This window comes from Aegilops tauschii, chromosome 1, assembly GCF_002575655.3.
Source record: "Aegilops tauschii subsp. strangulata cultivar AL8/78 chromosome 1, Aet v6.0, whole genome shotgun sequence".
NCBI classification, from domain to species: Eukaryota; Viridiplantae; Streptophyta; class Magnoliopsida; order Poales; family Poaceae; genus Aegilops; species Aegilops tauschii.
In genome coordinates this window covers 421,912,801-421,983,215 of record NC_053035.3, presented here as the reverse complement: position 1 = coordinate 421,983,215, position 70,415 = coordinate 421,912,801, and the positions used below count along the sequence as shown (strand labels likewise).

General features: G+C 46.4%; 5 protein-coding genes across 9 annotated transcripts; 4 read left to right on the top strand and 1 right to left on the bottom strand.

The window, feature by feature from the left end:
- The first annotated feature begins 13,206 nt into the window (after positions 1-13,206).
- LOC109748722 (polyubiquitin) lies at positions 13,207-17,096 on the top strand. Of its 2 annotated transcripts, none has more exons than XM_020307742.4 (5): positions 13,207-13,669; positions 13,780-13,852; positions 14,144-14,217; positions 14,473-14,517; positions 15,580-17,096. In XM_020307742.4, the coding sequence occupies exons 1-5, from the start codon at positions 13,295-13,297 to the stop codon at positions 16,780-16,782; spliced, it is 1,770 nt and encodes a 589-aa protein (XP_020163331.1). In that variant the 5' UTR covers positions 13,207-13,294; the 3' UTR covers positions 16,783-17,096. The 2 variants fall into 2 exon arrangements, with proteins under 2 accessions (XP_020163331.1, XP_020163329.1); XM_020307740.4 differs by having other exon boundaries at positions 14,470-14,517.
- Positions 17,097-19,481: 2,385 nt separating this feature from the next.
- Positions 19,482-21,039, top strand: LOC109748723 (uncharacterized). Its single transcript, XM_020307746.3, has one exon. It carries the CDS (start codon positions 19,642-19,644, stop codon positions 20,815-20,817), a length of 1,176 nt encoding a protein of 391 aa, XP_020163335.1. The 5' UTR covers positions 19,482-19,641; the 3' UTR covers positions 20,818-21,039.
- Positions 21,040-21,373: 334 nt separating this feature from the next.
- LOC109748726 (uncharacterized) lies at positions 21,374-28,790 on the top strand. Of its 4 annotated transcripts, none has more exons than XM_073500111.1 (7): positions 21,374-22,201; positions 22,368-22,476; positions 25,745-25,791; positions 25,933-25,979; positions 26,535-26,679; positions 26,767-26,848; positions 27,226-28,790. In XM_073500111.1, the coding sequence occupies exons 5-7, from the start codon at positions 26,618-26,620 to the stop codon at positions 27,583-27,585; spliced, it is 504 nt and encodes a 167-aa protein (XP_073356212.1). In that variant the 5' UTR covers positions 21,374-22,201; positions 22,368-22,476; positions 25,745-25,791; positions 25,933-25,979; positions 26,535-26,617; the 3' UTR covers positions 27,586-28,790. The 4 variants fall into 4 exon arrangements, with proteins under 4 accessions (XP_073356212.1, XP_073356213.1, XP_073356210.1 ...); XM_073500112.1 differs by having other exon boundaries at positions 21,375-22,201; positions 22,432-22,476; XM_073500109.1 differs by lacking the exon at positions 22,368-22,476 and having other exon boundaries at positions 21,380-22,201; positions 26,530-26,679.
- A 3,071-nt stretch (positions 28,791-31,861) lies between these two features.
- Positions 31,862-34,777, top strand: LOC109748724 (phosphoglycerate kinase, chloroplastic). Its single transcript, XM_020307748.4, has 6 exons — positions 31,862-32,533; positions 33,104-33,181; positions 33,278-33,538; positions 33,699-34,016; positions 34,143-34,301; positions 34,389-34,777. Exons 1-6 carry the CDS (start codon positions 31,877-31,879, stop codon positions 34,605-34,607), a joined length of 1,692 nt encoding a protein of 563 aa, XP_020163337.4. The 5' UTR covers positions 31,862-31,876; the 3' UTR covers positions 34,608-34,777.
- A 575-nt stretch (positions 34,778-35,352) lies between these two features.
- On the bottom strand, positions 35,353-37,597 carry LOC109748725 (uncharacterized). Its single transcript, XM_020307749.4, has 2 exons — positions 37,190-37,597; positions 35,353-36,374 (listed from the first exon to the last, which is right to left on the bottom strand). Exons 1-2 carry the CDS (start codon positions 37,500-37,502, stop codon positions 35,647-35,649), a joined length of 1,041 nt encoding a protein of 346 aa, XP_020163338.1. The 5' UTR covers positions 37,503-37,597; the 3' UTR covers positions 35,353-35,646.
- Between the last annotated feature and the right edge of the window lie 32,818 nt (positions 37,598-70,415).

Below are 70,415 nucleotides of genomic sequence, written 5' to 3'. Positions count from 1 at the left end.
TGTTAGCAATTGCCGCATTTTATGAAATCTGGCAAATGGATAAACAAAACTGCATTCCTTAATGGATTTATTAAAAAAGAGTTGTATATGATGCAACCAGAAGGTTTTGTCAATCCTAAAGGTGCTAACAAAAAATGCAAGCTCCAGCGATCCATCTATGGACTGGTGCAAGCATCTCAGAGTTGGAATATACGCTTTGATAAGTTGATCAAAGCATATAGTTTTATACAGACTTGCGGTGAAGCCTGTATTTACAAGAAAGTGAGTGGGAGCACTACAACATTTCTGATAAGTATATGTGAATGACATATTGTTGATCGGAAATAATGTAGAATTATTCTACAAAGCATAAAGGAGTGTTTGAAAGGAGTTTTTCAAAGAAAGACCTCGGTGAAGCTGCTTACATATTGAGCATCAAGATCTATAGAGATAGATCAAGACGCTTGATAAGTTTTTTCAATGAGTACATACCTTGACAAGATTTTGAAGTAGTTCAAAATGGAACAGTCAAAGAAAGAGTTCTTGTCTGTGTTGCAAGGTGTGAAATTGAGTAAGACTCAAAGCCCGACCACGGCAGAAGATAGAAAGAGAATGAAAGTCATTCTCTATGCCTCAGCCATAGGTTCTATAAAGTATGCCATGCTGTGTACCAGATCTATTGTATACCCTACACTGATTTTGGCAAGGGAGTACAATAGTGATCTAGGAGTAGATCACTGGACAGCGGTCAAAATTATCCTTAATGGAATAAGGATATGTTTCTCGATTATGGAGGTGACAAAAAGGTTCGTCGTAAAGGGTTACGTCGATGCAAGTTTTGACACTGATCCAGATGACTCTAAGTCTCAATCTGGATACATATTGAAAGTGGGAGCAATTAGCTAGAGTAGCTCCATGCATAGCATTGTAGACATAGAAATTTGCAAAATACTTACGGATCTGAATGTGACAGACCCGTTAACTAAAATTATCTCACAAGCAAAACATGATCACACCTTAGTACTCTTTGGGTGTTAATCACATAGCGATGTGAACTAGATTACTGACTCTAGTAAACCCTTTGGGTGTTGGTCACATGACAATGTGAACTATGGGTGTTAATAACATGGTGATGTGAACTATTGATGTTAAATCACATGGCGATGTGAACTAGATTATTGACTCTAATGCAAGTGGGAGACTGAAGGAAATATGCCCTAGAGGCAATAATAAAGTTATTATTTATTTCCTTATATCATGATAAATGTTTATTATTCATGCTAGAATTGTATTAACCGGAAACTTGATACATGTGTGAATACATAGACAAACAGAGTGTCACTAGTATGCCTCTACTTGACTAGCTCGTTGATCAAAGATGGTTATGTTTCCTAGCCATAGACATGAGTTGTCATTTGATTAACGGGATCACATCATTAGGAGAATGATGTGATTGACTTGACCCATTCCGTTAGCTTAGCACTCGATCGTTTAGTATGTTGCTATTGCTTTCTTCATGACTTATACATGTTCCTATGACTATGAGATTATGCAACTCCCGTTTACCGGAGGAACACTTTGTGTGCTACCAAACGTCACAACGTAACTGGGTGATTATAAAGGTGCTCTACAGGTGCATCCAAAGGTACTTGTTGGGTTGGCGTATTTCGAGATTAGGATTTGTCACTCCGATTGTCGGAGAGGTATCTGTGGGCCCACTCAGTAATGCACATCACTATAAGCCTTGCAAGCATTGTAACTAATGAGTTAGTTGCGGGATGATGTATTACGGAACGAGTAAAGAGACTTGCCGGTAACGAGATTGAACTAGGTATTGAGATACCGATGATCGAATCTCGGGCAAGTAACATACCGGTGACAAAGGGAACAACGTATGTTGTTATGCGGTTTGACCGATAAAGATCTTCGTAGAATATGTGGGAGTCAATATGAGCATACAGGTTCCGCTATTGGTTATTGACCGGAGACGTGTCTCGGTCATGTCTACATAGTTCTCGAACCCGTAGGGTCCGCACGCTTAAAGTTAGATGACGGTTATATTATGAGTTTATCTGTTTTGATGTACCGAAGGAGTTCGGAGTCCCGGATGAGATCAGGGACATGACGAGGAGTCTCGAAATGGCCGAGACGTAAAGATCGATATATTGGACGACTATATTCGGACTTCGGAAAGGTTCCGAGTGATTCGGGTATTTATCGGAGTACCGAAGAGTTATGGGAATTCGCCGGGGAGAAGTATTGGGCCTTATTGGGCCATACGGGAATAGAGGAGAGAGGCCAAAAGGAAGGAGGCGCACACCCCCCCTGGTCCGAATTGGACAAGGGGTGCAGCCCCTTTTTCCTTCTCCCTCTCCCCCTCTTTCCTTCTCTCCTACTCCAACAAGGAAAGGAGGAGTCCTACTCCCGATGGGAGTAGGACTCCCCCCTTGGCGCGCCCTCCTCCTAGGCAGGCCGCCTCCCCCCTTGCTCCTTTATATACGGGGGCAGGGGGCACCCCAAAGACACAACAATTGATCATTGATCTCTTAGCCGTGTGCGGTGCCCCCCTCCACCATATTACACCTCGATAATATCGTAGCGGTGCTTAGGCGAAGCCCTGCGTCGGTAGAACATCATCATCGTCACCACGCCATTGTGCTGACGAAACTCTCCCTCAACACTCGGCTGGATCGGAGTTCGAGGGATGTCATCGAGCTGAACGTGTGCTGAACTCGGAGGTGCCGTGCATTCGGTACTTGATCGGTCGGATCGTGAAGACGTACGACTACATCAACCGCGTTGTGTTAACGCTTCCGCTTTCGATCTACGAGGGTACGTGGACAACACTCTCCGCTCTCGTTGCTATGCATCACCATGATCTTGCGCGTGCGTAGGAATTTGTTTGAAATTACTACGTTCCCCAGCACAAACTGTCCTGCCGATCAAGCTCGGCTTCTTTCTCTTCGTACATGCGCACTCGAGGTGAGTCATGAATTATGTCGCAGGGCAGTACCGCCTCTGCGCCGTACACCATAAAGAACGTTGTGTATCCGGTCGTGCGATTCGGCGTGGTCCGCAGCCCCCATAGTACGGAGTCGAGCTCCTCGACCCAGTGCGTATCTGATTCCTTGAAGGATCGCACTAATCTGGGTTTAATGCCGCTCATAATAAGACCATTTGCTCGCTCGACTTGACCATTAGTTTGTGGGTGATAGATGGAGGCATAATCGAGCTTAATGCCCATGTTGTTGCACCAAGTTTTTACCTCGTCGGCTGTAAAGTTCGAGCCGTTATCGGTGATGATGCTGTGGGGGACGCCATAACGGTGTACAACCCCGGATATGAAGTATATCACTGATCCGGATTCGGCCGTTTTAACTGGTTTGGCTTCTATCCATTTGGTGAATTTATCCACCATGACCAATAGGTATTTTTGAAGGAAATATGCCCTAGAGGCAATAATAAAGTTATTATTTATTTCCTTATTTCATGATAAATGTTTATTATTCATGCTAGAATTGTATTAACCGGAAACATAATACTTGTGTGAATACATAGACAAACAGAGTGTCACTAGTATGCCTCTACTTGACTAGCTCGTTGATCAAATATGGTTATGTTTCCTAGCCATAGACATGAGTTGTCATTTGATTAACGGGATCACATCATTAGGAGAATGATGTGATTGACTTGACCCATTCCGTTAGCTTAGCACTTGATCGTTTAGTATTCTGTTATTGCTTTCTTCATGACTTATACATGTTCCTATGACTATGAGATTATGCAACTCCCGTTTACCGGAGGAACACTTTGTGTGCTACCAAACGTCACAACGTAACTGGGTGATTATAAAGGTGCTCTACATGTGTCTCCAAAGGTACTTGTTGGGTTGGCGTATTTCGAGATTAGCATTTGTCACTCCGATTGTCGGAGAGGTATCTCTGGGCCCATTCAGTAATGCACATCACTATAAGCCTTGCAAGCATTGTAACTAATGAGATAGTTGCGGGATGATGTATTACAGAATGAGTAAAGAGACTTGCCGGTAACGAGATTGAACTAGGTATTGAGATACCGACGATCGAATCTCGGGCAAGTAACATACCGATGACAAAGGGAACAACGTATGTTGTTATGCGGTTTGATCGATAAAGATCTTCGTAGAATATGTGGGAGCCAATATGAGCATCCAGGTTCCGCTATTGGTTATTGACCGGAGACGTGTCTCGGTCATGTCTACATTGTTCTCGAACCCGTAGGGTCTGAACGCTTAAAGTTCGATGACGGTTATATTATGAGTTTATGTGTTTTGATGTACCGAAGGTAGTTCGGAGTCCCGGATGAGATCGGGGACATGACGAGGAGTCTCGAAATGGTCGAGACGTAAAGATCGATATATTGGACGACTATATTCGGACATCGGAAAGGTCCCGAGTGGTTCGGGTATTTTTCGGAGTACCGGGGAGTTAGGGGAATACGGGGGAAGAAGTATATGGGCCTTATTGGGCTTTAGGGGAGAGAGAGGCAGGCCGCGCGCCCCCCCTCCCAATGACTAGTCCGAATTGGACTAGGGGGAGGGGCGGCGCCCCCTCCTTCCTTCTCTTCCCTCTTCCCCTTCCTTGTCTCCTACTCCTACTACTTGGAAGGGGAGGAATCCTACTCCCGATGGGAGTAGGACTCCTCCAGGGCGCGCCATAGGGGCCGGCCCTCTCCCCCTCCTCCACTCCTTTATATACGTGGCCAGGGGGCACCCCATAGACACAACAATTGATCATTGATCTTTTAGCCGTGTGCGGTGCCCCCCTCCACCATAGTCCACCTCGATAATATCGTAGCGGTGCTTAGGCGAAGCTCTGCGTCGGTAGAACATCATCATCGTCACCACGCCGTCGTGCAGACGAAACTCTCCCTCAACACTCGGCTAGATCGGAGTTCGAGGGACGTCATCGAGCTGAACGTGTGCTGAACTCGGAGGTGTCGTGCGTTCGGTACTTGATCAGTCGGATCGTGAAGACGTACGACTACATCGACCGCGTTGTGCTAACGCTTCCGCTTTTGGTCTACGAGGGTACTGTTGGGGATCCTAGCAGAAATTTAAAATTTTCTACGCATCACCAAGATCAATCTATGGAGTAGACTAGCAACAAGAGGGAAGGAGTGCATCTACATACCCTTGTAGATCGCGAGCGGAAGCGTTCAAGTGAACGGGGTCGATGGAGTCGTACTCGTCGTGATCCAAATCACCAATGACCGAGCGCCGAACGGACGGCACCTCCGCGTTCAACACACGTACGGTTGGGGAAGACGTCTCCTCCTTCTTGATCCAGCAAGGGGGAGGGAGAGGTTGATGGAGATCCAGCAGCACGACAGCGTGGTGGTGGAAGTAGCGGGGATCTCGGCAGGGCTTCGCCAAGCTCAGCGAGAGGGAGAGGTGTCACGGGAGGGAGAGGGAGGCGCCAGGGGCTTGGGTGCGGCTGCCCTCCCCCCCTCTTTATATAGGGGTCCAGGGGGGCGGCGGCCCCCTGAGATCCCATCTCAAGGGGGGCGGCGGCCAAGGGGGGGACTTGCCCCCCAAGTCAAGTGGGGCGACCCCCACCCCTAGGGTTTCCAACCCTAGGCGCAGGGGAGGCCCAAGGGGGCGCACCAGCCCACCAGGGGCTGGTTCCCTTCCCCACTTCATCCCATGGGGCCCTCCGGGATACGTTGCCCCACCCGATGGACCCCCGGGACCCTTCCGGTGGTCCCGGTACAATACCGGTGACCCCCGAAACTTTCCCGGTGGCCGAAACTGGACTTCCTATATATAATTCTTCACCTCCGGACCATTCCGGAACTCCTCGTGACGTCCGGGATCTCATCCGGGACTCTGAACAACTTTCGGGTTACCGCATACTAGTATCTCTACAACCCTAGCGTCATCGAACCTTAAGTGTGTAGACCCTACGGGTTCGGGAGACATGCAGACATGACCGAGACGACTCTCCGGTCAATAACCAACAGCGGGATCTGGATACCCATGTTGGCTCCCACATGTTCCACGATGATCTCATCGGATGAACCACGATGTCGAGGATTCAATCAATCCCGTATACAATTCCCTTTGTCAATCGGTACGTTACTTGCCCGAGATTCGATCGTCGGTATCCCAATACCTTGTTCAATCTCGTTACCGGCAAGTCACTTTACTCGTACCGTAATGCATGATCCCGTGACCAAACACTTGGTCACATTGAGCTCATTATGATGATGCATTACCGAGTGGGCCCAGAGATACCTCTCCGTCATACGGAGTGACAAATCCCAGTCTCGATTCGTGCCAACCCAACAGACACTTTCGGAGATACCCGTAGTGCACCTTTATAGCCACCCAGTTACGTTGTGACGTTTGGCACACCCAAAGCACTCCTATGGTATCCGGGAGTTGCACAATCTCATGGTCTAAGGAAATGATACTTGACATTTGGAAAAGCTCTAGCAAACGAACTACACGATCTTGTGCTATGCTTAGGATTGGGTCTTGTCCATCACATCATTCTCCTAATGATGTGATCCCGTTATCAATGACATCCAATGTCCATAGTCAGGAAACCATGACTATCTGTTGATCAACGAGCTAGTCAACTAGAGGCTCACTAGGGACATGTTGTGGTCTATGTATTCACACATGTATTACGATTTCCGGATAACACAATTATAGCATGAACAATAGACAATTATCATGAACAAGGAAATATAATAATAACCATTTTATTATTGCCTCTAGGGCATATTTCCAACAGGTACGTGGACAACACTCTCCCCTCTCGTTGCTATGCATCACCATGATCCTGTGTGTGCGTAGGAATTTTTTTGAAATTACTACGTTCTCCAACAATTTTTTCTTATGGCTTCCCCCTTTAAGGGGTCCGACCATATCAAGCCCCCAGACCGCAAAGGGCCAAGTAATGGGGATTGTTTGGAGAGTGGTAGGTGGCATATGGCTTTGGTTTGCAACAAGCTGGCAACCGACGCAACGTTGAACGAGGTCCTGTGCGTCTGCTCGGGCCGTCGGCCAGTAAAAATCTGTGCGGAAGGCCTTGCTTGCAAGGGCCCGGGCTGCGGCGTGGTGGCCGCCAAGTCCAGCATGAATTTTTGCCAAAAGTTGCCGTCCTTCCTCTTCGGAGATGCACCTTTGAAGTACTCCGGTAGTGCTTTTCTTATAAAGCTCTCCCTCATGGACCTTGTAGGCTTTAGACCGTCGCACAATGCAACGTGCCTCGTTTGGGTCCTCAGGGAGTTCTTGCCTAGTTAGGTAGGCCAAGAAGGGTTCTATCCACGGGGCGATGACAGCCATAATCACGTGGTCCGAAGGTGTTATTTCGGTGGCGGAGCCTCCGATTACGTCAGACTGTTCGGTATCTGGTGTTGTGGCCAGGTCCGGACTGTTGTTGCCGGTCTCTCCTTCCCATACCACGGATGGCTTAAACAGCCTTTCCAAGAAGATATTAGGTGGGACAGGGTCGCGCTTAGCGCCGATGCGGGCGAGGATATCCGCCGCTTGATTGTTTTCTCGGACCACATGGTGGAATTCAAGCCCCTCGAACCGAGCTGGCATTTTGAGGACGACGTTGTGGTAAGCCGCCATTTTTGGGTCCTTGGCGTCAAAGTCTCCATTTATTTGAAATATTGCGAGGTTCGAATCCCCACGCACCTCTAGGCGTTGAATGCCCATGGAGACTGCCATTCGGAGACCATGCAACAGGGCCTCATATTCTGCTGCATTGTTGGAGTCTGTGTATAATATTTGAAGTACATATTGGACTGTATCTCTGGTGGGGGATGTCAGGACGACGCCTGCCCCCAGACCAGCCAGCATCTTAGAGCCATCAAAGTGCATGATCCAATTGGAGTACGCACCGTACTCTTTAGGGAGTTCGGCTTCTGTCCATTCGGCGACAAAATCAACCAGTACTTGTGACTTAATGGCTCGCCATGGTTTGTATGTTATGTCGAACAGGAGGAGCTCAATAGCCCATTTAGCAATCCGGCCCGTGGCATCGCGGTTATTTATTATGTCGTTGAGTGGTACTTCAGAAGCCATCGTAATTGAACACTCTTGAAAGTAGTGTCGTAATTTCCGGGATGCCATGAAGACCGCGTATGCTATCTTTTGATAATGTGGGTACCGTGATTTGCATGGAGTGAGGACAGTGGATACATAGTATACCGGCTTTTGAAGCGGGAACTTATGTCCCTCCGTCTCTCGTTCGACGACGAGCACTGCGCTTACAACTTGGCATGTTGCCGCTATATATAACAACATTGGTTCGCCGACATTTGGCACGGCCAAGATTGGGTTGGTGGCCAAAACGGATTTTATTTCTTCCAATCCAGCCGTGGCCGCATCCGTCCACTCGAAGTGTTCGGTGCGTCGGAGAAGGCGATAAAGGGGTAGTGCCTTTTCTCCTAATCGGGAGATAAAGCGGCTTAAGGCAGCCACGCATCCAGTTAATTTCTGGATTTGCTTGAGGTATGTTGGGATAGCCAACTGTGATAGAGCTCGGATTTTGGCCGGATTTGCTTCAATTCCTCTACTAGAGACGATGAAGCCCAAGAGCTTTTCGGCGGGCACGCCGAAAACGCATTTTTCCGGATTGAGCTTCATGTCATATGTTCGGAGATTGTCGAACGTGAGCCTCAAGTCGTCTATTAAGGATTCGACGTGTCTAGTTTTAATGACCACATCGTCTATGTATGCCTCCACTGTTTTTCCGATTTGTGTTTTCAGGCATGTCTGAATCATGCGTTGATAGGTTGCACCGGCGTTTTTGAGCTCGAAAGGCATGGTGTTAAAACAGAAGGGGCCGTATGGAGTGATAAATGTCGTTGCGGCTTGATCGGACTCCGCCATCTTGATTTGATGGTACCCAGAGTATGCGTCAAGGAAACACAATGAGTCGTGTCCTACGGTGGCGTCGATGATTTGATAGATGCGGGGGAGGGGGAAGGGATCCTTGGGGCAAGCCTTGTTAAGGTCCTTGAAATCGACACATAGGCGCCAGGATTTGTCCTTCTTTGGTACCATCACCAGGTTTGCCAGCCAATCCGGATGTTTTATTTCTCTAATGAATCCGGCCTCAAGTAACTTGGCTAGCTCTTCTCCCATGGCTTGTCGCTTAGGCTCAAAGAAACGCCGAAGAGTCTGTTTGACCGGCTTGAACCCCTTTAGAATGTTGAGGCTATGCTCGGCCAGCCTGCGTGGGATTCCTGGCATGTCTGAAGGATGCCAGGCGAAGATGTCCCAATTCTCGCGCAAGAACTCCCGCAGTGCGGCGTCTACTGTGGGGCTTAACTGTGCCCCGATGGATGCTGTTTTTGTAGGGTCCGTTGGGTGGACCTGGAATTTGACTATTTCGTCCGCTGGTTTAAAAGAGGTGGACTTGGGTCTTTTGTCGAGTATCACGTCGTCCCTGTCCACTGTGGAGCGCAGTGCAGTTAGTTCTTCGGCCGCAAGGGCTTCGGATAACGCCTCGAGGGCTAGTGCGGCGGTTTTATTTTCGGCGCGGAGTGCTATGTCCGGATCACTAGCTAGAGTGATGATTCCATTGGGCCCAGGCATTTTGAGCTTCATGTACCCGTAATGGGGTATAGCTTGGAAGATCGTGAATGCCTCCCGCCCTAAAAGGGCGTGGTATCCGCTACTGAACGGGGCCACTTGGAATGTGATTTCTTCAGACCTATAATTCTCCGGCGTGCCGAATACCACATCTATTGTGATTTTTCCCGCACATCGTGCCTCCCGACTAGGGATGATTCCTCTGAAGGTCTTGCTGCTTTGCTCAATGCGGCTCTTTTCTATTTCCATTTTTTGAAGAGTCTCCTCATAGATGAGGTTTAATCCACTGCCACCGTCCATGAGCACTTTAGTAAGCCGGAAACCGTCCACAATTGGACTAAGGACCAAGGCGGCTGGTGCTCGGGTTGTTCGGAATTTAGGTTCGTCACTGGCATTGATGGTTATAGCCGTATCGCTCCATGGATTTATTGCTGCCACATGGCAGACTTCGGCAAGGCTGCGGAGTGCTCACTTGCGCCTATTATTTGAGGCGAATGTCTCAAAGACTGTTAATACTGTATTGTTATTTTCCACGAGATGGTGCTCTGTTGTATTGTTGATGAGGATATCCTCGCCGCTCTTGGCCACCTGCCAGAGTATCCAACATGCTCTAAGGCTATGTGTTGGCATGGTATCCGCTGTACTGTGAATTTTGCATGGCCCATTGAGCCATCCCTCCAATACGGTTCCACGCCCTGTAGTGGGCTTTTGTTTCTTTGTAATTGGATCGGGTGACTTACGAGAGTACACCCTTTTAGTTCGGACGGGGGGTTTAGTGAGTGCCGGAGGATCCCAGAATTTTGTTTGGGTTTTCCAGGCGCTTTCCATCGCACAGTACTTCTGTACTATGGCCGCCAAGTCAGCAAAGTGTGCTATGTCACGACGACTTATGGCGTTGAGGATTCCCTTGTCCGTGAAATTTTTGCAAAAGAATGAAATTGCGTCTTCCTCGTGACAGTCCTTGACCTTGCTCATTACAAGGAGGAATCTGGCCCAATAGTGATGTACTGCCTCCTGGGGCTCTTGTCTAATGTGGGAAAGATCACGTATATCTGGGTGGGTGGGTAGATTTAGGTCCGAACCATGACCCGATCTGAGACCCAGGGGCGGAGGAGTTTCCGAGCTTGGCAGTTCGGGCTCCGGGATGTTGCCCAATAGATCTGGCCCGCTGTCTGATTCTAGGTTCAAAGCTCGGGCCATCTCCTCCCGTAGACGGGTATCCGGCTTGGAGAGCTCGGGAATCCGGACATAGTTTGTCCTCAAGATAGAGGAAGAATCGCAGTGTTGCTCCTCCACCACCGCTATCTGATGGGTGACCGTCGGAGAGTTAATCTCCCTTTGGTCGGGTTTAAGCCCGATCCGATCATAGTCCATAGCGACTCCCAGGGCGGCGATGCGATCCAAGAGCTCGTTCAAGGAAGAGAGCTCCATTGGATCCATCTGCTCGGTGAATCCCGAGCCGACGTGGAGGCTGCTTTTGATGACCCGAGAAGTCATCGTCGGCGCAACGGCCGAACGGGCGGTCATGACGAAGCCGCCTAGTCGGAGAGTTTGGCCTACAGCCAGGGCTCCCCCAGAGGTGATGTTGTCCTTGACAACAAGACGAGCCATCAAGCCTTATGGTGACAGCACAGTGGAACTCTCAATGGAAGCACCAATGTCGGTGTCAAAACCGGCGGATCTCGGGTAGGGGGGTCCCGAACTGTGCGTCTAAGGCGGATGGTAACAGGAGGCGGGGGACACAATGTTTACCCAGGTTCGGACCCTCTCGATGGAGGTAATACCCTACTTCTTGCTTGATTGATCTTGATGATATGAGTATTACAAGAGTTGATCTACCACGAGATCATAGAGGTTAAACCCTAGAAGCTAGCCTATGATTCTGATTGTTGTTGTCCTACGGACTAAACCCTCCGGTTTATATAGACACCGGAGGGGGCTAGGGTTACACAGAGTCGGTTACAAGGGAGGAGATCTACATATCCGTATTGCCAAGCTTGCCTTCCACGCAAAGGAGAGTCCCACCCGGACACGGGACGAAGTCTTCAATCTTGTATCTTCATAGTCCAACAGTCCGGCCAAAGTATATAGTCCGGCTGCCCGAGGACCCCCTAATCTAGGACTCCCTCAGTGATGGGTTTGGAGGTGGTGTTGGCTTCGGCATTGGTGGTGGTGCTCCCCATGGAGGTGGTGTTTCCCGGTGGTGGTGGTGGTAGTGGGGGTTTTTGAGGTAGTGAAGCTTCCGGCAATTGAGGTGGAGGTGGAGATGGTGAAGCTTTCAGCAATGGCGGTGGTGGTGCTTCGGAAAATGAAGTTCATGTTGATGCTTCGACCAATGAAGATGGTGGTGCTCATTCTTCGGTCAATGTGGATGAAGATGGTGACCGAGTTGCTATGGCCGGTGGTGGTGGTGATGATCTTCACAACAATGATGACGTTGCTTGATTTGTTTTATGACCGGTGGTGATTCGATCATGTTTTATTTTGTTTGATTGCGTATTCGCATGGCTAAACTTGCTACCTCGTATGTTACGCATGATTTTGGATGTGAACCAATGCGGCATCACTATGGTTATATAAATTTCATGCATCTATATGAATTCTACCACATGCCAATATTTGCCCATAAAATTATTTGTGGTACCACTAGGCGTCCAACACAATTTGCGGTATGAGTTTACATGATCTGTTCCGCCGAAGCCCTCTCTGTACCACAAAAAAAGATATGGGCGGCTCTTATATCGATTTTGCGGAACGGGTTTTAGCGGATGTGCTAAATTGATGACCAGCAAAATCGTTTTAGGTTCGCCCTAAAACGGTTTTGCGGGCAGCTCATCCCCAGCGTAGAACAGATACCGCAAACAGTACGTCAAATATTAAAACTTAAACATAGATTTGTTCCCGCTACATAGTTCAGTCCGGAACACGTCGGAGTTCATCAACACAAACAAACTAAAAACATACTTCCTCCGTTTCAAAATAGATGACTCAACACGTGGAGGTAGTACTCGCACGCCGAGCGGTAGAGGGCGTAGGCGAGCTCGTAGTCCGCCTTCGCCGCCTCGAGGCGTTCGGCGGCTCCCTCTTCACCGGTCGCCGCCGCTAGCTTCGTGGCGTGGTGCGAGATCTCCACCTCACAGAGCCTCTTTGTGGTCGGCCAGTGCTGCTCGCCAAGCTCGTTGAAGCGGCCGCACACGCGGTTGCCGCTGCTACGGGAGAGGGCGCCACGCGTTGGCGCGCCTGCGCTGAGCGCCACGGCATGACGGCGAGCCGGGTGGAGCTGTAAGCCTCCGCGTCGGCATGTGGTGGCGACCCGTGGCGGCCCCACGTTCCCGACCTTCTCCCTCCATGGATCTGCGCTTGAGAGGAAAAACTGGCCGGAATCGGTCGCCGGAGCTACGAAAGGAAGGCGGCGGAGAGAAGTGGATTGCAGCGGAGGGGGACAAATCTTATCCGAGACAGGGATCTTAAAACGCCCCGCTCCCGTGGATACAGCGGCAGAACGGTCGGTTTGCGGGCCGCCCGTATATTTTTTACGGGCCGAGAAAAATATAGCGCATCTGTTCCAGCCCGAAAAAGCCCGAAAACGCTAAAACGGATGCAAATATACAGGCCGGCGGCGGGATATACAGAGCCAAATCAGTCAAAGAGGTCTCAAACCCCAAAGCTTCCCCACTCCACGAACCAGTAACCCTCTCTCGCTCCTGCCGCCATGGACGGATGACGAGCTTGCTTGTCTCAGAGAGAAACCCAAATCCCCTCCTCACCCGCACCACACCATTGGATTCCCCACTCCACGAGCTTCCCGTCGACCCCAGTCTCGTCCACACGCATTTATCTGCTCTGCTCTCCAGGGTCACTGCCACCACACGAAAGCGAGGGGAAAAAAAGAAATCATCTGTCGTCTCCATGAGCGGCGCCGGTTCGGGTGCGGCGCCGCTGGAGTTCCCCTCTGCGGAGTGGCGGCGCGTCTACGACCGGCTCATGGGGTTGCTGCCGCGGGTCGAGGAGCTCGCCGCCGACCGCGCGCGCCTGGAGGAAATCAACAGGCTGTCGGAGGCCCGCGAGAAGAGCCTCCGTGCCCGCCTCCTCCAGGTGATTCGCTGGACCGCGAGTTCCCTCTAGGGTTTCTATCGATTTGGGGTTTTCATAGATAATCATGGCTTGTTCGCGCCTGATGCTGGCTCCTGTGCTTGCGATTGAAGGCGGAGGCGAGCAGGGAGAGGTGGAAGACGGCCTACACGGAGCTGCCTCCAGGTGCTAATCCCAAGCTTGCCGGTAATCTCTCCTCTTCTTCTCAAGATGTTTCCGCCACAAAAAAGTTACTTGCTTTGAATGATCTGGGTGAAAAAATTGGCATCATTTCCCCCTTTTGGCTCGATCCATTTGGGTCAGGGAGTTATCTTTTTTTTTTTTTGCGTGGAAGGATCAGGGAGTTATCTATGTAGCTTTATGATGTGCTCAATAGCAATTTGGTTGTCCATTAGGAGATTTTAACTTCTAGAACAAAGCGCCCAATTCTGGCGAATTATGCTGCTACTGATATCATCCCTTTTGTGTTCAATGTAGAACTTCAAAAGAGGGACTTGGTGGATTCCGAAGCCTGTGAAGCTCTCTCTGACCCTGATATCTCTCAACTCAAGGTACTCACCAAAACATCAGTTCCACATCTGAAAAGCAATCTGTCCAGCTTCTGTATGCCATGATTTTCTTAGTCATTGATCTGTGCCCATGGTTTTTTTGTTAATTAATAATGCATGATGATACAACCTAAAGAAGGTTCCTGGAAACAAAAACCATTAATTAGGGGTTAGGTTCGATTTCCATGATATCTGATGTCTATATAGGATAATCCTCTTCTGGGGAGTGCTAATAGACCAGGGTCTGTTTTGTAGCAGGTGACTAATGAGGATACTAATGAGATGGATCTTGAACAGTGCACGGTGAGTCTCTCTTTCAATCTCCTTTTCTCACGTACTGCTCCATCTTTGCCTGATCCATCCCAGATTCAGCATATGTGATACTTATCTCCTCGAGATCTAGATGATTTTGCTGGTTCATTTGCTGTAAGCAATTTTGCAGTGTCATCTTCTCTAGAAATCGAGTGGATCGAAGTGTTCATATTCCTTATAAGATAGCTGTTTCTTTCACTTTTGTCATCCGAGTGGATCCAATATTGCTGACAGACTCCCTGATGAATTAACCTTGCACGAGAACTGTGGTCGTGATCAGCCTTATATGATCATATAGCAACTTGAAGGTCTTCCTGCTCCTGTTCAGCACTTAACAAGTTAACATTGCCCCATACTTGTTTCTGGCCAGTCAATCATTTAATTTACAAATTGTGACATTTTGCTGGCCAAAGATATAAAGGACAATATCCTGAATCATATACAGCTGTTGGTCTGGTCTCAGTCTCTAGTAGGGTCTACCTGCTTATAACGTGTGATCTTGAATGTATTTGTCTGGTAGTTTTTTTTTTTTTTTTTGTATTTACAATCCCTGGATTAATTTGAAGGGTAATGCATCATATATGGGGTTGATCTCATAAGACTTGTCAGATCTTATGACTGGTTAGATGGAGAATATCAAACTTGCTCTCGTTTGATTTATATTTAATAGAAGGAAAAGGACTAATCTGTAGGATTCTCGAGTATTATGTACTATAATATCACAATACCTGTCAACTTTGTGTAAGATACTTGATTTTTTTCAAAACGTTGTTGCACATCTATGAATGACTGACAGCATAGCCCAAAACAGTCCTGATGTTTATATTTATCAATAATTTGCTAGTCGTTCTGATCTTAACAAGATGTATTACCCCGTGCAACACCAACTATCATCATCGTGGAACTTTATGGTTTGTTGCGGTTAATGTGCAGATTTCTGTTTTTAGTTCTACTATCTGTTGGAATTGCTACTATTCTTTTCATTTGCAGTTTGGTGTCTTTAATGAAAGCCTTGTGTCTAAGATGCTAATGTTTTGTGCGCTTGTTCAACAGATGCAGATCTTTGTCAAAATAAACTGTTCAAATTTTCGCAAAAAAAGAAAGATCCACTGTTTAAAGACTATCACTCTTGAGGTCATGGGATCAGATACGATCTATGATGTCAAGGATAAGATTCGAGACAAGGAGGGCATCCCTGAAGGCCAGCAGAGACTCATGTTTGGCAGTGAGCTGCTGATGGACAGCGGCACCCTGGAGTACTACAACATCGAGGAAGAGTCCACGCTCACCCTTGACCTTGTCCCCCGAGGGATGCATATCTTTGTCAAGACACTGGCTAACAAGATCATGACTATTGAGGTTGGGGGAGAAGATAGCATATACATTGTGAAGGCAAAGGTCTTCGATGAAACCGGCATTTGCCCAGGCAGACAACGTCTCATCTTTGCTGGGAACGAGCTGGAGGATGGCTGCACCTTGGCTGACTACAACGTGCAAAATGAATCTACACTTCATATTGTGTTCTGCTTGGCGTGTCAGAGAGATGGGATGCACATTTTTGTCAAGACACTGACTGGCAAGATCATGGCTATTGATGTTGAGGGAGAAGATAGTCTATACAGTGTGAAGGCAAAGATTTTTGATGAAACCGGCATTCCCCCAGGCAGACAGCGTCTCATCTTTGCTGGGAAGCAGCTGGAGGATGGCCGCACCTTGGCTGACTACAATGTGCACAACGAATGTACCATTCATCTTGTGGTGTTTCACGGCCTCACGTGTCAGAGAAGTGGGATGCACATGCACATCATTATCAGGGGACTGACTGACAAGATCATGACTGCTGTGGCTGAGGGTGAAGATACCATATATAGTCTGAAGGTAAAGGTTTCCGCTGAAACCGGCGTTCCCCCGGACAGACAGACTCTCATCTTTGCTGGGAATGTGCTGGAGGATGGCCGCACCTTGGCTGACTACGACGTGCAACATGCATCTACCCTTCATGTTGTGTTGCGCGGCGTCACGAGGCAGAGAGGTGGGATGCGCATATTTGTCAGGACGGTGAACGGGAAGGAGGTCATTGATCGTGCGTTTAAGCCCAGACAGACCATTGACGATATCAAAGCGTGGATCTACTCTGAGTTGTGCATTCTCCCGGACCATCAGCAGCTCTCTGACCAGGGCGGCGCCCCCCTGGCTGAAGAGATCTCTCGTTCGTGCACCCTTGTGTTGCAGATCCGTCCTCCTGGTGGTCAATGAGATGGATGTAAATCAGTCCTTGGCTGGTGGTGGTGTTAGTGAGAACTCAGACTCGGTAGAGGTTGAGTTTGAAGTGCTAATTTAGCATGTGTGGGGTCATTTTGGTACAATGCAGGGTGTAAAATGAATGGACAGTTGTAGTTTCTGGCTGGTAACAAGACTCACTCGCAACCCTGTGTATGTAGGTGGGGTTTCTGTGAAGGTGTAAGCACTTGATGTCACCGTGGAGCTTATGGTGTCGTTAGCCTAACATGTTACTATGTTGAGTTTGGTATTAAGGAGAGAAGGATATATATTCCCTTGATGCCCAGAAATTAACTGTTGATGAGCATTGTGCTGCTCTGTTTTGCCTAAATTTTCTTTTTGTTTCTTTTCAGAATCCCTAAACCATATACTAGATGCAGAGCAAAGATAGACAATGGAGATCTTCACCAATCACCAGGGCTGATCACTACAACTTTTGCTTGTCTCCTGCATCAAATTATTCAAGGAGAGCACATCGCACAAATTTCGGATGTAAGACTTCTGAGCTTGCACCCGTATAAATTTCGGAGTCGGTAAATTCTGCCTTCAATGGGGAATAAGAGGTATCAGCCAAAGTAACTAATTGCTCTGAAAACCGGCTTCGTTTTTTGTGTAACTGAAGCTCATTAAACTACTAGATCATTCATATATACCCTAGGCCTAGAGAGCCTGTGGTGGCTACTTTCCTTTCCTGGTACTCTGAAAACAATTGGTCTGAATTTGTTGATCATTCGGTCGTACCTTGAGTTCAGTTAATAATAGCTCTGGAAGCTGGTATCTTTCATCTTAGTTACCTTTACACCTACTGGTGCATTTCAAACCAGAAACTCCAGGCAGGCTCACGGGATGATGATGATTCGTTGACTGAAATCAGGAGACGCCGAATCCAACAACCCTGAAACTGAAACTCTACCTATCGCTGCTGTAGCTGACAGCAAGAACACAATGTACAGCAAGCACTATGCTCGACTTTGTCGCGATTGTCTAACCAAGTTCCATCTTAGTAAGATTTTATTGTGTTCGCTTTGTGAATTTGATGCAGATGTCAGCATCAAGTTTCGTTCGGCCGCGGAGAGATGCCTGGAGCTGTATTTTGTTTGTGGTAGCCGTCCTGCTTTGAAGGTGAACCTGGACCTGAATGACCTGGACTGGATCGGTCTGTAGGTTTTTGAGCTGTTCAAAGGAGGGATGGTAAGTAATGACCTCTTCGGGTTATGTGTAGTCAGTGTTCTTTGCCTATCCAGTGCTGGGGTTATCGTTTGCTCGTGTCCAGATTGATTGGACCCCACAGGCAGTCTCACTCGCCGGCTGGCTGTTGAGTAAACGGTTGGAAATGCCTCTCTTCTTGTTCAGTACGAATGGATGTGTATAATAACGTTAGAAGAAAAAGGATGTGCGTAATGAAAAATAAAATTACTGATAGGCGGAAGGAGACGGTCCGCTGTGGTACTAAGCAGAGTGAGATTATTATGCTTCAAGTTGAAATTATTAGTTGCTACTCCCTCTGTTTTAGCTTAAAAAACATTCTTATATTATGGGACGGAGTAGTACAAAATAATAGTTGTACACCTAGTAGTACTATTTTGTGAAAATACTGCTCCAAAAATTTAAGCAGTGACATAAAATCGTTGATAGTGCATCACGTGAAGTGATTGAAGGTGATCATCAATAACATGTGTTGAAAGTTTGTAGAAACCACCCAAGAAAAAGAAAAGAAACAACCAAGTCCATGGATGACCATCAATAACGTGAGGTGACGCTTTGATCGGGATTGTCGTAGGAATGTGCTTGATTGGCCTTCCATTGCTGCTTGCATAGTTTCGGCAGAACGAACATCTCCACCTTTAAACACTATCGTCAACCAAGACAACAACCGTCGACAATACCCTTGAAGCAATCTTCACAAACTTCACCACGATGCCGACAACCCTAGATCCATCGCCCAAGAGGAACAACAAAAGATAAACTCACCAAACTCCTCTCACAACTGCGATGGGTCTAGCGCCAAGGCATCGTCGTTGCCATTGTAATGCCGCCGCCGCAGGACATGTTGCAACCGGTGGGAGAGGGGGGCAACAGCCTCACCAGGAGGAGTGGAGTTACCGCCCATAACATGTTATAACGAATCAAGCATAGTTAAAAAAAGAACGGGACCAACAGTCGGACTGAAAAAACCGAAACAGGTGGCCCTGACGGTTTTTCAAGCTCATAAGACCGTTCTGCAATTGGAGTAGAGAAAACCGATAAAATCGACCGGTTTTCCGGAAAAAATGGAGAATAAACCGAAGAAAAATAGAAAAATGATTAATGCAGAATTTGGAAGAAGTGGGGTTCAATCCCAGGACGCGTGGGAGCAGGATTACGTGCTCATGGCCCAATAACCAACTCGACCATACTACTTTGTTTTCAATTATGAGGAAGTAATTTTACTTAACCATTATTTAACACTATATTAGCATATATAAATATTACTAAACATATAGTACTATTTTATGTAAAAAACCGGCCGATGAGCCGATGGTCCGACCGGTAAACCTGAACCGACAGGCTCACCGGTTCAATCTCCGGTTCGGTTTTTTAAACTATGGAATCAAGGGCAAATCAGTCAATTTGTGGTGGAAAGAGGGAAGGACCCGTTTTGCCATGGGGGCCTCTTTAACCAAACAGACCAGGATTTGTCCAAATTACCCCCGTCCATACTGAATCGACCCAGCCACGGTGGATCGAGAGATTTGAGATAGACTAGAGAAACAGAGAGGAGGCCGCGCAGCCGCCGCGCCGTGCTCCTCCCCGGCCGCCGCTCCCCCGCTCTCCCACGCCGCGGCCGACCGCCAAATGCTTCGCAGCCGCCGCCTCCTCCTCCCCGGCGGCCGCATCCCGCCCATATCGCCAGTCTCGTGCGGCCATCCCTCTCTCGCGCATTTCCTCAAACACCTGCTGGGCGGCCCCGCCGGCCTCTCCAACGCCGCGGCGGACCCGTGCTCCCTCACGCTCCACTTCCTCCGCAACTCCTGCGGCCTCTCGGAGCCCGCCGCCGCCAAGGTCGCCGCGCGCGTCCACCTGCGCTCCACCAACAGGGCGCACGCCGTCCTCGCCCTCTTCCGCGGCCTCGGCCTGGCGGGCGCCGACCTCGCCCGCGTCGTGGCCGCCGCCCCCGAGATGCTCAACTACCGCGCCGACGCCATCCTCGCGCCCAAGCTCGACTTCTTCCGCCGGGACCTGGGCCTCACCGACGACCACATCCGCAAGACCATCCTCGCCAACCCGTACCGCTCCCTCTGCTACAGCCTCGAGCGCCGCCTCCGCCCGAACTACCTCCTCCTCCGGGAGCTCCTCGGCACCGACCAGAACGCGCGCTCAGCCGTCAAGCAGTCCTTTGAGCTCATCCACGGCAACGTCCGCTCCGACCTGCTCCCCAAGGTCAAGATCCTCCGCGACCATGGCGCCACGGACGCTGTCATCGTCAAGCTGGTCACCACGCACCCCAGGTCGCTCATTCACAGGTCCTCCTTCTTCAACGAGAGCCTGGCTGCCATGAAAGAGCTCGGGGTCAGCCCGTCCTCCGGCATCTTCCCTTACGCCTTTGGGCTGTTTGCCAGGCTGAGTCCGGTGACCTGGAAGCGCAGGATCGACAATTATCTCAGCTTGGGGTGGACCGAGGAGCTGGTGAAGCTGGCCTTTGTCAGGCACCCCTACTGCATGTCTGTATCGGACGACAAAGTGAGGCGTATCTCGCACTTCTTTGCCGATAAGCTTGGCTGGAGCCCAGAGTATGTTTCGGCTAGCCCGATGCTTATCTCGCTCAGCTACGAGAAGCGGCTCCTACCAAGGTACCGGGTGCTGGACATATTGGTGTCAAGGGGTTTCATCCGGCGCATCCGAATAAGCCACTTGATACTGGGGGAGAAGAAGTTCATGGAGAAGTATGTCACTGGTTACCAGCAAACTATTCCTGAAGTTCTGGAAGCTTATAGAGGAGCTGGGACAGACAGTGCTGTGACTGTGAAGTAGCTGGAAGATTCTGCTGCGCTCTACCCTGCACAAAGGCACTGTCTTTCCCCTGGCCTCGGCTGTTAATTTTGTTAAACTTAACTGCACTTTTTTCTTTCTGAAATCACGCCATGCAATGCACCTGGGATCAAAGAACTGTAACTTATATCCTGTTTGTTATGCCTATATTTTTCTGTGTAAATTCTGACTTTTGAAGTGGGAAGAGATAGCTGACGGATGAAACTTACCGGAAATCGTAGGGATGCAAGCGGGCAGCCTGCGCTATTCCATCCAGTGTAAATATTTCACCTGATCTTAACATAATATGTGGGCTTCGTGGGTTGCCTGCTTGCATCCCTTTTAAGCATATGGATATGATAAAATATCCGACCTAAAGCTACTGAACTCTCAAAATATATTCTTACAAATAAGCTCTGTAAAGTGGCATGTTTGAATTTTGGACCATGAATTCTAGAAAGTTCAGGATATAAAGTAGGCTTATGCAATGCAGCATGTTATAGCTGAACGACCTGTACAAGCACATGATAAAAACACATGCTTGTTATGTTGGGTCACGCTTACGATGTTGCACTGCAAGGAACCTAAGGGTTCGGCACTATGATCTCCATCTAGGAGATCTGTTCGAGTCGGGCCAGATCAGGAGAATCACCTGATTGGTAGTCATAGAGTGTGTACCGAGTTAGGAGTGACACATAGGTGGTAGCATTGGTAGCTATCAGTTTTGATCAGTTTAGATTATAATCTACTCCCTTTGTTCCGTAATATAGGTCGTTAAACGATTTGACGAACAAACTTTCGTAGGCTACGATTTTCCCCGAGTTTCCCATTCTACCCCTCCGCCGACACGTTCCCCTCTTTCTCGCCCGACGCCACCGACCACTCGCTCCCCACTCGCCCCCGCTCTCTCTCTCTCTCGCACGACGCCCCCGCTCGCCTCTCTCTCTCGCGCGCGCGACGCCGGCCACCAGCCGCCTCTCTCTGTCTCGCGCGACGCCGCTCTCTCCCCGTTGATGCGCCCTCTCTCTCCCTCTCGCCGGCATCTTGCTCCGCACCGCCGCTCACCGCTCCCCACCACCCTGGTTCACACAAAGCTGCCATTTTTATTCGCCGGCGATGCGCTGCTGGGCGAGGAGGAGCTGGATCCACATGCGCTGGTCCTCGATCTGCTTGTGGATAGGCGTGAGGAGTCGCTGAAGCGGAGCCCGAGCGGCGCTGGCGCGGGCGTGAAGACGACGGCGGGAGGAGCTGGAGCCCGAGCGGGAGGATCTGGAGCCGCATCTCAAGTATTGAAGCTACCCCGGCGACGCAACGACGCTTGATGTGGAGCGGCGCCTGAGCAGCGGAGTCGGCGGTCATATCCACGGCGACGGCGACGCCGCCAAAGGTACTCTTCCTCCTCTGGTTCAATTCAACCCCTTTCTTTCATGGATTAAAGCATGGAGTACATTCAGTTCAGCCCCTTGCACTGATTTGGAGGTAGCAGTAGCAATAGCACTGATTTGCAGTGATTTAGAGTAGTTGCAGTAAATCTGAATTACTCCAGTGTGCAGATTTGCAGTAAACTTGAATTACTCCAGTGTGGATTTGCACTGATTTGGAGTAGCTTTGATGCAGTAGGCCTGCTTGTTTGATCTACAGTTGGGAAGGAGATTAATAGAGGTACTGTCAGTAGCTTGTGTTAATCTTGGGCTGCTGCTGTCAGTATCTTGTGTTAATTTTGGTGCAGTAACTTCAGGAGTTATCTTGCATTTTCAGTATCTTCAGGCATTTTCTGACTTCTTAGAATTATCTCTCTTGCAACAACCTGTTTAAAGAATGAAATTGACAGTGATACTTTGTACTGTTAATATAAAGCTTTGTTAAAATTAACTTAAACCATATTTATATTTTTTAACTGTAGCATTTTTCTGTTAATTAAGATAATCTGAAACCTTTTCTTTTAATTAACTTAAAACTTTCAGTAAAATTAAGATAAACTAAAACCATTTCTTTCAATTAACTTAAAATTATCTGAACCATTTGTCCTCTCTTACTCTCTTCTTTTTCAGTAAAGTGTAGGAGTAAAATAAAATGAAACATTTTCCTTTAATTAACTTGAATCTTTCAGTAAAATATTTTTTGGCTATGTTATGAAATTTAATCTGTAGGAGTAGTTATTTGTACGGAGTAGGAGTAGTAAAATAACTAGAAACTTATTTGTAGGAGTACAATATACTGCAGGACTTGCAAGCAGTAGTGCTTGCAAGCAGTTTAGTGTAGTAGTGTAGGAAAGTTTCCCTTAAATTAGATTGCTGATACAGATTGCTGTCAAACCATTCAGGCTAAGCTTCAGCAGTAAATTAGGAGTAATACAGATTGCTGTCAAAATAAGTATAAATTCAGTCAGATGTGTGCTCCCTGTGTTTATGTTGGCAGTTTCTGATGAAATTGTGTTTATGGTCATTTAGTAATTCAGTCAAATACTATGTCAAATCTGTGGAGTACTGGAACTGGCAGTATTGTGTCATCCTCTTATCTTCTCTGTTAACCAAACCTTTTCATTTAATTAAAACTAAGCTACTCCTCTCTTCTCTCATCAGATCAGATCAGATTAGTAGGTTCTCTTCTCTTCTCCTCTAGAGCTTCTCTTCTCTTCTCTAGAGGTCCTCTTCTCATTCACTAATGGAGTACTCCTCTTTCTCTCCTTTTCTCTTCTTTCTTTCTTCTTTTCTATTCTCTTCTCAAGCATCTCAAATAAATTCAAATGAGATCTTTTGTGTTACAATTCAAAAACAACAAGGAGTTACAAATAATCATTCATGATCACAATCATCATACTCCAACACAATTCAAAAACAACAAGGAGTTACAAATAATCATTCATGATCACAATCATCATACTGCAACACAATTCAAAAACAACAAGGAGTTACAAATAATCACAAGGATGCAACAATCATACTAGCATCTCAAGCATTCATCACAAGCATCCATCACAAGCATCTCAAGCCTCCATCACACGCATCCATCACAAGCATCACACGCATCCATCACAAGCATCTCAAGCCTCCATCACAAGCATCCATCACAAGCATCTCAAGCCTCCATCACAAGCATCCATCACAAGCATCTCAAGCCTCCATCACAAGCATCTCAAGCCTCCATCACAAGCATCTCAAGCCTCCATCACAAGCATCACAAGCCTCCATCACAAGCATCTCAAGCCTCCATCACAAGCATCCACCACAAGCATCTCAAGCCTCCATCACAAGCATCTCAAGCATCCATCACAAGCATCACAAGCATCAATTACTGAACTCTCTCCATTAGCTGTAAGTTGTGTAGGGCATTTGTATAAATATCTCGAGGGCATCTAAGTCTTGGAGGTAGCAATCCAGAGTTCTCAAGCCTTTCTTTGTTCACATGTGGTATCTTATACCCGTTGCCCCCTGCGTGGTTCAAAATTTCAATCATGCAAGCTTGTAGAGATAGGAAAACTCTGTTCAGCTTATAAACCTCATAGTTTTCAAATTCATCTAGTACACCCTTGATAAGATCTTGAAGTGTTCTAGGGCTTAGACAATCTGTTAGAGATTGCAATGAATTGAAGAACCCAAGGTCAAGCCCATTCAAATCAGGGCTATTGGCAGGCTGTTGGATTATTTTGATGTCCAATCCAGTTCTTTCGACAGCTGCTACAAATTCTGGATCATTATGCAAGATATGGGGCTTAGCGTTGTCTTGCTGTATGTAGATGGTTTGTCCAGCATCATTCTCAGGCCAAGCTGCTTGTATTGCTGGCAGTAGGTTCTCTATCATGAACTCTCTCATTACTTGCCGATTGACTTTTATGGACTTGGTCTCCATTGTTCCTCTGGGCCTGTTGTCGCTTCTCCTCTGAGCGGGAACTTCACAAACGGCCAAATACCAATTTTCCCAGAGAAGATCACATTTCCTTCACTGTCCCACCTTGGCCTAGCAACGGCCGTCAAGAACATGATCTTTCCAATACAACTGCCACTTTGTATACTTCTCGTAGGCTCTTCTTCCCCATTTAGCAGATAATAGTTTCTGTTTTTCTTTGTCATATAGAACCATTTTTCGTCGATATGCACAATGTTGTGCATTGTTTTGAATTTCGGTCTTTCGGTTTCTGTTGTTGTCTCATCGAGCATTGACAAACAAAATTTGATCCTATCCCTCTTGTTATTTTCCTTGAGAACTGGCTTCACACAGCTTGTATGCCTTTTTATCAACTTAAGCATGAACTTCCTATGTAGTGTGGTAGGGCTGCATCCGAGTTGCCAAGCCAGTGACCTGATAGTAGACCTCCTGTTCAGTGGGATGGTAGGGATTTGCTCTAGATTGATGTCTTTCGGCTTTCTTCCACAATTTCCTTTCCTCTGACTTGAAACATCTACCTCCAGACCTTTAGCAATTTGCTTCATCGCTTTCTTCCAAATTCTTTGCATACTCCATACACCCACTCCAAAGAAATCAGCAATATTTTTCTTGTCATCTCTCTTAAACTTTCCCCCTCTACTCATGCACAATGTATGCATTGCAACATAAGCAGCATATTTTTGCTTGTCATCTAGGCTATCCCTTTTCTGAACTACTTGCTCAACACCTGCACAAAGAAATACAATAAAGGAAAAATGATCAAATGATCGAAGGAAAAATGGTCAAATGAACATAAGCAAATGATCAAATGATGATATGATCATATCATCAAATGATCAAATGATGATATGATCATATCATCAAACTGTATTCTGTAATTTAACTGATTTTTTTCTTCCACCATTAACTGAAAATTTCTGAAATGCCACTGTAGCTGTACCTGCATGTTGTACTCCTGCATCTTCATCCATTTGTACTCCTACATCTTCATCCATTTGTACTCCTGCATCATCATCACCCATTTCATCTTCTGCATCTTCTGCAGGTGGAGTGTAGTTGAGGTCTGGGACAACCATCTTCTGCTGCTTTCAGGTACTGCTGTTGTAATCTGAATTGTACTCCAACAGTAATTTGACAGTATTCCTGCATCAGTAGATTCAGATTTTGTCAAATGGTTAGATCAAATTATTGGCTAGTTGAACCAAATGCTCATCAAATTGTTTATGTTTGCAGTTCATTCCTCTCTTTGCTATGTGGTCATTGTTTCAGGACAGATCAAGGTACAGCTTGCATTGCATTCAAGCAAGTTTGTTGTAGATTATCAGTTCAAGATGTTTTGTCAAGTCTTATTACAGTAATAAAATCTCTTAGCAATGATATAAAAACACTCAAATCTCTCCCAGCCAAAAGAAGTTTTGTCAGGTCTTATTACAGTACTACTCCAGTCATAAACCTGTTTTTGTTGTGTGTGTGTTCTCAGGATTTTTTTACTCCAGTCTATTTTCAATAGTTTTCTCTCATGATCCTCTAATTAGAAAAAGAACATGTGTAATCCAGATGACAACATTTTCAGTCTATGATTTTTATTTAAAGTAAATCAACAGAATGGCAGAGGTTCTTCCAGAATTTTCAAAATCAATGATGCACAGTCAACAGTTAATACAGTTTGGTCTGCTACTCCTATTGTCTGAAATGCTACAGTTTAATTATTTGCTACTCCTATTGTCTGAAATGCTACAGTTTAATTATTTGCTACTCCTATTGTCTGAAATGCTACAGTTTAATGATTTGCTACTCCTATTGTCTGAAATGCTACAGTTCTTTAATTAGAACAGGCTATGTCCGACGGCTAGTTGGCGGCCGGCGGTGATCCGGTGCCGCTGGCGCTGGTAGAGGGGATGCCGCTGCACGTGCGTGAATGGCTGGAGGCATGCCGCCGAATCCCCCCCCGCCCCTGGCACCAGCCAGTCTCAGCTCGAGGTGAGCACGCTGGCCCTTACCCTAACTCTGCTAGTCTTCTCGGTTTATCAATCCGAAACTTATTCATTATCATCTGCCCCTGAACAGTTCTCAGCTTTTGTTTTGCTATGGGGATGTGGTGGTCTTGTGTCTGATCTCTTTGCCTAGTCGCCAGTCGCCACACATTGAGGTTAGTACTGTACAGAGGGTAATCTGGAATCGAACAATCAAATGTTTTGCAACTCAGTACATAAACTAGTGTTACTTATGCGCCTTCTGAATTCATTTTCATGCTGTTGAACACAGCACTTAAGCCATAGGGCTGGATACGGACGACAATACGCCATAGGTGATTCTGACGTAGCCTGTTCTAATTGAAGTTTAACATATTGATGTACTCCTGAAATGCTACAGTCAACAGTTAATTCAGTTAACTTGTTCAAATTATTTGTTGAATTATTGGCAGTAAACATTTCTTGAATCAAATGTTGGCACTTCTGAATTACTCTTGACTACTCTTGAATCAGTACATCTCTTGAATCACTTGAGTATTGTTTATGCTTGCAGTTCGTTTCCAGCGACAGCAGAGAGATGTACTCCATCAGAGGATCAAATGATCAGAGAGAGGAGATGAACCTGGGCACCAGCCGAACCCAGCAGCAGCTCCTGGACGTGGGAGAGGAGGAGCACCTGCGCCTGGATGCAGTGGCCGGAGGTGGGTACGGAGGTGGAGATGGAGGAACAGCCTGTGCTCGCCTCCACCTGGGCGCGGGTCAGGAGGAGCCCCTGTGTGTGGGCGGCAGCAGAGCACCAGCTCTACTCCAGCGGCGGCAGCGCCTGGGCAGGGGGCGGAGGTGGAGACGGAGGGCGGAGGTGGAGATGGAGGTGGAGGGCGGAGGTGAGGGTGGAGGTGGAGGGCGGAGGTGAGGGTGGAGGTGGAGGTGGAGGGCGAAAGCGGAGGTGGAGGTGGAGGGCAGAGGCGGAGGTGGAAGACGATTGATCGGGATTCAAATTTTGAAGGGAGGGTATTCAGGTCAATTGTCAGCTTTTCACCTGGTCGGAACAGAAGCCCCAGCGACCTATATTTTGGTACGGAGGGAGTAGTGTTATATGCAGTTTGTATTCAGCAAAGGATCCCTAGTACATATAGGGATTTAAGCTATTGGTTGCAACTTATGAAATCAAGCAAGAAGAGATAATTAGTCCTTTCCACATCAAGTCTTCTATTTCTTATGTGGTTTATGTCTCCGACTCTCCATATATTTGTAAGTGCAGTGACTGCAGCCCCAGCCCTCTTTAATATTTATCCCATCATTACTTGTGTTCGTGACATTATGACTTTTTTATATTACCGGAACACCAAATGTGTTCTCAACATATTCCTGCTTCCTTATTTGTACAAACTATCCAAAGAGTAAGTACTAATCTTATAACTGGTTAAACAAAATAAATTAGGAAGGTAAATGTGATGTTGCTTTGGGAGCATACTAATAGGCACCATATGTGTCAACTTAATCTTACTATTAAAAGGAAGAGGTGCAAAAGCTTACCTGGGGGATCATCAAATTAGTTTATTTCAGTCTATGATGTGTGCTCAACTGCTTATCCTTGGCAAGTCAGAGTTGTTCTATGCAATGTACATTTTGGGTCATATGCACGATAAATGACATAGGAATAAAATGTACTGTTGTGATTGCGTAATGTAGCATTTGATTGAGAGGGGTTTCTGTAAAAAAAAAAAGTTGCCAAGGCCTTCTGTGTGTTCTCAGATGTTGAAATTGGACATTATTATGAGTTCTTTTGTTCATATGATAACATTGACTCATTTAATCACTTGTAATTACAGCAAACGTCCCCACTGTTATATTGGAAATGTTTGCATATAAACAAAATGCACTATGGTGTCCTAAGGTTGCAGCAGCTTTGTGTCACTTGGATCCCAAACTTCAAAACCATCCTAACGTGTAACTGAAGCTGTGAACTGTTTCATATGAACCCATTTGCTTATTCATAGCTTGAAATGCGACACAAAACATTGGTCAGCCTCCTACTAGCCGACACACGTTTTTCTTTCTTTCTATTCCGCGCTTTCGAGTCCTACGAGTCAAAGTGTACGATTCTTACACTTGTTTCTTTTCCTTTGTAAAACCCCCTTGTTTATTCATATTTGGCATACGCAGAAACACATCTTACTCTTCATTCTATTGTTCTCCAAAGCACTTTGTCTTCGCCACCGAGTCATTCGAATTTCCCGGTGCTCGTGATGGTTGCTCGAAACTACAGGCCCTGTCAGAAAAGAGCGCGCTGATCCATTTGTCCTAGGATTGTTGTAACAGGTATGGTGGTCTAATCTAGTCAGCTGTTAGAACCGTGTGATGTTTCCTCTTCCGAATGAGTTGTGGAGTACTACTGTACAAGGCTACACCAAGGTAAACACCATGTACATTATAAAGTTATATCTGTACTGCTTGATGCTTTGCAACGCCTTTGATTCAGTCCAAAGAGACGATCGAGATCGCCTCAAGTGCGTCCATCTTGGCGTCCGTTCTTTACTTTTGCTGTCAACTCTGTAACCACTTTATAAATGCCGTTAGAACTTCTGTCATAACGATTTTGTGCCTTGTTGTATGTAAACCTCCAGAAAGTGGTTGGCAAACCACATTTTCCCGGCAAAATGTGACATATATTTTTATAACGTAACCAACTTTATATTGAAAACATCAACATTTACAATATAAAAATATATTCAATGATGAATCTAGTGATATTGAGTTGGTACAACAAATATTGATATTTTCTCCGTAGACTTGGTCAAACTTTAGAAAGTTGATTTATGACAATCTTAATATGCAAAGTAAAACAGAAGTTCAATTTGGCTCTTGGGAGCATATGCTCCTGCCTGCCAAAAATGTTTTTTTTTGTAAATGTCATTTAAAAAAATAGATGTGTTCATTGTCCGCCAAAATGCTACCTGCAAATTTTTAGTGAAAAAGTTTAAGCATTTTGATCCGTGCAAAAAAAATTGAACGCCAAATGATACACTTAGTTTTGTTTATTCAACGACGAAGCACTGTTATCCTGTTTTGCATGAAAATTGTCAGGTACGCTTGTTTTAAAATGAACATCCATAAAAAAATTCAGAATATTTGAAATTTATTTACTATTTGTTTTGAGTCTATTGTTCATTCACGAGCATATGCTCCCTAGAGCCAAAAACGGCCTTGTTGTATCCCGTAAAAAAGAAATCCAAGTATAAAGCCAAGAAGTATCTTGCCCCTCCGCCGTCATTTTTTCAGCACTATTGGGGGTAGATCCGATCGCGTGCACCCGCCTTGCCCTCGTGATTTCCTTCCGGGTAATCAATGAAGGGAGCTAACAACCTCACCTATGACTCATTGTTGAACAAACTAAGGAAAATACCTTTTTTTGACATGTTTTGCCTTTAATATGTTCGCACAAAATACTTTTTGTTTCACCTATCAAACCTGGCACATAAAACATTTTCCGTGGTAAATTCTCCATCACCACCACGATAACTGACGCACCACCAACATGATAAACTTTTGTATACCACACGGTACATTATGTGTAAGTAGCTTGGTCATATAAGCACCAGAGGCTTGATAACTTAGGTGAAATCATCGTGGTAACTTTGATATTGGGAAGAAATTTGTTGAAAACACTCCCATCCCTCCGGTAATTTCTGTGTAAATAGCAAGGTAACATTCACACCATAGACCTGATAATTTAGGTACAAACACCGTTGTAACTTCGACCATTTGGGGGGGGGGGGGATGTGAAAAGATAGCTGATAACTTATGTGTAAATAGATGGTAATATAAGCACCGCACATCTGATAACTGAGGAAATATCATGGTAACTTTGACCATAGAGAATAAAAATGTTGAAAAGATACCTCGGTAACTTTTGTGTAAATAGCACGGTAATATACCTCCCTCCCCTATGCGCAAAAAAAAATATACCTCCCTCCCCTCGTATTTTTCTATGTAAATATCATGAAAATATATGCATCGCGATAACTAAACACCATGATAAATCTTTGACCCGTGGAGGAATTTTTGTTGAAACATAGCCCTAATAAATTTTGTGTAAATAGCATGATATTTTAAGCGCCGCAGATTTGATAGGTTACCTAAAAACTCCATGGTAACTTTTTGACCCGGAAAAAAGTTGTTCAGAACATCCCGGTAATTTCTGTGTAAATAACCTTGGGAAAAAAGTTGTTAAAAAACATACCTTGCCTCGCACGACCTCTTGGATGCACACAACACATGGCGTGCCACGGGCAAGTCACAAAATGTTTAGTGTCATGAGGGGCACACGTGCTCGTGGGTTGGTCCAAAAAAAGGACCCGCTATAGGCGTGATAACTTACGCATAAACATCGCGGTAATTTTTGACCTATAAAAAGAAACACACTCGGGTTTTTACGTGCAAGTACCATGATAATATACGAACTACAGATCTGGTAACTCTTGTACAATCCTCCAACTTTGACCCGGGGGGTGGGGGGGGGGGGGTGGAGGTTGATGAAAACATACTCCGATAATTTATTTGTAAATACCACGGTATTTTACGCATCGAAGATCTGATAACTTGTATACAAAACGCATTGGTAAATTTGAAAGGGGGTGTCGTTGTTCAAACATAGTACTTGTAAGTTCTATGTAAATAACACGGTAACTTACGCAACCTAGACCTGATAACTTGTGTACGAATACCATGGTAACTTTGACATGAGGAGAAATCGTGGTAATTTTCTGTAGTAACACAGTTGTAAAAAGAAGGGGTCAATTTTCTCTTGTTGAGCAACAAATCCTTAAGGGGTGAGTTGGTTGTGGTGGTGCGCTATGGTGTCAGGGAGCTGTGGGTTCGATTCCCACACAGACGTCAGTTTTCTCAGGATAGGCACATGAGTTGTGTGGGAGAAGCAGGTTTCTCGGGCGAGCCTGCGGGGTCGTTCAGAGGAGGCGAGATCAAAGAGAGAGGGATCGTTTAATACTTTTTACAATCTGCCACACGGTTGACATATATCAGAGTCCATATAGAAATTCATTCAGTGAGAAATTTTTTCGGCCAAATTCATGGTTACCAGCAGTTTGCTTGTCCTGATCTGTTTGGTTGTGCAGGTGAAGTTGAGATGGTTGTCCTAAAATAACAGTCCCACTGTGGTCACACGATGTCTTCTACCCGGACGGATGCTGCGAAGATTCCAAGCCCAGATCAGACGGAGAAGAGGGGTCAGGGGGACACACACGGTCGCCATCGCCGTGATCGCCGGCGCCCCCTCCCCCACACACCCGCCCCAGCCGCCGTCCCGACCTCTCGCCAGCGATAAGCAAATCCCGCCCGCCTCCACGTCGTCCACAAAAGCCCCGTTCTTTACCACCCCCACCCCCACCTCGCTCCTTCCCTCCACCCTCCCCTCCTTCCCGATCCCAGCCCCAGTCCCAATGGCGTCCACCGCCGCGCCGCCCGCCGCCATCGTCGCCCGCCGCGCCGCGTCTGCGTCCGTGGCCGCCGCGCCGCTCCGGCGCGCGGCCGGGTGCCAGCCGGCGCGCTCGCTGGCGTTCGCGGCCGGCGCCGACCCGCGCCTCGCGGTCCACGTCGCGTCGCGCTGCCGTGCCGCGTCCGCCGCGCGCGGGACCCGCGCCGTCGCCACCATGGCCAAGAAGAGCGTCGGGGACCTCACCGCCGCCGACCTCGAGGGCAAGCGCGTGCTCGTGCGGGCCGACCTCAACGTGCCGCTCGACGACAACCAGAACATCACCGACGATACCCGCATCCGCGCCGCCATCCCCACCATCAAGTACCTCCTCAGCAACGGCGCCAAGGTCATCCTCACCAGCCACTTGGTAAGCCTCCCCACCCCCGGCTCTCTCCCCCTTTCCCCGCAAACTAGTCAATGATCTCAGCCCCATATATGTGTATACAATGTAGGAAATCAGCACCTGCAGAATGTGAGTGTTTGTCACAATCTGTTCGGAAAACCTGATATATGAACACATAACACATAAGGTATAGTGTAAAAAAACGTCTTACATTATGGGATGGATGGAGTAGTTGCCAGTTTGATTATTATGTTGTACGACTGACTGACGGTTAGCCTGTCCTAAAACGATTGATCCTCGTTGCCTTTCACATGTCTTTAATTCATCATCTATTTATGTGTTCTGTAGTCCCCAAAAACATTGGCTGACTACTGACGAGCCAAATTGTTATGTGATCTTGCTATTGCATCATTACTTCTCTAGTAGCGAATTGTTCTTTTGATTCTAAATCATGACACTTTTGGACTCCCCATTTTATTTCCTAGCAACCCTTTTATAAAGGATAATCCAATGCTAGTTTCACACAGAGGTGCTTATGATATGCCTATGTCATCGATATGAGATTCATAACCCTTATTTCCTATGGATTTGCAGGGTCGTCCTAAGGGTGTTACTCCTAAGTTTAGCTTGGCTCCCCTTGTGCCACGATTATCCGAGCTTCTTGGCATTGAGGTATTCTTTTGTTCCACACCATCGAGGCTTCTAATCAAGCATATGCTGAAGTGATTGTAGTCTGCTTATTTAAACACATTTTTGTTCACAAATTAGGTGAAAAAAGCAGAAGATGTTATCGGCCCAGAAGTTGAAAAATTGGTGGCTGACCTGGCAAATGGTGCTGTTTTGCTCCTGGAAAACGTAAGATTTTACAAGGAAGAGGAGAAGAATGACCCAGAGTTTGCAAAGAAGCTTGCTTCACTGGCAGATCTGTTTGTAAACGATGCATTCGGAACAGCCCACAGAGCACATGCCTCGACTGAGGGAGTTACCAAGTTCTTGAAGCCTTCTGTTGCTGGATTCCTTTTGCAGAAGGTTAATACTTTCTTTTATTTCCATTTCTGAAGTTTGATGCTTGAACTCAATTGATTCTATGCACCACACAATAAAAGGAAAAAGAATTCAGAGCAGAAGACTTAATGTCCATCCATTGGTTCCAGACAGTCTGAAGTGTTGAACCTGTTTTTAATTGCAGGAACTTGACTACCTGGATGGAGCTGTTTCAAACCCTAAGCGCCCATTCGCTGCCATTGTGGGTGGCTCAAAGGTGTCGTCCAAGATTGGGGTTATCGAATCCCTGTTGGAGAAGTGTGATATCCTTCTTTTGGGTGGTGGTATGATCTTCACATTTTACAAGGCACAAGGACTCTCAGTTGGTTCTTCCTTGGTTGAGGAAGATAAACTTGAGCTGGCAACATCTCTCCTTGCAAAGGCAAAGGCAAAGGGTGTCTCCCTTCTGTTGCCATCTGACGTTATCATTGCTGATAAGTTTGCTCCTGATGCTAACAGTCAGGTATATTACATTTTTGTTTTCCTCATGCAAGCGTTGAAGATAATTATCAATAGATCTTTTTTAGTCAAGCTGAAGCAGCTCACAAATATGTGAAGGCTATATACCTGATCTGGAATTTTTCTGTAGACCGTCCCTGCATCTGCAATTCCTGATGGTTGGATGGGGCTGGACATTGGCCCAGATTCAGTCAAAACATTTAATGATGCCCTGGACACAACACAGACAATCATTTGGAACGGACCAATGGGTGTCTTTGAATTTGACAAGTTTGCAGTAGGAACTGAGGTAATGCCCTGTGTAATTCATTCATTCAATTCTATTATGGAACAAATTTGCACAGAAAGAAACTTAACTGTGACCCCTCTCCTGTAGTCTATTGCAAAGAAGTTGGCCGAGCTTAGCAAAAAGGGCGTTACAACTATCATTGGAGGCGGAGACTCCGTTGCGGCTGTTGAGAAGGTGGGAGTGGCTGATGTTATGAGCCACATCTCAACTGGTGGTGGCGCCAGCTTGGAGTTGTTGGAAGGAAAGGAGCTTCCTGGAGTCGTTGCACTTGATGAAGGTGTCATGACGAGGTCGGTGTCCGTATGAAGCTAAGCTTCATTTTGTCGCATCTTAATTCCTTTCATGTACCGTTTTAAACCTGCCATGTTGTCCTCCCTCTTTTGCTCGTCTTCAACCACTCGAAATGTAAGAGACCAATGTTTTATAGAGAAATACTGGGAACTGTTTGAATAACACCCCCCAGCAATTTGTGCTCACTTGAGTTGCCTTTTCTCAGCTCACATAATTAGCACCAGCAAATGTTTCATTTATAAGGCAAAGATGGAAGGATGTTGGTTGAGGATGTTTGATTTTTGTCTTGTTTTGTTTTCCTTTCCAAAGCAAACTTTAGAGGTGTCGAAGATGCACTTTGTGGATGTCTGTTGTGATCAGCAGTAAAAAATTCGGTTCATGTCGAAGTTCATTGTGGAACAAGCAGGCATGCTCACCTTCCATCTCCAATTTCAGCATAAATTTGACGGACCAACAGAGTGCTGAAGCTGACCATTGAAAGCATCAGCGCACGTTTGTTTGTTGTAAGAATGTCTTATTGGTGGAAATTCTTCAGAAACATTTCATTTGGGGTTTGGCCATGTCAGGCTTTACACATAAACTTACTGCATATATGGATTTCGACGATCGACAGTTCAGAATCATGAAGAGCGATATCACAATGGTGTTTCTTCATTGTGGGCACTTTCTGCCTCCATGCATGCCCTGGGTAGTAATTCTCATATTTAACAAACCACACAAGAATGCAACCAATTCAGCATGCAATTTACACCTGGCCTCATGATATCAAAATTTAGGTTTAGCTCATGAAAATATACAGCAAATGATAGGACAATACAAGCTCAAAGGGTATGTCATACATCACCCTAGACCAAGGTACAAGATGGCCACAGAAGTGGATAAACAGTACTACAGATATCGCAGATCAAAATGTTTATATCTAGCCCAAAAGAAGCAGTCTAAGATGCAGGAGAAATAAATTAAAAGGTGATAAATATATGTATGCTGAGGAACACCAGCAATCCTAATGGTACAAAAGTTTATGCTAAAAGGAAGCCCTGACAAAGAGCTCACGTCACATCTCATTAGACTCGTTAGAAGCCTCGTTGAAAGACGAGGCGAGGTATTCTGCCAGACTCAACCCTGATGTTGGATTTGATATTGTTCGGCCTTGATTAGGTGTCTCCTTTTTGCGCAATGACTCTGGAAGCCAGGACTTGGCGTCATCGATGGGTTTCAGTATGCTGCCAACGATAGGCTGCAAGCCCTGCCAAGGATCATCAACCATAGACTTCCTGTAGAAGTTCCTCTGATCTTGCGAACCAGAATGGTTCTGGAAGCCACCCCTTCCCCCTCTTCCTCTCGAACCTGGGCTGTGGTAGTAGTTCTCGCCCCTGCCACGTCCGGAAGACGAGTGCGGGCTACCTCTTGGTACATAACTCCTCGGGCTTCCTCTTGGTTCGTAACTCATCGGGCTACCTCCTGGTCCGTAATTCATCGGGTTACCTCTTGGTCCGTAATTCATCGGGCTACCTCCTGGTCCATAATTCATCGGGCTGCCCCCTCGGCCAACATTAGGGCCTCTGAACCCAAAGTTGGGTTGATGTGGATACGGATCTTGAGCTGGAGAAGCAGAATGTGGGTTCCAGTGAGGTGGAGGTCCAGGAGGTGTTCCTCGGTATCCAGACATAGGAGTCTGGAACTGCATAGGACTTCTCCATGGACTATTCCCTGGTGCACCTTCCATCGGAGATTGGGCCATATGGTGCTGGTGTGGAGGAGGATAATTGTTGCCAGAGTTCCCTGATCCAGATAAACAAGCAAAGTGAGACCAATGATCAGGGTGAAACTTTGTAATGTTAGTTATTTACATCCTGCATGTAAATTGCAAAATTCAAACAGAGGCATGTCTTAATAATTACTTAACTTGCTACCCTGACTAACCCAGTTCTTTGTAGGGTCATTTAGCTAAGATCAACCCAAAGAGTTAACAATACGATAAAACAGTTAGGTTCCGCTAGAAACACGAGAATCAAGAAGTGATGGTAATTTTCACATTTTGCAGGATGTGCGGAAGACCAAAACAGTAGCTGGATTTCTTGCAGCACAGTACAGCTACAAGTAATCACTAAGCAGTCCAAAATTTGTACTAGCCAGTTTTTAAACCGGTATTTAGAGTGTCCAAAATGTTCTCTCAATCACCCTTCGGTGCCATGGTAGGTGATGTAAAAGGTTCAAAATTATTCTTTTCAACCTAAAAGGACCACCAAAGTTTCTTCAATCGACCAATACTCACATCATCCAGTTAGAAGTTAGCAACTACTCCCTCCGTCCCATAATATAAGAGCGTTTTTGACACTACACTAGTGTAAAAAACACTCTTATATTATGGGACTGAGGGAGTACATACTAGACCAGGAAAACTCCACTGTCTGTATCAATGAAAGTGCTATGAATTATGACAGCAACATATAAATGCTACAAATATGGATGAATCTTACAAAGGCAATTAACCTAGCTATCATGTTTAACCTAGAAGCACAGGAGCAGAGTATACACACAATAAACATCAGGAAGCGAAGAAGAGGGGCAATACCCTAGCAGGGTAAGGTACCGACCGTGAGGCGGGGCCGGGGCGGGATTGGGGCCCGGGGGGTCGGCGCTCTTGCGCTTCTGCGGGACGGCGGCGGCGGAGGAGGAGAAGGCCGCGCCGGGGTTGGTGTAGAAGTCGAACCGCGAGCGCGGGCGCGGGGCGGAGGAGGTGGGCGCCAGGTCGGGCTCCGGGAGATCCCACGCGGGCGGCGGCGGCGCGGCAGACGGCGAGGAGGAGGAGTTGGAGGCGGCGGCGGCGGCGGCGGAGGAGCGGAGGGCGAGGAGGCGCTCCCGGCGGTTGGCCGACGACTCCTCCCCGGCTTGCTCGCCGGTGTCCATCTGGGATTGCGGCCCTCTCTTCCGCTACGGCTTTGCTGCTTTGCCTGCGACCGGGCCTCGGCCGCTTGTTGGGTTCAGAGAAGAGGAACCCTTTGCGTTTGTATTTGTGCAGGAGCAGGAACACGTAGCTTAGAAAGTTCAGAAAAAGAGGAGTTTTATTTTAACTTCAGGACCTCTTTGATTTCCAGGAAGTTCAAGACACATGCTTGTACAAAACACATGGAACATACGAAAAATACTTCCCTCTGTCCGGAAATACTTGTCGGAGAAATGCATAAAAATGAATGTATCTATAACTAAAATATGTCTAGATACATTCATTCCTCCGACGAGTATTTCCGGACGGAGGGAGTACTACTATGGTTATAATCCTACAAAATTTCTGTGAAAATCCGGAAACCACAGGAACTTGGATCAAAGAACACCGTTCTCTTCCACATTCGAATTTAAATTAGACCACGATGTTGCTCCTTCACCACAGTTATGTGATGTTCTTCTATACATACAGTACTGATTAGAGCATAAAGGCAAATACCTACATTATGTGTGATGTACCCCCTCCGTGAAGAAATATAAAAGCGTTTAGATCACTGGTCTAAACGCTCTTTAATGTCAACTTCTTGTGAAAGTGGGTGTCAGCTACATACACTCACTAGTCGCGTGCGAGACATGCAAACCACCTTCATCAACCTGTTTTCTCTTCTTCCCTTTCGTAAATTTCAAAACTATAGGCCAAGAAAAACTCAAATGAAAAACATGAATTTTGAATAAGATAAATTGAAGTAAAATAAATTGAAAACCTAAAGCTGGTTCTTCTCTTGGAACTGTGTTGAACATGTGTGCAAGTTGAGTTGCAACTAGACTTCTAATTAACGGAGGTTCATAAATTCACCTAGATTACACATAGCACAGTACCTGACTTCTAGTTATCTGAAAACAGACTCTATTTATTTAGGATTGCTGGCACTAATACAAGTCGTACACATGGAGTTATGGCTATTGAGGCGGTAAAATCAACAACACCCGGCCCATAAATGTAGTGTTCAATAGCTACTTTGCACCTATCTGCACGGTCCGATGAGTATATAGTTGAACACTCAAGATTGCACAACCAAAATGTAAGCTCACCCATCAAGTTTATAGGTACAACATTGCCATTGGACGAACACATAAAAAGTGCTAGTTTGGTCTTCGAGGATGATGAACAATGCTAGGCCTGGGAGGCACCAGGAAATTTCTCCAAATTTCCCTTGGTCGATTCAACTGTGCAAACTACAAATCAAACACATAAGAATCAATCAATTAGACGGGACAAAACCATTGAAAGAGGACCTTTGTCACGTGATCACCCCTTCGTGCTGATCTCTGCCCCATAAATCTCGGGTGTTCCCCTCTTTTTTGAGTGTGTTGCCCCGATTCCGTGGGTGTACTTGATGTACCGGTCCTTGATGCGGTGCACTCTCTCTCCTGTGGGAGTCTGACAAGCCACTACCTGTATATATATGTATATGTTGGCTTTTTCTAGCCATTTGAGACGAAATTCTGGTGGGCCGCCGCCCGCCATTGTTCTAGCTAAAAAAATTCAAAAAAAAAGAACCGGTACATCAAGGCTTCGCGAATTTCCGAGGCTGTCAAGGCTTCGCGAATTTCTGAATTTCCGAAGGTGTCCAGGCTGTCAAGGCTTCGCGAATTTTCGAGGAGCTCTGCAGCAACTCCCAAAGTTGACTGCTTATTCACCCAAGGAAGCCATACAAACCTGCTTACTTTTGAAACCATTTTCACACCTAGGCCAAGGGGGGTTGTCCCTGCTATAATACCCCATCTCCCCCATCCTCTAAAAAACCTTTTGTCAAACCATTCAGCTACAAGCTTATGCAGTAAGACTGCTAGAGAGATCCGAGAGATCTTGCTACCTTTGCTCTTGTGAGTTCATTTGGATTCGCGAGAAGGAGCCTCTGGTTCCCCCTAGTTCGTGCTCTATGGTTCCGGCCATTTTGTGTGGATTAGTCCCGGTTTGTGGTTCTGCGATTGTTCGGACAGCGGATTGGAGTTCTTGTAGCTTCGGTCAGCCATCCCCAACGTACGGGTTGCATCCAACCTTGGCAGGTATAAAGTGTTGGAAATATGCCCTAGAGGCAATAATAAATAGGTTATTATTATATTTCCTTGTTCATGATAATCGTTTATTATCCATGCTAAAATTGTATTGATAGGAAACTCAGATACATGTGTGGATACATAGACAACACCATGTCCCTAGTAAGCCTCTAGTTGACTAGCTCATTGATCAATAGATGGTTACGGTTTCCTGACCATGGACATTGGATGTCGTTGATAACGGGATCACATCATTAGGAGAATGATGTGATGGACGAGACCCAATCCTAAGCCTAGCACAAGATCGTGTAGTTCGTTTGCTCAGAGCTTTTCTAATGTCAAGTATCATTTCCTTAGACCATGAGATTGTGCAACTCCCGGATACCGTAGGAATGCTTTGGGTGTACCAAACGTCACAACGTAACTGGGTGACTATAAAGGTGCACTACAGGTATCTCCGAAAGTGTCTGTTGGGTTGGCACGAATCGAGACTGGGATTTGTCACTCCGTCTAAACGGAGAGGTATCTCTGGGCCCACTCGGTAGGACATCATCATAATGTGCACAATGTGACCAAGGAGTTGATCACGGGATGATGTGTTACGGAACGAGTAAAGAGACTTGCCGGTAACGAGATTGAACAAGGTATCGGGATACCGACGATCGAATCTCGGGCAAGTACCATACCGATTGACAAAGGGAATTGTATACGGGATTGATTGAATCCTCGACATCGTGGTTCATCCGATGAGATCATCGAGGAGCATGTGGGAGCCAACATGGGTATCCAGATCCCGCTGTTGGTTATTGGCCGGAGAGGTGTCTCGGTCATGTCTACATGTCTCTCGAACCCGTAGGGTCTACACACTTAAGGTTTGGTGACGCTAGGGTTATAGAGATATTAGTATGCGGTAACCCAAAAGTTGTTCGGAGTCCCGGATGAGATCCCGGACGTCACGAGGAGTTCTGGAATGGTCCGGAGGTAAAGATTTATATATGGGAAGTCTTATTTTGGTCGCCGGAAAAGTTTCGCACTTTATCGGTATTGTACCGGGAGTGCCGAAAGGGGTCCGGGGGTCCACCAGCCCCGGGGGGCCACATGGGCTGTAGGGGGTGCGCCTTGGCCTATATGGGCCAAGGGCACCAGCCCCAAGAGGCCCATGCGCCAAGAGATAAGGAAAATGGAGAGTCCTAAAGGGGGAAGGCACCTCCGAGGTGCCTTGGGGGGGGGGGGGGGGGAAGGACTCCTCCCTGGCTGCACCCTTCCTTGGAGGAAGGGCCAAGGCCGCGCCCCCCTCTCCCTTGGCCCTATATATAGTGGGGGGAAGGGAGGGCAGCAATACCTAAGCCCTGGCGCCTCCCTCTCCCTCCCGTGACACCTCTTCCTCCCCGCTTGCGCTTGGCGAAGCCCTGCCGGGATCCCGCTACTTCCACCACCACGCCGTCGTGCTGCTAGATCTCCATCAACCTCTCCTCCCCCCTTGCTGGATCAAGAAGGAGGAGACGTCGCTGCTCCGTACGTGTGTTGAACGCGGAGGTGCCGTCTGTTCGGCGCTAGGATCATCGGTGATTTGGATCACGACGAGTACGACTCCATCAACCCCGTTCTCTTGAACGCTTCCACTCGCGATCTACAAGGGTATGTAGATGCACTCCCCTTCCCCTCGTTGCTAGATTACTCCATAGATTGATCTTGGTGATGCGTAGAAAATTTTGAATTTCTGCTACGTTCCCCAACAGTGGCATCATGAGCTAGGTCTATGCGTAGTTTCTATGCACGAGTAGAACACAAAGTAGTTGTGGGCGTCGATTTTGTCAATTTACTTGCCGTTACTAGTCTTATCTTGATTCGGCGGCATCGTGGGATGAAGCGGCCCGGACCGACCTTACACGTACTCTTACGTGAGACAGGTTCCACCGACTGACATGCACTAGTTGCATAAGGTGGCTAGCGGGTGTCTGTCTCTCCCACTTTAGTCGGATCGGATTCAATGAAAAGGGTCCTTATCAAGGGTAAATAGAAATTGGCATATCACGTTGTGGCTTTTGTGTAGGTAAGAAACGTTCTTGCTAGAAACCCATAGCAGCCACGTAAAACATGCAACAACAATTAGAGGACCTCTAACTTGTTTTTGCAGGGTATGCTATGTGATGTGATATGGCCAAAAGGATGTGATGAATGATATATGTGATGTATGATATTGATCATGTTCTTGTAATAGGAATCACGACTTGCATGTCGATGAGTATGACAACCGGCAGGAGCCATAGGAGTTGTCTTAATTTATTGTATGACCTGCGTGTCAATAAAAAAACGCCATGTAATTACTTTACTTTATTGCTAACCGTTAGCCATAGTAGTAGAAGTAATAGTTGGCGAGACAACTTCATGAAGACACAATGATGGAGATCATGATGATGGAGATCATGGTGTCATGCCGGTGACGAAGGTGATCATGCCGCGCCTCGAAGATGGAGATCAAAAGGCGCAAGATGATATTGGCCATATCACGTCACTTTATGATTTGCATGTGATGTTTATCATGTTTACATCTTATTTTCTTAGAACGACGGTAGCATAAATAAGATGATCCCTCACTAAAATTTCAAGAGACGTGTTCCCCCTAACTGTGCACCGTTGCGAAGGTTCGTTGTTTCGAAGCACCACGTGATGATCGGGTGTGATAGATTCTAATGTTCGAATACAACGGGTGTTGACGAGCCTAGCATGTACAGACATGGCCTCAGAACACATGCGAAACACTTAGGTTGACTTGACGAGCCTAGCATGTACAGACATGGCCTCAGAACACAAGAGACTGAAAGGTCGAACATGAGTCGTATAGTAGATACGATCAACATGGAGATGTTCACCGATGATGACTAGTCCATCTCACGTGATGATCGGACACGGCCTAGTTTGACTCGGATCATGTATCACTTAGATGACTAGAGGGATGTCCATCTGAGTGGGAGTTCATTAAATAATCAGATGAACTTAATTATCATGAACATAGTCAAAGGTCTTTGCAAATTATGTCATAGCTTACGCTTTAGTTCTACTGTTTAAGATATGTTCCTAGAGAAAATTTAGTTGAAAGTTGGTAGTAGCAATTATGCGGACTGGGTCCGTAAACTAAGGATTGTCCTCATTGCTGCATAGAAGGCTTATGTCCTTAATGCACCGCTCGGTGTGCTGAACCTCAGCGTCGTCTGTAGATGTTGCGGAACATCTGACATACACGTTTTGATGACTACGTGATAGTTCAGTGCGTAATGCTAACGGTTTAGAATTGTGGCACCAAAGACGTTTTGAAACGTCGCAGAACATGTGAGATGTTCCAAAGACTGAAATTGGGATTTCAGACTAGTGCCCACGTCAAGAGGTATGAGATCTCTGACAAGTTTCTTAAGCCTGCAAACTAAGGGAGAAAAGCTCAATCGTTGAGCATGTGCTCAGATTGTCTGAGTACTACAATCACTTGAATCGAGTGGGAGTTAATCTTCCAGATAAGACAGTGATGGTTCTCCATAATCACTGCCACCAAGCTATTAAGAGCTTCGTGATGAACTATAAATATCAAGGATAGATGATGATCCTTGAGCAACTCGCGATGTTTGACACCGCGAAAGTTGAAATCAAGAAGGAGCATCAATTGTTGATGGTTAGTAAAACCACTAGTTTCTAGAAGGGCAAGGGCACAAGGGATACTTCATGAAACAGCAAGTCATTTGCTGCTCTAGTGAAGAATCCCAAGGTTGAACCCAAACCCGAGACTAAGTGCTTCTGTAATAAGGGGAACGGTCACTGAAGCAGTACTACCCTAGATACTTGGTAGATGAGAAGGCAGACAAGGTCGACAGAAGTATATCTTATATGAATGTGTACTTTACTAGTACTCCTAGCAGCACTGGGGTATTAGATACTGGTTCGGTTGCTAAGTGTTAGTAACTCGAAATAAAAGCTGCGGAATAAACGGAGACTAGCTAAAGGTGAGATGACGATATGTGTTGGAAGTGTTTCCAAGGTTGATGTGATCAAGCATCGCATGCTCCCTCTACCATCGAGATTTGGTGTTTGCGTTGAGCATGATTGGATTATGTTTATCGCAATAGGGTTGTTCATTTAAGGAGAATAATGGTTACTCTGTTTATTTGAATAATACCTTCAATGGTCTTGCACCTAAAATGAATCTCGATCGCAGTGATACACATGTTCGTGCCAAAAGATATAAAATAGTAATGATAGTACCACATACTTGTGGCACTGCCATTTGAGTCATATTGGTATAGAACGCATGAAGAAGCTCCATGTAAATGGATCTTTGGACTCACTCGTTTTGAAAGATTGAGACATGCGAACCATGTCTATTGGTATATATATGCATGAAGAAACTCCATGCAGATGGATCGTTTGGACTCACTTGATTTTGAATCACGTGAGACATGCAAATCATACCACATGGGCAAGATGTCTGAAAGGCCTCGTTTTCAGTAAGATGGAACAAGAGAGCAACTTGTTGGAAGTAATACATTTGATGTGTGCAGTCCAATGAGTGCTGAGGCACGCAGTGGATATCGATATGTTCTTACTTCACAGATGATTTGAGTAGATGCTAAGAATGTTTACTTGATGAAACACAAGTCTGAATTATTGAAAGGTTCAAGTAATTTCAGAGTGAAGTTGAAGATCGTCGTGACAAGAGGATAAAATGTCTATGATATGATCATAGAGATATCTGAGTTACGAGTTTGGCACACAATTAAGACACTGTGGAAAGTGTTTCACAATTAATACCGCCTGGAACACCACAGTGTGATGGTGTGTCCGAACATCATAACTGCACCCTATTGGATATGGTGCATACCATGATGTCTCTTATCGAATTACCACTATCTTTTATGGGTTAGGCATTAGAGACAACCGCATTCACTTTAAAAAGGGCACCACGCAATTCCGTTGAGACGACACCGTTTAGAGAAACCTAAGTTGTTGTTTCTTAAAAGTTTGGGGTTGCGATGCTTATGTGAAAAAGTTTCAGGCTGATAAGCTCGAACCTAAAGCGGATAAATGCATCTTCATAGAAAACCCAAAACAGTTGGGTATACCTCCTATTTCAGATCTGGGAGCAAAAATAATTGCTTCTAGAAACGAGTCCTTTCTCGAGGAAAAGTTTCTCTCGAAAGAATTGAGTGGGAGGATGGTGGAGACTTGATAAGGTTATTGAACCATCACTTCAACTAGTGTGTAGCAGAGCACAGGAAGTTGTTCCTGTGGCACCTACATGAATTGAAGTGGAAGCTTATGATAGTGATCATGAAACTTCGGATCAAGTCACTACCAAACCTCGTAGGACGACGAGGATGCGTAATACTTCAGAGTAGTACGTGATCCTGTCTTGGAAGTCATGTTGTTGGACAACGATGAACCTATGAGCTATGGAGAAGCGATGGTGGGCCCATATTCCGACAAATGGTTAGAAGCCATGAAATCCGAGATAAATGGATCTTTAAGAAGAAGACGGACATGGACGGTAATGTTACCGTCTATGAAGCTCGACTTGTGGCAAAGAGTATTTTCACAAGTTCAAGGAGTTGACTACGATGAGATTTTCCCATCCGTAGCGATGCTTAATTCCGTCGGATTCATGTTAGCATTAGCTGCATTTATGAAATCTGGCAGATGGATGTCAAAACAAGTTTCCTTACCAGTTTTCGTAATGAAAGGTTGTATGTGATACAATCAGAAAGGTTTTGTCGATCCTAAGGATGCTAAAAGGTATGCTAGCTCTAGCGATCCTTCCATGGACTAGAGCAAGCATCTCAGAGTCAGAATATAAGCTTTGATGGAGCGATCAAAGTTTTTGGGTTTATACAAAGTTTGTTAGAAACTTGTATTTACAATAAAGTGAGTGGGAGCGCTACAACATTTCTGATAAGTATATGTGAATGACATATTGTTGATCCGAAATGATGTGAAATTTCTGGAAAGCATAAAGGGTTGTTTGAAAGGAGTTTTTCAAAGGAAGACCTGGATAAAGCTGCTTGCATATTGGGCATCAAGATCTATAGAGATAGATCAAGACGCCTGATGATACTTTCAAAGAACGCACACCTTGACATGATTTTGAAAGAGTTCAAAATAGATCAGCAAAGAAGGAGTTCTTGGCTGTGTTACAAGGTGTGAGTATTGAGTAAGACTCAAGACCTGACCACAGCAGAAGAGAGAGAAAGGACGAAGGTCGTCCCCTATGCTTCAGACGTAGGCTCTACAGTATGCTATGCTGTGTACCGCACATGAAGTGTGCCTTGCCATGAGTTGGTCAAGGGGTACAATAGTGATCCGGGAATGGATCACATGACAGCGGTCGAACTTATCCTTAGTATCTAGTGGACTAAGGAATTTTCTCGATTATGGAGGTGAAAAGGAGTTCGTCGTAAAGGGTTACGTCGATGCGAACTTTGACACTAATCCGGATGACTCTGAGTAGTAAACCGGATTCGTATAGTAGAGCAATTATTTGAAATGGCTCCAAATAGCGCGTGGTAGCATCCACAAGATAACATAGATATTCGTAAAGCACACACGGATCTGAAAGGTTCAGACCCGTTGACTAATAACCTCTCTCACAAGCATAACATGATCAAACTAGAACTCATTGAGTGTTAATCACATAGAGATGTGAACTAGATTGTTGACTCTAGTAAACTCTTTGGATGTTGGTCACATGGTGATGTGACCTGTCAGTGTTAATCACATGGTGATGTGAACTAGATTATTGACTCTAGTGCAAGTGGGAGACTGTTGGAAATATGCCCTAGAGGCAATAATAAATAGGTTATTATTATATTTCCTTGTTCATGATAATCGTTTATTATCCATGCTAAAATTGTATTGATAGGAAACTCAGATACATGTGTGGATACATAGACAACACCATGTCCCTAGTAAGCCTCTAGTTGACTAGCTCGTTGATCAATAGATGGTTACGGTTTCCTGACCATGGACATTGGATGTCGTTGATAACGGGATCACATCATTAGGAGAATGATGTGATGGACGAGACCCAATCCTAAGCCTAGCACAAGATCGTGTAGTTCGTTTGCTCAGAGCTTTTCTAATGTCAAGTATCATTTCCTTAGACCATGAGATTGTGCAACTCCCGGATACCGTAGGAATGCTTTGGGTGTACCAAACGTCACAACGTAACTGGGTGACTATAAAGGTGCACTACAGGTATCTCCGAAAGTGTCTGTTGGGTTGGCACGAATCGAGACTGGGATTTGTCACTCCGTCTAAACGGAGAGGTATCTCTGGGCCCACTCGGTAGGACATCATCATAATGTGCACAATGTGACCAAGGAGTTGATCACGGGATGATGTGTTACGGAACGAGTAAAGAGACTTGCCGGTAACGAGATTGAACAAGGTATCGGGATACCGACGATCGAATCTCGGGCAAGTACCATACCGATTGACAAAGGGAATTGTATACGGGATTGATTGAATCCTCGACATCGTGGTTCATCCGATGAGATCATCGAGGAGCATGTGGGAGCCAACATGGGTATCCAGATCCCGTTGTTGGTTATTGGCCGGAGAGGTGTCTCGGTCATGTCTACATGTCTCCCGAACCCGTAGGGTCTACACACTTAAGGTTCAGTGACGCTAGGGTTATAGAGATATTAGTATGCGGTAACCCGAAAGTTGTTCGGAGTCCCGGATGAGATCCCGGACGTCACGAGGAGTTCTGGAATGGTCCGGAGGTAAAGATTTATATATGGGAAGTCTTATTTTGGTCGCCGGAAAAGTTTCGCACTTTATCGGTATTGTACCGGGAGTGCCGAAAGGGGTCCGGGGGTCCACCAGCCCCGGGGGGCCACATGGGCTGTAGGGGGTGCGCCTTGGCCTATATGGGCCAAGGGCACCAGCCCCAAGAGGCCCATGCGCCAAGAGATAAGGAAAAGGGAGAGTCCTAAAGGGGGAAGGCACCTCCGAGGTGCCTTGGGGGGGAAGGACTCCTCCCTGGCCGCACCCTTCCTTGGAGGAAGGGCCAAGGCTGCGCCCCCCTCTCCCTTGGCCCTATATATAGTGGGGGGAAGGGAGGGCAGCAATACCTAAGCCCTGGCGCCTCCCTCTCCCTCCCGTGACACCTCTTCCTCCCCGCTTGCGCTTGGCGAAGCCCTGCCGGGATCCCGCTACTTCCACCACCACGCCGTCGTGCTGCTGGATCTCCATCAACCTCTCCTCCCCCCTTGCTGGATCAAGAAGGAGGAGACGTCGCTGCTCCGTACGTGTGTTGAACGCGGAGGTGCCGTCTGTTCGGCGCTAGGATCATCGGTGATTTGGATCACGACGAGTACGACTCCATCAACCCCGTTCTCTTGAACGCTTCCGCTCGCGATCTACAAGGGTATGTAGATGCACTCCCCTTCCCCTCGTTGCTAGATTACTCCATAGATTGATCTTGGTGATGCGTAGAAAATTTTGAATTTCTGCTATGTTCCCCAACATAAAGCTAGTTATCCCAGCTGCTTGCAGCTATCCCTCCCGATTCGATCCTACGACGTGAAGATCGGGCCACCCTCGGGCGTGAACTCGTTCATCGGATTCCCACCTATCATCTGGCATCAGAGCCTTCGTTGACACGGTGGATATGTTATCCGAATTTACCTTTCTATCATCCCTTTAGATTGAGTGTTTTTCATGCTATATTTTTTGTCCTAGAAGTGCAAAGCCCCACCAAAAATAAATCCAAGCCTTGTTGGTGCTGAGATCTTGTTGTTGTATACCTTGCATGTTCTTCATCTTTTAGATCTGCACCAAGTTCATCTTCGTAATTGCTTTCAGATTTGGTTAGTGTGCTTTGGAAAAAGAGAGAGAAAAAAGAGTGGCAAAAAAAGAATCAAAGAAGAAAAAAGAGTGGCAAAAAAAGTCAAGAGAGAAAAAGAAAGTGTTGTGTAAGATCCAAAAGTTTCAGCTTGGTAGAAAAATTTCAGAAGCTTGTGTGTTGTGTGTTTTTCAATCATGGTGCAAAGGTGCAGCAGATCTATCCCCATGTTTTCTTGGTTTGCATCAACTTGATTTCAGCACAAGCCCCTTTTTGTTTACCCCACCGAGCTCCACCAAAAACCGAAGCTAGTTCTTGGATCCTTGTCTTTCAATCGCTTTAACACATCTGGGAGAAGCACAATCCGATGTGAACTCATAAGAACTTTGGTGAGTAAGAGGTGAGGTTGTGTGATTCCACAAAATTTGTCATGTTCCACTTCTTTTAGCTCCACTAACATGACAGGCTCTAAATCGAGCGCATGGGAACAAAATCAAGGGAAAAAATAGGCCCCGGTCACACGTGCTGAGTTTCGGGAATTACGCAACATGGTTCAAGAATTTCAGAGGAGGCTTAACAAGCGTCTTCGAGCAAGTGGTGATGGGGTTCGACACCGACAATACCCTGTTGCTCATGAAGTGCAGCAAAGAAGACATGCTCAAGGGCATGATGTTGCTGCTCGTGGGCATGTCACTACTAATCATGAAGTGCAACAAAGAAAACATGCTCGAGGGCTTGATGTTGCTGCTCATGGGCGTGTCACTACTACTCAAGAAGTGCAGCAAGGAGGACATGCTCAAGGGCATGGTGTTGCTTCTCGTAGGTGTGTCACTGCTGCTCCTGAAGTGCAACAAGGATGTCATGCTCGAGGGAGAAGTTGTGGCACCCATCGGCACAACAACAACCCACCGCAAAGCATGGCCGTGGTTGATGGAGCGGCTCCGGTGATTCATAGCCCATGTTCACCTAAGAAGCTCACTCCTAATGTTGGCATCTCAACCACCACCACTGGCCCAACATCCAAGAAACATGTGCCACAAATTCCATGTGAGGAAGAGAGTCCACAATCCAAAATCCCACAACTTGAGAGTGATAAGAAAAGCAAGCCGAGTGACTCCACCAAAAGTGAGGAAGAGTGTACACTTCCAAAAATCCCACCACTTGAGAGTGAAAAGAAAAATGAGTTGAGTGACTCCACCAAATTTGAGGAAGAGTGTCCACTTTCCACAATTCCATATATTGAGAGTGATAAGGAAAGTGAGGTGAGTGATTCCCCAAAATGTGAGGATCAGATTGTTCATCGTGAGATTAGAGAAATGCAAGATCTCCACCTAGATATACCACACATTCAGGGAGAGAGGATTAATGAGTTGTGTGAGTTCACAAAATGTGAGATTGAGATCATTCCATACCTCATTAGAGAGATAAGCGATCCACAACCCAATATACCACACAATAAGAGTGAGAGGATAAGTGAGTTATGTGATCCCACTAAATGTGAGGTTGAAATTTTTCAACAAGAGAATAGTGGGATGAGTGATCCACCACCATGGGAAATTAGTAGTTCACCAAATGAAAGAGAGAGGAACATTCAATAACTAACCTTTCACAAAATTCTCTTTCTTTGCAATATGTGCAGGTGCAAAAAGCATACCTATAAGCTCTCTTGCAACGATGGGAGATTGAGATCCAAGAACAAATATGGAGGACATGGAGTACCACTACACAAGGTGCGTGTGTGAAGATTGATTTTCAGAAAGGCATTCAAGTACTCAATGAGCTAAAACAAAAGGGATCTTTCATTTTGATGAAGCCAGAGGTATGCACTTATGAGTTTTTAAAGCAATGGCGTGATAAGATTAGAGAAAAACTGTTTGGTACATCATCCATCCAGCTATATGATTTTATTAATGTTGAAGAGGCTATAAAAGATAAAATAAAACTGAATGTTGCACGTGGTTATTCATCACTTTCTTTTCCTAGTTATTTTGTATTTTCCTCGTGCAATAATTTTGTAGAGCGAATGAAGTCGAGGATGACTTTTCTCCAAGAGAGGGAGGATGATATGGATATGCTCATAGTTGGTTATGAATTTGTGCTCCATGAAAATGTTTGCTGGAAGGAACTCCTAAGTCGAACAAAACATCATGTTGTCATCATCCATAAGATAGCAAAGTTGAAAACTAAAAATCTCTATATGATGAAACCTTTGCGTTATGATTTGGTATTGCCCTGTTTTCTTTTGTGTTATGATCAGGTAGAGTCGAGGACGACTCCTTTTCAAGAGAGGGGGGATGATGAGGACATCTCGATCATTGACACAACACAAATCATCCCTGAACAAACTCTAAGTTGTGACAAACAAGTACATGATCAGATGCAACACAATTCAAAGGTGAAAGCTACAAATGAGGATTGCATCATTTCTTTGCATGGATATTATCTACTTCCCTTCTACTTATCTTTTGCAGATCAAAGAGAGTCGAGGACGACTCTTCATCAAGGGAGGGAGGATGATGAGCACATGGGTACATCATACACGACATTTCAGAAAAGCGCAAAATTTAGTTGGAAAGAATTACTAAGCCGAATCAAGCGAACACATGGCCAGATGAACGCTAACTTAAGTTCATACCACAATCTTGAACACATGTCTGCACTTGTTGGAAATATGCCCTAGAGGCAATAATAAAATGGTTATTATTATATTTCCTTGTTCATGATAATTGTCTATTATTCATGCTATAATTGTGTTATCCGGAAATCGTAATACATGTGTGAATACATAGACCACAACGTGTCCCTAGTAAGCCTCTAGTTGACTAGCTCGTTGATCAACAGATAGTCATGGTTTCCTGACTATGGACATTGGATGTCATTGATAACGGGATCACATCAATAGGAGAATGATGTGATGGACAAGACCCAATCCTAAGCATAGCGCAAAGATCGTGTAGTTCGTTTGCTAGAGCTTTTCCAATGTCAAGTATCTTTTCCTTAGACCATGAGATCGTGTAACTCCCGGATGCCGTAGGAGTGCTTTGGGTGTACCAAACGTCACAACGTAACTGGGTGACTATAAAGGTACACTACGGGTATCTCTGAAAGTGTCTGTTGGGTTGACACGGATCGAGACTGGGATTTGTCACTCCGTATGACAGAGAGGTATCTCTGGGCCCACTCGGTAATGCATCATCATAATGAGCTCAATGTGACTAAGGAGTTAGCCACGGGATCATGCATTACGGTATGAGTAAAGAGACTTGCCAGTAACGAGATTGAACAAGGTATTGGGATACCGACGATCGAATCTCGGGCAAGTAACATACCGATTGACAAAGGGAATTGTATACGGGACTGATTGAATCCTCAACATCGTGGTTCATCCGATGAGATCATCGTGGAACATGTGGGAGCCAACATGGGTATCCAGATCCCGCTGTTGGTTATTGACCGGAGAGGCGTCTCGGTCATGTCTGCATGTCTCCCGAACCCGTAGGGTCTACACACTTAAGGTTCGGTGACGCTAGGGTTGCAGAGATATTAGTGTGCGGAAACCCGAAAGTTGTTCGGAGTCCCAGATGAGATCCCGGACCTCATGAGGAGTTCCGGAATGGTCCGGAGGTGAAGAATTATATATAGGAAGTCCAGTTTCGGCCACCGGGAAAGTTTCGGGGGTTATCGGTATTGTACCGGGACCACCGGAAGGGTCCCGGGGGTCCACCGGGTGGGGCCACCTATCCCGGAGGGCCCCATGGGCTGAAGTGGGAAGGGAACCAGCCCTTAGTGGGCTGGGGCGCCCCCTTGGGCCTCCCCCTGCGCCTAGGGTTGGAAACCCTAGGGGTGGGGGGCGCCCCACTTGCCTTGGGGGACAAGCCACCCCCTTGGCCGCCGCCCCCCCCTCAGATGGGATCTCCAGGGTGGCCGGCGCCCCCAGGGCTCCTATAAATAGTGGGGGGGAGGGAGGGCAGCAGCAACACAGCCCCTGGCGCCTCCCTCTCCCCCTGCAACACCTCTCCCTCCCGCTTGCGCTTGGCGAAGCCCTGCCGGGATCCCCGCTACTTCCACCACCACGCCGTCGTGCTGCTGGATCTCCATCAACCTCTCCTTCCCCCTTGCTGGATCAAGAAGGAGGAGACGTCGCTGCTCCGTACGTGTGTTGAACGCGGAGGTGCCGTCCGTTCGGCACTCGGTCATCGGTGATTTGGATCACGACGAGTACGACTCCATCAACCCCGTTCACTTGAACGCTTCCGCTCACGATCTACAAGGGTATGTAGATGCACTCCTTCCCTCTCGTTGCTAGTACACTCCATAGATGGATCTTGGTGATGCGTAGAAAATTTTAAAATTCTGCAACGATCCCCAACAGTGGCATCATGAGCCAGGCCTATGCGTAGTTACTATGCACGAGTAGAACACAAAGTAGTTGTGGGCGTAGATGTTGTCAATTTTTCTTGCCACTACTAGTCTTATCTTGTTTCGGCGGTATTGTGGGATGAAGCGGCCCTGACCGACCTTACACGTACGCTTACGTGAGACAGGTTCCACCGACTGACATGCACTAGTTGCATAAGGTGGCTAGCGGGTGTCTGTCTCTCCCACTTTAGTCGGAACGGATTCGATGAAAAGGGTCCTTATGAAGGGTAAATAGAAATTGGCATATCACGTTGTGGTTTTACGTAGGTAAGAAACGTTCTTGCTAGAAACCTATAGAAGCCACGTAAAAAAACTTGCAACAACAATTAGAGGACGTCTAACTTGTTTTTGCAGCATGTGCCTTGTGATGTGATATGGCCAGAAGATGTGATGAATGATATATGTGATGTATGAGATTGATCATATTCTTGTAATAGGAATCACGACTTGCATGTCGATGAGTATGACAACCGGCAGGAGCCATAGGAGTTGTCTTTATTTTTTGTATGACCTGCGTGTCATTGAATAACGCCATGTAAATTACTTTACTTTATTGCTAAACGCGTTAGCCATAGAAGTAGAAGTAATCGTTGGCGTGACAACTTCATGAAGACACAATGATGGAGATCATGATGATGGAGATCATGGTGTCATGCCGGTGACGAAGATGATCATGGCGCCCCGAAGATGGAGATCAAAGGAGCAAAATGATATTGGCCATATCATGTCACTATTTGATTACATGTGATGTTTTATCATGTTTTGCATCTTATTTGCTTAGAACGACGGTAGTAAGTAAGATGATCCCTTATAATAATTTCAAGAAAGTGTTCCCCCTAACTGTGCACCGTTGCGAAGGTTCGTTGTTTCGAAGCACCACGTGATGATCGGGTGTGATAGATTCTAACGTTCGCATACAACGGGTGTTGACGAGCCTAGCATGTACAGACATGGCCTCGGAACACACGCAATACACTTAGGTTGACTTGACGAGCCTAGCATGTACAGACATGGCCTCGGAACACGGAAGACCGAAAGGTCGAGCATGAGTCGTATAGAAGATACGATCAACATGGAGATGTTCACCGATCTTGATTAGTCCGTCTCACGTGATGATCGGACACGGCCTAGTTAACTCGGATCATGTTTCACTTAGATGACTAGAGGGATGTCTATCTGAGTGGGAGTTCATTGAATAATTTGATTAGATGAACTTAATTATCATGAACTTAGTCTAAAATCTTTACAATATGTCTTGTAGATCAAATGGCCCACGTTGCCCTCGACTTCAACGCGTTCCTAGAGAAAACCAAGCTGAAAGATGATGGCAGCAACTATACGGACTGGGTCCGGAACCTAAGGATCATCCTCATAGCTGCCAAGAAAGATTATGTCCTAGAAGCACCGCTAGGTGAAGCACCCATCCCAGAGAACCAAGACGTTATGAACGCTTGGCAATCACGTGCTGATGATTACTCCCTCGTTCAGTGCGGCATGCTTTACAGCTTAGAACCGGGGCTCCAAAAGCAATTTGAGAAACACGGAGCATATGAGATGTTCGAAGAGCTGAAAATGGTTTTCCAAGCTCATGCCCGGGTCGAGAGATATGAAGTCTCCGACAAGTTCTTCAGTTGTAAAATGGAGGAAAATAGTTCTGTCAGTGAGCACATACTCAGAATGTCTGGGTTACACAACCGCTTGTCTCAGCTGGGAGTTAATGTCCCGGATGACGCGGTCATTGACAGAATTCTTCAGTCGCTTCCACCGAGCTACAAGCGCTTTGTGATGAACTTCAATATGCAGGGGATGGAAAAGACCATTCCTGAGGTATATTCAATGCTGAAATCAGCGGAGGTGGAAATCAAAAAGGAACATCAAGTGTTGATGGTGAATAAAACCACTAAGTTCAAGAAGGGCAAGGGTAAGAAGAACTTCAAGAAGGACAGCAAGGGAGTTGCCGCGCCCGGTAAGCCAGTTGCCGGGAAGAAGTCAAAGAATGGACCCAAGCCTGAGACTGAGTGCTTTTATTGCAAGGGAAGTGGTCACTGGAAGCGGAACTGCCCCAAATACTTAGCGGACAAGAAGGCCGGCAACACCAAAGGTATATGTGATATACATGTAATTGATGTGTACCTTACCAGCACTCGTAGTAGCTCCTGGGTATTTGATACCGGTGCGGTTGCTCATATTTGTAACTCAAAACAGGAGCCGCGGAATAAGCGGAGACTGGCGAAGGACGAGGTGACGATGCGCGTCGGGAATGGTTCCAAGGTCGATGTGATCGCCGTCGGCACGCTGCCTCTGCATTTACCTACGGGATTAGTTTTAAACCTCAATAATTGTTATTTAGTGCCAGCTTTGAGCATGAACATTGTATCTGGATCTCGTTTAATTCGAGATGGCTACTCATTTAAATCCGAGAATAATGGTTGTTCTATTTATATGAGATTTATGTTTTATGGTCATGCCCCGCTGGTCAATGGTTTATTCTTGATGAATCTCGAACGTGATGTTACACATATTCATAGTGTGAATACCAAAAGATGTAAAGTTGATAACGATAGTCCCACATACTTGTGGCACTGCCGCCTTGGTCACATTGGTGTGAAGCGCATGAAGAAGCTCCATGCTGATGGACTTTTGGAGTCTCTTGATTATGAATCATTTGACACGTGCGAACCATGCCTCATGGGTAAGATGACCAAGACTCCGTTCTCCGGAACAATGGAGCGAGCAACCAACTTATTGGAAATCATACATACCGATGTGTGCGGTCCAATGAGTGTTGAGGCTCGCGGTGGCTATCGTTATGTTCTCACTCTCACTGATGACTTGAGTAGATATGGGTATGTTTACCTGATGAAACACAAGTCTGAAACCTTTGAAAAGTTCAAGGAATTTCAGAGTGAGGTTGAGAATCAATGTGACAGGAAAATAAAGTTCCTACGATCAGATCGTGGAGGAGAATATTTAAGTCAAGAATTTGGTACACACTTAAGGAAATGTGGAATAGTTTCACAACTCACGCCGCCTGGAACACCTCAGCGAAATGGTGTGTCCGAACGTCGTAATCGCACTCTATTGGATATGGTGAGATCTATGATGTCTCTTACCGATCTACCGCTCTCATTTTGGGGCTATGCTTTAGAGACTGCCGCATTCACTTTAAATAGGGCTCCGTCGAAATCCGTTGAGACGACACCGTATGAATTATGGTTTGGGAAGAAACCTAAGCTGTCGTTTCTAAAAGTTTGGGGATGCGATGCTTATGTCAAGAAACTTCAACCTGAAAAGCTCGAACCCAAGTCGGAAAAATGCGTCTTCATAGGATACCCTAAGGAAACCATTGGGTATACCTTCTACCTTAGATCCGAAGGCAAGATCTTTGTTGCCAAGAACGGATCCTTTCTGGAGAAAGAGTTTCTCTCGAAAGAATTAAGTGGGAGGAAAGTGGAACTTGATGAGGTGATAGTCGCCCCTTCCGAACCGGAAAGTAGCGCAGCGCGGAAAGATGTTCCTGTGGTGCCTACACCGACTGGGGAGGAAGTTAATGATGATGATCATGAAGCTTCGGATCAAGTTACTGCTGAACTTCGAAGGTCCACAAGGACACGTTCCGCACCAGAGTGGTACGGCAACCCTGTCCTGGAAATCATGTTGTTAGACAACGGTGAACCTTCGAACTATGAAGAAGCGATGGCGGGCCCGGATTCCGACAAATGGCTAGAAGCCATGAAATCCGAGATAGGATCCATGTATGAAAACGAAGTATGGACTTTGACTGACTTGCCCGATGATCGGCGAGCCATAGAAAATAAATGGATCTTTAAGAAGAAGACTGACGCGGATGGTAATGTGACCATCTATAAGGCTCGACTTGTCGCTAAGGGTTATCGACAAGTTCAAGGGGTTGACTACGATGAGACTTTCTCACCCGTAGCAAAGCTGAAGTCCGTCCGAATCATGTTAGCAATTGCCGCATTCTATGATTATGAGATATGGCAAATGGACGTCAAAACGGCATTCCTTAACGGCTTTCTTAAGGAAGAATTGTATATGATGCAGCCGGAAGGTTTTGTCGATCCTAAGAATGCTAACAAGGTATGCAAGCTCCAACGCTCCATCTATGGGCTGGTGCAAGCATCTCGGAGTTGGAACATTCGTTTTGATGAGATGATCAAAGCGTTTGGGTTTACACAGACTTATGGAGAAGCCTGTGTTTACAAGAAAGTGAGTGGGAGCTCTGTAGCATTTCTCTTATTATATGTGGATGACATACTATTGATGGGAAATGATATAGAATTCTTGGAAAGTATAAAAGCCTACTTGAATAAGTGTTTTTCAATGAAGGACCTTGGAGAAGCTGCTTATATATTAGGCATCAAGATCTATAGAGATAGATCAAGACGCCTCATTGATCTTTCACAGAGTACGTACCTTGACAAGATATTGAAGAAGTTCAATATGGATCAGTCCAAGAAGGGGTTCTTGCCTGTATTGCAAGGTGTGCAATTGAGCACGGCTCAATGCCCGACCACGGCAGAAGATAGAGAAAAGATGAGTGTCATCCCCTATGCCTCGGCCATAGGGTCTGTTATGTATGCCATGCTGTGTACCAGACCTGATGTAAACCTTGCCGTAAGTTTGGTAGGAAGGTACCAAAGTAATCCCGGCATGGAACACTGGACAGCGGTCAAGAATATCCTGAAGTACCTGAAGAGGACTAAGGATATGTTTCTCGTTTATGGAGGTGACGAAGAGCTCGTCGTAAAGGGTTACGTCGACGCTAGCTTCGACACAGATCTGGATGACTCAAAGTCACAAACCGGATACATGTATATTTTGAATGGAGGGGCAGTAAGCTGATGCAGTTGCAAGCAAAGCGTCGTGGCGGGATCTACATGTGAAGCGGAGTACATGGCGGCCTCAGAGGCAGCGCAAGAAGCAATCTGGATGAAGGAGTTCATTACCGACCTAGGGGTGATTCCCAATGCGTCGGGCCCGATGACTCTCTTCTGTGACAACACTGGAGCTATTGCCCTTGCCAAGGAGCCCAGGTTTCACAGGAAGACCAGGCATATCAAGCGTCGCTTCAACTCCATTCGTGAAAGTGTTCAGAATGGAGACATAGATATTTGTAAAGTACATACGGACCTGAATGTAGCAGATCCGTTGACTAAACCTCTCCCTAGAGCAAAACATGATCAACACCAGAACTCCATGGGTGTTCGATTCATCACAATGTAACTAGATTATTGACTCTAGTGCAAGTGGGAGACTGTTGGAAATATGCCCTAGAGGCAATAATAAAATGGTTATTATTATATTTCCTTGTTCATGATAATTGTCTATTATTCATGCTATAATTGTGTTCTCCGGAAATCGTAATACATGTGTGAATACATAGACCACAACGTGTCCCTAGTAAGCCTCTAGTTGACTAGCTCGTTGATAAACAAATAGTCATGGTTTCCTGACTATGGACATTGGATGTCATTGATAACGGGATCACATCATTAGGAGAATGATGTGATGGACAAGACCCAATCCTAAGCATAGCGCAAAGATCGTGTAGTTCGTTTGCTAGAGCTTTTCCAATGTCAAGTATCTTTTCCTTAGACCATGAGATCGTGTAACTCCCGGATGCCGTAGGAGTGCTTTGGGTGTACCAAACGTCACAACGTAACTGGGTGACTATAAAGGTACACTACGGGTATCTCTGAAAGTGTCTGTTGGGTTGACACGGATCGAGACTGGGATTTGTCACTCCGTATGACGGAGAGGTATCTCTGGGCCCACTCGGTAATGCATCATCATAATGAGCTCAATGTGACTAAGGAGTTAGCCACGGGATCATGCATTACGGTACGAGTAAAGAGACTTGCCAGTAACGAGATTGAACAAGGTATTGGGATACCGACGATCGAATCTCGGGCAAGTAACATACCGATTGACAAAGGGAATTGTATACGGGATTGATTGAATCCTCGACATCGTGGTTCATCCGATGAGATCATCGTGGAACATGTGGGAGCCAACATGGGTATCCAGATCCCGCTGTTGGTTATTGACCGGAGAGGCGTCTCGGTCATGTCTGCATGTCTCCCGAACCCGTAGGGTGTACACACTTAAGGTTCGGTGACGCTAGGGTTGTAGAGATATTAGTGTGCGGAAACCCGAAAGTTGTTCGGAGTCCCAGATGAGATCCCGGACCTCACGAGGAGTTCCGGAATGGTCCGGAGGTGAAGAATTATATATAGGAAGTCCAGTTTCGGCCACCGGGAAAGTTTCGGGGGTTATCGGTATTGTACCGGGACCACCGGAAGGGTCCCGGGGGTCCACCGGGTGGGGCCACCTATCCCGGAGGGCCCCATGGGCTGAAGTGGGAAGGGAACCAGCCCTTAGTGGGCTGGGGCGCCCCCCTTGGGCCTCCCCCTGCGCCTAGGGTTGGAAACCCTAGGGGTGGGGGCGCCCCACTTGCCTTGGGGGGCAAGCCACCCCCTTGGCCGCCGCCCCCCTCAGATGGGATCTCCAGGGTGGCCGGCGCACCCCAGGGCTCCTATAAATAGTGGGGGGAGGGAGGTCAGCAGCAACACAGCCCCTGGCGCCTCCCTCTCCCCCTGCAACACCTCTCCCTCCCGCTTGCGCTTGGCGAAGCCCTGCTGGGATCCCCGCTACTTCCACCACCACGCCGTCGTGCTGCTGGATCTCCATCAACCTCCCCTTCCCCCTTGCTGGATCAAGAAGGAGGAGACGTCGCTGCTCCGTACGTGTGTTGAACGCGGAGGTGCCGTCCGTTCGGCACTCGGTCATCGGTGATTTGGATCACGACGAGTACGACTCCATCAACCCGTTCACTTGAACGCTTCCGCTCGCGATCTACAAGGGTATGTAGATGCACTCCTTCCCTCTCGTTGCTAGTACACTCCATAGATGGATCTTGGTGATGCGTAGAAAATTTTAAAATTCTGCAACGATCCCCAACAGCACTTTCATCTCCATTGTTGTTGGTTGAATTTAGGTATCACATGGAAGAAATACAACAACCTATAAGCTCTTAAAGCAACCGGTTTGGAGGAACAAGTTTGAAGAAAACAAGTATCAAGTGAAGCTGATGCTGTCAGTTTTTACCTCTGATATTTCGTGGTGGCACACCCATATGGTGGAGATACGTGTTTCCCTCTTTTTTGAGTGTGTTGCACCGATTCCGTGGGTGTACTTGATGTGCCAGTCCTTGATGCAGTGCACTCTCTCTCCTGTGGGAGTCTGACAAGCCATTACTGTGTATATATATGTATATGTTGGCTTTTTCTAGACTTTTGAGACGAAATTCTGGTGGGCTGCTGCCCGCCATTGTTCTAGCTAAAAAACGAAAAACAAGCCATGGTGTAACGGATTAAGCATAGAGTAAAAAAACAAGTAGACGTTGTACCCATTGCTGGTGAAGAAATGAAGTGCAGAAGATTCAAGAACTCACTTCTTCTCGCTTATCCAGGCAACAAAGAAAATCTTTATTTTCTTCTTTCTATTAATCTAATCCCATGTCTGGCTTTGTGATGTTGTCACGAAAATATATGATCCACCAGGGCATTTGGTGATATCCAGACACCCAATTTACATAACTATTTTACGAATGTTAAAAATTCAGAGCCAAAAAAATCATCATGCTACTGAATTTCAGGTCCAAATTCAAAACATGATATGAGAAAAAATGAAGAAAATTCATTGTTGATAAATAAATGGTTCAAATTCCAGGGCTAGTTCACATTAGCTACTATTCACACCATGGTTTGTCATTTTCTAGTTTTGCACTGAACTTAGATCTAAGACTTATACCATGGTTGATATGTATTGTACTTACATCCTCACAAAAATTCACAACTTTTTTATGTTTCCAAAGGAAGTTGTGGTGACCGGGTTACACTAGTAGCACCAAATGCTCGAGTGTGCTCAAGTGCACCATATATGTTCCCTGCTGATGCCGTCAGTTGGATCATCATGTGTTCATCGAAAGAGAGGTAATGTGGCATTGCACTGCCTCTTTTGAGGAGGAGGATGCGGCGGAGCGGAGGGCGGGAAGGTGTTCCCGGTGATTGGCCAGTGACTCCTCCCCGGCTTGCTGGGATTGTGGCCCCCTTGTTCACCGAGTCGACTACAACTTTGCTGCTTTGGAGGTGATGAGACCCCAACTGCTTGGCTATAGTTTAGACTTCAAAGAAGAGAGAACCCATGTGTCTGTATCTGTCATTGCAGAAAATACAGAAACAAGTAGTTCCAGCGAAATGAGGAATTTTACTCTCAATAAAATACAGAGGATTTTTGTTTATGATTGTACATGAAATTCTCTCAAGCGGGGTACTTCCATACTACCACTCAGCCGAAGAGTTTATTCACTTCTAGAGATTTTAGAGTGTTTCAGTGAGTTTCTTGTGTCTACAACATCTATTTAATTTTCTGTCTGAAAATATCTATTTGCTTTTAATTATTTGTTTTAAGAGTAGTGTTTTCAAATTTGGGAGTACCATGAAGCTTGCAAGTATTGTGAGCATCCTCATTGACTATTCTCTACTATATCTTAAAATGAAATTGGTGGTGGTTAGAGTGGCGAGTTCAATCCCCCCTCCCCACCAATTCATTACAATACCCCTCGTCAATGCAAGACCCACCAGACCTTTTCTTAGGTTGAAAATAGAACATGAACTAAGAAGTCAGAAATAAATGCAGTTGGGGAGTCTCAAACCTCACACCTTCCTCTACACACAACTTGATCAAACTAGCAAGCCACCACGTCACTCATGTTTTTCTTGGGAAAGTAGTTTACAAGTAAGTAGTACACAATCTATTCTACTACATGAACCAGCCAGTCAACCGCGCCGCTTCTCCTCAATCCTCGTTCTCCAAACGCCACTTCTCCAGTTTTCATCATACCAATTTATAAATTTCAAAATCTATACATGGCTCTTTCGCTTGAAATATCACAAAAGTGCTCCTATGTCGGCATGTCACTATAGTTGGCAGGCGGAGTGCTGGTTGCTTGCTTGCTTTCTTGAGTTAATCTTCGCATTGAGGAGCATTGCAAGTGTTGGTATAGTTGTTTCAAGTGTTGGTATCTCATAAAAGAAGCCTTGTGATGCCGATGGCGACGTGAAGATGTGGTGTTGTGTGATGCGACATGGTCGTGTGAAGCGGCAAGGCGTGTGCAGGATGGATCCAGACAGGCTGGATGATCAGTTTGTGCGGAGAGAATCGGTGAGTAAGTTTGTTTGCATGTTTGCCGAGTCATGTGTTAGAGAGTCCTGTATTACTGTGTTTGTTTCACACAACCTAAATGGGAGCATAGGAAATGGATCATGGCGTTATCGTGTGGCCGTGTTAGCTGTTGTATATATGCATTGCACTGAGTAATAGAAAAGGTGTGGGCAGGAGAAACAATGTAGCCACAATGATCACCAAAGAAGCATCTCTCAGCAAAGCCATTGTGTTCTTATTCAGTACATCTGTTGGGGGTTATTGAGATGCATTACTGGGGTTATTGAGATGCATTACTGTGAGGAAGAAGGTAGCATAAAATCTCAGGGAGGAGCATCGAATCCTCTTGGAGCATGAATTCCTTGTCGAGTGTAAAATCCAGTTTAGGGACAAGGGAGAAGAGAGAGTCTGGCTAGAAGCAGCTCCAACCGAGAGCGCTCTAGCTTATGAGGGAGATGACCATCCTCATGTGGGTGCATGGCACGTTCAATCTTCTGACATGCTGTCAACTTGCTTATAGCTAGACGTGGAAAGCCGATCAGACCTAAATGACTATTGAAGGCGGATTGTTTATGAATTATGCTAGCCGAAAGAACATTTACCACTGTGATGCAAATTTCCGATGCATCCCGTTCTCAACACATGTCGCACTAAACTTGTGATTTTGTTCATTGCCATCTTACACATTCTGTTTCCTATTCTCCCTATACATAAAGGAGATGGGCATGATAGAGTTACGTCAAGTGTTGGTATCTCATAGAGAGAAGCCGTGTTGTAACCTGGGACTTTAGTGTCTCACCTAGAAGCATGTACGAAATGAATTCCACAATTATTTGTAGGACGGTACTACGTATGAAAGGGCACACAAGAAACAAACAAAGTATGACCATTTGTTCAGGAGGGGTAATAATACTATTACTAACATCGTTCTGAATTTGGAACATAGCTAGTGCCTGTTGATGATATTGGCAAATCATATACTTATAGACATGGATATTGATTCCCAAATAACTAAGTGTTGCTCTCATTCACCCCATCTCAAATACGGAAACTTGACGATTTCATGACTATGAGTCCGTAAGCCTAAATGAATCAGAATTCATGAAATAGTCTATTTTTTTTCCAAGAAATCTCGATTTGTAGAGTACATTTTTCGAACTTGGAAGTAGATCGAATACCTTAAGCTTGTGTTTGTTATGAGCACTCTCATTGAATATTAAGTGAGAAATGTGCAAAACAGTTCAGTATATCCCCTTTCCTCCCTTAGTCTTTACACAAAGTTCAAAATTCAAGTTTGAGAAAAATTTAAAGTAAATATTCAAATATTGAGCGCCTGAATGAGGTAAACTAAAGCAAAATAGAGTTTGAAAAACATAGGATCAAATTAGGTTTTCTATCGTTGGTTGTCGGCAACTCGAATGGGCTTGTGCCATCTGCACAAGCACTCCTATTCCTGGCGGGACAAGGGTAGAGGCCTAAAGGTAGGGCCAACATGCCAGTGTGGGAAGTGTTGTACAAGGGTTGGGTAGGCTGGTGATAGCCGGACTACTCTATGTGGAGTTTACTTCTTTTTTTTGCCTTGGTTGAATGTTCAAATGGATTACTAGAATAGACCAGTTTTTTAATTCAGTTATTAGGATGATGCTACCTTTTTTAGTTGAGGATGGTGCTATTCTACTCTTATATTTCAGGTGTGTCAATTGACATGCTTGCGATTACTTTTGAATTTGTGAAAAATGGGTTTCATTTTTTCATAAAAAATCTCCATTTTTGCACTAGCCCATGGTCCTCCTCCATGTACAAAGGTCGCAAGCTGGATGCAACAATGACCTTGATGAGGCAAAGCCGATGATGGCGAGGCTCAAAGCGAGCCCGACGTTATGGTTAGCATTAAGCATTTCATTGGAGCTAGGTGGATTTGTAGGAATGGCCTTATCCGGCAACCACATCCATTAATACGGTTTGATAGTATATAAATGGTCCTCCAACTGTAAAACCAGCAAATCTTAGTCTCTCAATATTCAAAACCAAATAAGCTTAGTCCCTCAACTTTTAAAACCGAATAAGTTTAGTCCCTTTGATGGTTTTTCCAATGACGTGCAGTTGTTTTGACTCTGCGCGGTGGCTGTCGGCCATGACGCCACCCCTTCCGACTGAAGCAGCGCCCAACTCACGGTCATTCTCCTGTACAAAGCTAACCTCGTACTAGCTCGCTCGTGTATAAAGCAAGCTTTCCTGATGCGCTTCTGGCTCTTGAATAATTAGTTAGGCCGTTGATTTTTTTTCCGTTTTCTTCCCATTCAGTTAGCAGGGCACGAGCTCACTATTTTGTGTCGAGGCCGTGCGCGTCGAGTCCGGCAGCTGCATGCATGTCAGTTGCATGTCGCTGCAAGTGTCTAGCTGCGCGTCAAGTTGTTCGCTGCACAAACCACTCGAGTACTGATGTTCACATCAGAGTGCACCTTTTTTTTGAATGTTGGCCGTAGATCTATCAAATTGATTGATCAGAAGAGGAATTATAAAAAAACCTCCAGAGGAGGAAAGCACTGCAAAAAGGCAAGTGCAAAAGAAAAGAAAGAGAAAAAGGACCATGCTGGCACCACCACACACCCAAGCTCCATCAACAACCATGCACATCATCAGAATCCATGGTCGAGGTCTTCCAGATGACGCCTCCAAGAAGGAAATGATATCAAGGACATCACTGTCACCCGATCTGGTGAAACCAAATCTTAAGTTTTCACCCGGAGACCTCCGCCATGAGGTAGCAAGAGCAACGAGCTTCATGGCGGCACCTCCAAGGAGGAAGACGACATCCGTAGATGTCGTTATCGTCAGCACCAACAAGATCGATGCGGGATTTTCATCCGAAGCCGAGTCTTCTATCAACAATCCCGGATCCGAGACCAGCCCAACAACATCGGGTAGAACAAGACCAAGCACACACATCCAGACACGGGGCTATCACCGCCGCACGCAGAACTCAGGCGAGCACACGCCAACCTAACCGGTCTGCACCGCCGCGCGCAAGACTTGGGCGAACCAAAGTCGGTTCGGGCCAACCTCTGCCTCCATGCGCAGATCTGGGCGAGAGATCGCACCGCAGCGCACAAGGAAAGCCAAAGTGGCACCAAAACAGGCCGGCCTGCACCGCCGCGCGCGGGAACCAGGCGGAACCAAGCCAAAACTGACGCACTCGCACCGCCGCGCGCAAGGACCGGACATCCGAGCTGGAACTGGTCAGCGCGGTCTTCCTCTAGCACTGAAAGACTGGACGGCGCCCCTGCTTCAAGAGCCGGACGTGGACACGCTTCCTGGGGGGAACCCACCCACATCCACCAGCAACACCACCACCAGGCACTGCCGGTTGGCGAGATCTGGCCGCAGACCTGCCAGAACCCAGATCTGGCCCAGCCATGTTAGTATAATTCTGATCTTGGGTTCGTTCAACTACATGCACGGCCGGGTCATGTGTGGCCGGCTGAGTTAGTTGGCTAGTTGTGTGCATGTGCGTGTGCATGCATAGTTGGTTAGTGGGTGCGTGGGTTAGTGGCATAAAACCAGGCCAGGTTTGTTGCCCCGGCTGTGTGCGTGCGTGAGGCTATTTCAAGAGCTTGCGTTGTGTGTAGAGCAGTCTAGACGAGAGGCAAGATGTAGGCTTCCGTGTGTAGGCTCCATGGCACCTGGCGTGTGTAGACCGAGGTGCTAGTGTGTGTGTGTGTGCAGTTTGTGTGTGCGAGCTGTAGAGTGCCAAACACAGTAAATAAAGGTTGCCAAGATACAGGCCGGTTCGCGGCCGCGGCGTTCGTCGCCATTGCTCTGAGTTCGTGGTCGAGTTGGGTTATCTTGTGCGTATGGTTTCCGGGTTTGCGCCAACAGGCCATCGCGAGCCTCTCACCGCCACGACGCCCCACCACCTCGCGCCGTGCGAGCACCTCCAGATCAGGCCGGGGACGACGAGAGCAACCCCAGGCGCCACCAGAGCCACCCGCAAGGCCGAGTTGAGAGCTAACCCTGGCCGGTGCTTTTGGCCCGAGAGGAATCAGCTTAGATCAATTAACGTGCATACGTAAGCTAGTTGTCTGCTTTGCTTTTGCTGCACCCATGCATCGACATATAATCTAGTACTACGAGCGAACCACATCAAGCCAGTGCTGCAAGCCCACTCTCGCCGGAGAGTCGTGTTGCCACCGTCGAGCAGGATGGCACCTGGATGATCTCGCCATCCGCAAAGTCAGACAAGCATATGTCGCAGCCGGCACGCGCACTGCTGCTGCTCTGTTTGTGCGCCCTTGAGGCGGCGGCGTATGTGGCGACGGGGAGCGCCATGAGGCCTGGTAGCGTGCAACCTTCCTGGCTCTTACTTTTTTCTTCCGTACAGTGTATACCATAATACTACACCGCGTCGGCAGAAAACCAAAAAAAACAGCACGAGGGACTAAACTTATCTGGCTTTAAAAGTAGAGGGACTAAGTTTTACTGGTTTTGAAGTTAAGGGATCATTTCTCTACTTTCAAAAAAATTAAGAGACGAAAAATATATTTTTCCCAAAAAGAATGACAAGCCAATTGTGATACTATGACCAAACTTGGTCTTGAGCACCCGTAGTTTGCTACAACACTGATAGGGGAAATATCTAGTACTTCCATTCCTAGGGTGCTCTCTGTGCTCCAAACTCGGTAGCACATTTTTAAATGTTAAAAAAATTCTTAAAAAATTCAGCACATTGTTACACATCGATGTATGCTGTCAAAAAAATTCAAATCAAAATTTGAAACATTGCTCGAGATACAAAAATGACAAAATAGACATCAATGTAATAATGAGCCTAATCGTAATCTAAAGCCCAACTTATATTGTCTACTATTTACTGTCGAATTTGTCATTTATGTTTCTCAAGCTATGTTTCGAATTTTGATTTCAAATTTTTTGACAACATACTTTGATGTTGTGTCAATGTGCTAGATTTTTTTTCAGAATTTTTCGAACATTTAAAAATCTGCTACCTAGTTTTGGAGCACCGGGAGCATCATAGGGGTGGGAGTACCAGATATTCCCCCAACACTGATAGCCGACACTCAACACTGATAGATGACTCCTCCCCGGCTTGCTCGCCGGTGTCCATCCGGGACTGCGGCACTCTCGTCCGCTACGGCTTTGCCTGCGACGGGGCCTCGGCCGCTTGGCTACGAGACTTCAGAGAAGAGTCCTCCCTTGCGTTTGTAACAATACGAAGGAACATGTAAGTTTCAGAAAGTTCAGAAAAAGAGGACATTTATTCTACCGGTCATGAAATCCTCTCAGGACCTCTTGGTTCGCAGGAATTCCAAAACACATGAATGAATAGAGTAATATATATGATTGGAGTGCTATGTCTTTTTATTCATTCCTATATAGGGTTAGGTCCTCTTCAATTCACAGGATTATAAAACCGCATGTAGAAATGAAGAAGTATAGAATTGCAATGTCAGATGCTCATTTGATGGACAGCGCTAGGTGCCGGTCGACCGGCCCAAATTTTTGGCTGGTCGTACCCCGAGCATGGTACCTTGAGTACTGAAAAGGGGCTTCAAAGATATGAAGAAGACTCACATGTGTCGATAGTACGTGCTGACAGGTGTTCCTCCGAGCAGGTGAGACAAGCATTGCACAGAAGATGGTGACTGCAACCGTAATGAGTGGATGGCACAGGTCAGTTGGAGTTATACCTGGCCATCCCTCGGGCCGGGCCGGGCCTAACCAAGCCTGATGCGAAAAACCTAGGCCCGGGCCCGGCCCGGCCCGGATGTCGGGCCTAAAAATCAGGCCCAAGCCTGGCCCGCCAGTGTAAAAGCCCGCCGGGCCTCGGGTCAGGCCTCTTTGTTAACGTGCTCAATATGACGGGCCTGGGCCTGGCCCGGCCCGGCCTTCGGGCTTGAAATCTAGGCCCGATCCCGGCCCGTGGACAAGGTCGGGCTGGGCCGGGTCGGGCCGGGCTGCCCACGGCCAGGTCTAGTTGGAGTGAGCCGAGAGATACGGAGTACCTGGCGAAAAGTAAGTGAAACGTGGATGCTTGATTCACGGGAGGTCAGAAAATAAAGCATTTCCCAAGATGATATTACTAGCCACGGAGTTGTGTTGATTTGCCGTAGGCCGAGTTCCGCCGTGGCCGCGATCACAACTGGTTTATCGTCTCCGCTAGTGCTACGGCAGACAGGCTTGATGCCCCATCCTACCTGGTTCCTTGCCTACGTCCCATCGCCATGTCCTCCAGCCGCACTTTTCTGTTATTTCGCACTGCGGCACGAGCCAGCGATGCACCTCCAACCCCGCAGCAAGATGGCAGCTTTGCTACTAGCTACCACAGCTACGTAGCGGCTCATGATGGTCTCGCAACAAGTCGGTACTCCAGCAATGTACACATAGGTACTTGGTTACACATTGACATCGCTTGTTGACCCTTTTGGGTAGCTAGTTTTTCAGCATTTTCTTTGGCGCTTGTTTCTGATGTATCTCATTCCCAACATATTTGTCGCCACTAAATCATCGATGCTGCCCATCACGGTCGACCAACCCCTCCTCGCCTCTTCTATCCATAGCAAATGGAGGAGACATATATTTCAAGATTTCTTCACGTGTTGGTCTCATATAAAAGGAGTGGCGTAGTGGCCTGGCACTTTAGTGTCTCACCAACAAGGCAACAAGCAAGGACGATTGTTTATCTCGTCAATGATGAATCTTGAAGGTACGTTGTACCTCGTAGGAAGAGGGAAAAGATCAAAACAAATCTAGCTATTTATTTAGCAGGCATAACATGAAGGCATATCATTTAGAAATATATCAGATCAGCTCCATATAGAACTGAATTTCGGGTCTCGATTCAGCAAGATCTTTACAACATGAAGCCAGTGCCCCTGCCGATCTTGCAGGTGACCTCATTCAACGTAGATGGGACATGTATTTATTGGCGTAGATTCCAACTTCAAAACAACCGTCTCCCACATGCACCAGTTCAACCCCATGTAAGAAATGGAAACTTGCAGACCATGCGGCTCTGAGTTCTTCAGCCCAAATAAATCAGAGTGGAAAAATTGACATACATCTTTATTAAAATATTTTTGATAACTAAAAAATAAATTTGTCTCGACTTCTACATCATAGGACACACATAACCATAATTTTATTCTGAAAATAAAAGCCATCCTCTCTTAACCGATCGATTTCATTAAATGAGACAAACTTCTAGTACCTTATTTGTAGCCTATTGGTTTGGCCGTAAATTTTGCTACGGTGTCGTCATGTTTACATGTAACCAACTTTGTTGTAGAGCCTACTCATTTGTGGCGTATGTCCAACTTCATATCCTACCCAACGGTAGCGGCCACTTGCTAGGCGCAAGCACAGGGACGAGTTTGAAGCACTCGGCAATGGTCTACAGGAGTGGCCCTGTGTCTAACATCGTCTGCTTAGTCCCCTCGTCCCCCTCGTGTCGCCCCCGCGGGCGACCCGGGGGGAACTCTAGCCGCCGTCCTCTCGGCCCTCCTCCGCCTCCACCTCTCCTCGCCGCCGTCCGCAGCCCCGCCGAGCAAAGCTTGGCCGGCTGGGCGGCAGCGGGGCATCTCTCCCCCTTGGAGTGTCTTGGGCGGCGCGGGACGACCAGATCGCGAAGAGGCGTCAGACTAGCGCAGGGTCTGGCGGCGCGGCAGGCGAGCATCTTCGCGGCAGCGCGGCAGCTGCGGCTTGGATGCGACTCCACGACGAGGTGGTGGCTGCGTGGTCTTCAGATCGGGTGGTCGTGGGCACCGCCATGTTCAGGCCGGATCCATCTGGATCTGGCGCTTGGATGTTGTCAGCCAGCGCAGGGTGGTGGTCTACGCCGCTGGCCTCGTCGGATCGTTGGATCCGGCGCCTGGAGATCTACGGCGGCTGTCCTTCTCGATCCTCCTTCCTGGTGGGTTGAGCCCCATGGCACTTGCATCTCTGCTGGTCTCGGTTCGTCTCATTGTTGGATCCGGAACAGTCGGAGGTTTGGTGGTATAGGTTGGGGACCGGAGGAAACTTTGGCCGGCTGGTCCGGCCTGGCATCGGCGGCGTCCCTCGACGCCATTACAATTCCTAGAGGCGAAGCCGAGGTCCCTCCTATCCACATCCGAATCCCTCCCGGACGAAAGGCCAAAATTCAGTCTGGATTGGGCGGCGGTGGCGCCCTGCGCGTCGTAACCTCCATGGAGGCGCCGTCTTGGGAGGCTCAAATGGTCGGGCGAGAGATGTTATGGGTGGTGGGCGCCGCGTGGATCCAACATCGGTGACGGTGTGAGCTCCGGGGGAAACCCTAGATC

What these genes read in the sequence shown, in the direction of transcription:
- LOC109748723 (XM_020307746.3), top strand. Translation starts at nt 19,642, where the DNA reads ATGCTTCGCAGCCGCCGCCTCCTCCTCCCCGGCGGCCGCATCCCGCCC.
- LOC109748725 (XM_020307749.4), bottom strand. Translation starts at nt 37,502, where the DNA reads ATGGACACCGGCGAGCAAGCCGGGGAGGAGTCGTCGGCCAACCGCCGG. An exon ending in CGCCCCGGCCCCGCCTCACG is followed by an intron (nt 36,375 to 37,189) that starts GTCGGTACCTTA and finishes TATCTGGATCAG; the next exon opens with GGAACTCTGGCAACAATTAT.
- LOC109748722 (XM_020307740.4), top strand. Translation starts at nt 13,295, where the DNA reads ATGACGAGCTTGCTTGTCTCAGAGAGAAACCCAAATCCCCTCCTCACC. An exon ending in TGCTAATCCCAAGCTTGCCG is followed by an intron (nt 13,853 to 14,143) that starts GTAATCTCTCCT and finishes TGTTCAATGTAG; the next exon opens with AACTTCAAAAGAGGGACTTG. An exon ending in TGGATCTTGAACAGTGCACG is followed by an intron (nt 14,518 to 15,579) that starts GTGAGTCTCTCT and finishes CTTGTTCAACAG; the next exon opens with ATGCAGATCTTTGTCAAAAT.
- LOC109748726 (XM_073500111.1), top strand. Translation starts at nt 26,618, where the DNA reads ATGGCTGGAGGCATGCCGCCGAATCCCCCCCCGCCCCTGGCACCAGCC. An exon ending in CCAGCCAGTCTCAGCTCGAG is followed by an intron (nt 26,680 to 26,766) that starts GTGAGCACGCTG and finishes GCCCCTGAACAG; the next exon opens with TTCTCAGCTTTTGTTTTGCT. An exon ending in GCCAGTCGCCACACATTGAG is followed by an intron (nt 26,849 to 27,225) that starts GTTAGTACTGTA and finishes TTATGCTTGCAG; the next exon opens with TTCGTTTCCAGCGACAGCAG.
- LOC109748724 (XM_020307748.4), top strand. Translation starts at nt 31,877, where the DNA reads ATGCTGCGAAGATTCCAAGCCCAGATCAGACGGAGAAGAGGGGTCAGG. An exon ending in CCGAGCTTCTTGGCATTGAG is followed by an intron (nt 33,182 to 33,277) that starts GTATTCTTTTGT and finishes TTCACAAATTAG; the next exon opens with GTGAAAAAAGCAGAAGATGT. An exon ending in CTCCTGATGCTAACAGTCAG is followed by an intron (nt 34,017 to 34,142) that starts GTATATTACATT and finishes ATTTTTCTGTAG; the next exon opens with ACCGTCCCTGCATCTGCAAT.